Raw genomic sequence first — 72,089 nt, 5'->3', positions numbered from 1 at the left:
TTGTGAAAATTTAAGGCATTTGGGAGAAGGAGTGAAAACATACTTGGGTCTTAACTGTTGTTCAACTCAGTTTTTAGATTTGTGCAAAAAAAAACACATAAACTTTGTAAAGTACAGGCTTCAGGCATAAGCATAGGCAATCAAAATGTTTTTGTTTTTTTTTTCACAAAACTGACGACAATTTATGATTGCATTCATTTATCTCAACACATGCCTTTTTTAAAAATAGCTTTCTATGTTTAAAGAACTATATAATACTGTGGAAAATTCTGTGACAAGATTTTAAAGAAAACGGTTATTTGCCATAAATAGGATTTATTATTTCTCAAATTGATGAATTTCCACATTAAGGAAATTATATGTAGCAGATTACCTACATATCATTATAGAAAATGTCTTTTGATGGTAGAAAAGGCAACATGATTGAAAAATAATAAAAGCAATGAGAGGATACTAAAGCTTTTGAATTGGTAACTTCAATTAAAAGAAACAACTGATATTAAAAGACTGGCAAATCAGTGCTGCTCTACAGATCTTTTTTTCTCACATTCTTCATTTCTTGGGTTAGAATAAGTATTTATGTGGACAAGGTATGATTCTTAAAAATAATGCTTCATATTAGTGCGTTATTTTCACTAATGTAGGTTAGCATAGTACATTATTTTTACGGTCATAACATTTAAAACCTCAACAGTCTAATGCCCCCAAGATCCAATGATTTATATGTAAGCAAAAGTTTGAGTAAAGGGGAGTGAATGAGTTTTTGAATGAGTCTTCAGAGCTCGTTGCTGCTAGTATCAAGACTACCATCCAAGTGTTTTTCCAAGTAGTCTTATCCTGTGTCTTCACTTAGTGGATTAGAAAAAGGCAGTACTTCTGTATCTAAAGCACTAGGATGAATAAAGCTGTTCCTTCATTTGTGGTAGAGTCTGTTTTTAAAGAGAAATATGTTCCAGCTAGAATGTCATTTCTCAGAACTGCCAAGTGTCTAAATGTATGACTGAGACTTTTTGTAATAGTTTTATCTTGCTATTCCCTGTTGCAGGGATTTATTGACTAACATAAATTCTCTTATGTAACTACCCTGCTACTAAAGCAAGCTACATCAGTCTCTGTCTTTCTTGCTGGAGCTGTTCCATTTTAAATAAATAAATATTCACTGGGCCAGAACAAATGACTGATTGCCTCTATACACCAGTGATTAAGGCACTTGCTTAGGAAATATGAGTCAGATTCAAGCTGTATCTCCAACTGTTATTTATACAAGATGGAAAAGCTCCAGCCTGTCCTTTAAATTCCAGTAGCTGTGGTAGGTCGGATGTCACTTATAAATGCTTGAAGCCTGGTTCTAAATCAGACTAATAAGGAATAACTTGATGTGGTGGTTTAACCCAGCAGTCAGCTAAGCACCATATCGCTGTTTGATCATTTTCCCCCTAGGCCAACATCCCATCGATTTATAACCTTCTGCATGGTGTCGTGATTTGGAATAACCCCTTGCCTAACTCAGGCACTGTTCTGGCTCTGCTCTCCCACTCCCCATCCCCATGCCCTGACAACACACAATAAAGAATAATTATTAAATTGTATACTATATATTATTATATTTGATTAAACTTAATTTGATGTCTCCCCACCAGAACTACTAATTGCTTAAAATCTATATGATAAATCTAGATATAATAAATCTAAATCTGCACGTATATATCTCTTTGTAGGATTCAGTCAGGCAGTTTATTCAAAAAATCTTTTTCAAGGTTCAGAAATTATTCTTCAAATTATATTCTCTTCAAAAAATCAGTTTCTCGAGGCACAATATATGTCTTCTGTATTTACTGTTCTTGCCTTGAACAACTACTGGACAATCGATTCTGAAAAACGTTTTTAGTGAGATATGTTGTAACATATATATAACTTTGAAAACATAATTATTTATGTATCTATTTGATTTCATTCCAGTGGACACTGAATAGTAAACAGGAAAGCAGTTAATCAGCTCCCTGAATAAAAACATTTTGACATACTTTTCAAAGGCAGCAGGACAATGTTTAATCCTTGAAGATGCTTCTTATATGTCACAATCATGGAAACAACAATTTGTATCAACATAACAAATGAAAATTAAATTGTTAAAAAGCAACAGTTATAATACACATAGGATGTGGATAATAGCATCCCTACTAGGGCAGTATTTTCTAGATACTTTCTATCATACTTTTCCAGATCACTAATGTGTTTTGAACAAACTAATCAAGAAAAGGTAGTTTAATTCATAATAAACTTCTGATATGACTAACATTTCAAGGGGGACAAACATCCTTATTTTAGTCAGTGGTTCATGAACATGTATCAGTATCCTTCCCTGAGACAACATACTTGCCACCACAACAACTTTGTATGAGAGATACATACATTAGATGCACATAGGCTAATATTAATTATAGCTAAATTACAGTATTCAAGCTCACATGAAATAGTCCTTGAAACTCAACAAATTAAAAAAACCCATGTAAATAAATTATTGCTATTATATAGATCTTCTTCCGGAAACATTAAGAAATAGATATAAGAAAAATAAAACTAATATATTCATCATATTTCAATATATCCTTCATTCTCTACTTGAGTTTTTATTATGTTTAAAATATGTTTATAATGTTTATATTATGTTTAAAATATTTTTATTTTTTAATATTTTACCATTTGGAGATACTTTACTGCCACTTATTTTCCAATACAAGTATTGCCTTCAACTAAATTTTTCAGCAATTGTCCTTACTGCATCTAACAGACTGACTTGGAGGTCAGTCTGAAAGTAAAACCATAGAAATCATGGCAGATACAAAGAACACAGTGAGACTATTTCATAGAACAAATTCCCAGTTACAAAGATCTTTTTTTCAATGTATTCACCACCATTAGCTATGCATTTTCACCAGCAATGAACAAGAACTGCACACAGTGCTTGTAAAAATCTGCACCATAGAGACATAGAGACCATGAGACCCATTGTCTCTACCTCTGTTTAGCCTCTACTGCCGTACCACCAATAGCTGCTCTGCTGTCATGGGCCAATATCATAAAATAGGAGGCATAACTTTCAGAACACTCCTCCTATGTGATGGAAAAAACACATTATTTCTCCAATGCTGAAAAGAACTTGAAAATTAAAAAGAATATGGAGGTAAATTTTATTTAGTATTCATATATTTTGAAAGTTATTTATTTGAAGTGATTTTAAAATTGCACACTTTTTAGAAGTCGTTTTAAAACTAGCTAGTGATTATTACAAATCAGTACTTCACTAATTCTTCAGTTTTAATTCCTTTGTGTGTCAGAATGTATGTTCTATCAGCAGTCTTAATTAAACAACAAAAAACATGGCAATGTTCATTTCAACTTATTCAGAACCTGTTTTGTGGCTCTAGTTGAGATGACTGAAGAACTATCTTGTTTATTGATGCCAGCCAAAGACAGATATGAGCTTAATGCTAGTCTGCGTTACAGACTCAGTAGGAAGTGTGAATATCGTCAAGCAAAGATGCAAAACCAGATGTATTACTCGTGTAGAAATTGGACAACTTGACACAGCTGTGGTGCAGTTGCATACTAAAGCAAGAGTACTTTTCCCCTAAGGATATCAGTGAGTCTTTCTTCTGTATTCAGTGTGCTCTATAAATATGTTATCCTGCTTGGAGCTACCCTTTGTAGCTATAGCACAGTAGCAGCACTATGGTATACATCCAATCAGAGCGGGAGAACACCCAACTTGCTGCATTTCTCGTCTCAACAGCAGGAGAGTTGTAGCAGCACTACAAGACCAAGAGTACAAAAGTATCAAAATCCTGAGATGTTGTCTAGTAGACTAGAAGATTATGCATGACACTTGATAGGCTGTGTGTACAGAGCACACATTGAAAATAATTACAGGATGTTGAGGAACTGGAAGACAAATATTGCAGGACCTTCTTTCAAAGATTTATATACCTAGTTTGTGTATCTATTCATTTGTATTTTCATTTTTACATTTGTTTATGGACTGGTGTATATCAAAAATTAAGTATTATCTGATCTAGATATTCTATCTAATTTATTATCATCATTATTATTATTATCATCATCATCATCATTTTTGCTTTTCTCAAAGCATTAGTGTGCTGTAATTTGGAAGGTGACTTCTAATGGACAGTATTTTAAATTAGTAATTTTTAATGCACTCTGAGTCAGAAGGCTAGTCAATATCTAGTACAATTTTACTGAGAGAATAAAGAGTGGATCATTTATATTAAAATATGCTAGCTTTTCGATTTCTAAAATGACAGGAATAAATCTTTTATACTGCCTTTCAATTAAATGCAAAGCTAGTACAGTCTGCTACTGTATATTCTTCTTATCACAGGAGAGATTGTCCTCTAAAAAAGTTCAATATTTAAGAGAAAGCTGCTGGATCTGAGTGACTTCTTAGTTAATGTGGCAGCTATAACAGTGTTAGAGGCATCATCAGCATTTTAGGCTATGAACCACTTGCTCATTACATTCAGTCAGTAATCTGATACATGTTTAAGAAACTATTTGTTTCTGCACTTAGCTACTCATCTAAAACAGAATGTAGATGTGTACTGTCCTGAATTATACTGATACAGACTGCTAAAAGCTGTCACTGTTACTGAAGGCTCAGGACAATGAATTCTTCATTTTAAACTAGTAAAATCAGATACATTATTTCTGAAATTCAACTATTTTTGGAATGAAAAATTGAAGCATTTTAAATTAAAATACTGGCTTTGATCTTCATATTTACCATAAGTATGACTGATTTTGTTGCTGTTGTTGTTGCTATTTTTCATTTAGTTTCAGAAGAAGCTAAGAAAAGACTGTGCGAGACATAAACGGTGGTGTTTATGTTTGTATTGTGGTGACATCTATCTAAAAATATTTTTTAAAAAAATCTCAAATAATAGGACTTAAAAACGAATTTCAGCACCCTGCATCAGTTTGAAGTAATCCTTTCTCCCTGAAACCTTTGTGAAGATTATAAACCTCTGTGCAGTTTTAAGCAAAACAAACCCTTGCCAGTAAAGCGCTGGATAATTTTTCAGCCTGAAATAATTTTTTCTTTTCTTCTTCAGCAGAACAAGGGTGATTGTTTGAGGCCTGGAAGTGACAACATTGTCTGGATAAGTGACATGTATCTGATCTCAGCAATTCACTGCTAGAAAGAGATGCTTTTATATCTCTGGATTTCTAATGTGCTACAGGGCTCTGTAATCCCTAAGTATTTCAGAAATAGTATCTGTCATATGACTCGGAATACCTGTCTCTCAAACCAGAAACTATCCCTCCAAAGAACAGTAGTATTTTTTTTTTAATTTTTATTTTCTTTTTCTGAGGCTGTACAAAATGGTACCTGCACTCTTGACAAACATGGTTTAGAAAAAGACTGCACAGCTGTCATATTCTCTACAGTTACTTGTCATATTTAAAAAATATTTGGATATGTCCTTTATACAAAATTATTTCCTTGTTGAATGTGTCTACTACAGAAGACCACTGTAGCAGTCACTGATAAAATTTAGAAAGACAGAAGAAAGGAACTAAACAATTAGTTTTAGATTAACTTCTCTTGCTCTTATGGGAAACTTCAATTTGCCAGATGTTAGTTGGGAACACCAGACACCAGATACTAACAGGTCCAGTATTTGCTGCTACACACTGGATGCAAGACTATAGAGCCCAAAGAGATTTATCTGAAGTTATTCAGAGAGCTGGCTGATGTCATCTCAAAACTTCTCTCAATTACTTTTCAACAATCTGGTATGCTTGTTGACTGGAAACTGGCAAATGCTGTTGCAGTTTTCAAGAAGAGCACGAAAAAAGACTGATAATTACAAGGCCATTATTCTCACTTCAGTGCCTGTTAAAATTATGGAGAAAATTATGCTGCAAGTTAGTGAGAAAACACCTGAAGGATGATGTGGTCATTGGTCACAGCCAACACAGGTTCATGAGAGGAAGATCCTGTTTAACTGACTTAATCTCCCTTTATGATAAAGTCACCCATATAGTTGACCAAGAGAAGCCAGCTGATGTTATCTTTTTGGACTTCAGTACAGCTTTTGATACTGCTTCACGCTGTTTTCTTCTGGACAAAATGTTCAGCATATGGCTACACAAATCATAATGCTATCAGTGAGTAATTGCCAGATGGGTCAGGCCCAAAGGATTAGAGTAAATGGACTTTCATCTGGCTGGTGGCAGGTCATTAGTGGAATTTCCTGGGGCTTAATATTAGGGCTGATTCTCTTTAATGTTTCCATACATTATTTGAAGGCAGGACTAGGAGCTGTTTGGGGTGAGTTTGCTGGTGATACTAAATTTGGAGGAGCTGTTGACTCTGTAGAAGATGGAGAGGCCTTGCAAAGAGATCTAGATGAATGTAAGAGCTGGGCAATCACCAACCACAAAGTTTAACAAAAGCTAGTGCCAGATTCTGCACTTGGGAAGGTGCAACCTTGGCTATGAATATGGAATGGAGAATGAGTCCCTGGAGAGAAAGATTGCTGAAAGGGATCTATAGGTCTTGATTGCTAGCAAGTTGAACATGAATCTTCAGTGTGCCCAGGCAGCCCGAAAGGCACTGATAGCCAGCCAAGGAAGTGATTTTCCCACTCTAACTACACTGTTATGGATTTATGTTGAGTACTGTGTGCATTTTTGGGCACATCAGTACAAAAAGGACTTAAAAATATTAGTGTCCAAAGGAGGACTACAGAGGTGGTCTTTTCATCCTGGAGGAGACTCACAGGGTGGAGTAGAGGAGCAGCACTGATCTCCTGTCTCTGGTAACTAGTGACAGAACCTGAGGGGATGGCTTGAAGCTGTGACACAGGAGGTTCAAGCTGGATATCAGGAAAAGATTCTTCACTGAGAGCATTGTCAGGCATTGGAACAGGTTTTCCAGGGTAACAGTCATGTCACTGAGCTTGCTAGAGTTCAAGAAGTGCCTGGACAATGCTCCCAGTCATATGTTCTGATTTTTGCACTGTCCTGTGTGGAGAAGTGCAGAAGTCAGACTTGATGATCCTTGTAGGTCCCTTTCAGCTCAGGATGATCTATGCTTTTGGCTTTGGTAGTATTTTTTTTTTTTTTAATTTATTGCTTAGTGGATATTAATGATTTACATACAACTGATCAAATCTATAGAAATAAAATGTTTCAGTGTATACATAATAAAAAACATTACTTTTTCCCCTAGAACCTCTTAATTTCCAAATCATAGAAATGTACTGAAGGTAGACAGAGGAAGAAACTATTATCCTACTTCCCTTATATTTACTGATCATCCACTGTCAATCACTGCCAGAGTCAAGATAATGTGTTACAGTAATGGAAATATTAATATTGTTATTCTCATAAGTATTAAAACTTATTTTTCTGTTGTGGACATTGTAAAGCATATCAGCTGATGTCAAGAGCTGTCAAGACAGAAAGTGTCTTTCACAGATTATGTATTTTGAATACTCTAAGTCATAGAAATAGGCCTAGTCACCTATATTTAGACTTTTGAAACCCTCTACTACTAATGCACCACAAAACAAAATCAGTATTTAGAATTTATGTTGATAAAAAAGCTGAAAAAGTATATAAAGAGAAGATTTAAATATCGAATGTAACGTGAAAGCCACGCACTCTTATGTAGGTAATTCCATTTTAACTTTTGAAGTGAAAAGCCTCTGAGACTGATAAACAGATTATTTTTTAATAGATTCAGCAGTTAAGCATTACGCTACTAAATTATTCTAAATTGTTTTAGTAGCACATGGATTAAACAATAATTCTTGGCAGTTTTGTCAATGGAACAGAAGACATGATCATTACAAGTATTTGACAATATTAGGACATATCAAGGAATCAGACACTAAATAAAAGATGCAACTTCTTAAGGACAGTTCGTGTGCACTTCTGTGTGCAGTTCTATCTTTACATGACATCATATTTTATAGGATATACCTGACATCATATTTTATATAATACACCTTTGGTCAGTCTGCCAGGTGTCTGGGCTTCTCCTCCCAGCTCCTTGTGCAAATCCAGCTACCCAGCGAATCCTGGCATGTTATCAATTTATTTTTATTTTTTTCCAAATTCAAAGCACTTTGTAAAATGAGTCTCTATGAAGAAAGTAAACTGTTTTTTTTCAGGAAATTCAAACAACTCTTCTTTCTCTAGGGTATCAAACCTTTCTGTAGGTAATGTTGATAAACAGAAAAGGGGCAACGAATGGACTTGCTCCCAACTATTCCCCTCCATTTTAAATGGAGTGGACACTGTTTTGCTCCTTTGAGAAATTATACAGATGGAAGTCTTCATGAGATAATTATAGTTTATCATAGGAGAACAGATTAAAAAAACACACAACCTCAAACAAATTAATAGAGAAAGAGCTAGAGAACATAGAGATCCTTATTACATTTATTATCTAAATATACATATATATAAATAATTATAATTATTTATATATTTATATAATATACATATATAATTATAAATTAATTATAATTATAATTTATAATGAAATCCAACTAAATCTACATTATTTAATATATATCTAGAATTAGACATTCCTATGTTGAAGAATATTAAATAGAAAAATTATCCTGTATGCGGGACCTGAGATTCCCATTGTGCTGCAGGAAAGCAGACACCTGGGATTTCCTGGAATCAGTGAAACCTGATTCTACACTTATCTTCACCTTGTTAAACAAACAAAGAAAGAGACACGTAATAAATAAATTCAAAAAATTGATTTGTTTTTTATTATTTTCATGAGCACAAATTTCACAAAAGTAGTTTCAGTTAGATTGGGAGGATGATTCTTTTTCCAGAAATAAGGAGAATTAGTTAAAAAAATATACATCTTAAGTTTTGAGTGGCTTTACATATCTACTTTAGTTTTTTTTTATATTAAGTTCTTACATACAGAGTTGATAGCAATACCTCCAAAGAACAATATATATATTTGTTTTTCATTGCTTAATTAAATACTATAAATGCACTAGTAAAACATTTAATTATATGCCTGTGATAATTAAAATGCTGTTCTCGGATTGTTATAAAATCAATATACTTTTTTGTTTACTATAGCATTTGTGTCAGGATTTGAAAATTGTTGTACATGTTTACTCCATTTTTATACCATCATTTATTGAAGCAACAAATTGGTTAGACATTTGGATACCACATAATGACAATACCTTTTATCTTTCTCTTTTTAATTAAATAAAGTTTGAATATACATCAGAAAGTACATATTATGAAAAAAAAAGGAATCAGATGCTACTGTTGTAATCAATGTATAGAAGTTTCTTTCAATTCAAGGGTGCAAATTGAAATCACTACATCACTTCAGAATATGTGTATGCATGTGTTCGTATTTGTATGGTGTTATCATCTCAGACATAAACGTACTTTTTCAGAGGGTTCTACTGTCAGCATTCTTAGCAACAATTGCTTTAAGTGTTCCCATTTACAACCCCAAAGAAAAATACATCTAAAAGTAGTACTGCAGAAAAGAGATCCTGATATACATTTCAGCATGTTTTTAAATCCTCTGACTGAAACTCACAATCCTTTTACCAGCTTAGAACACTGATAGTAATTCTATTACCACTGCAATAGCCAGCCCTCTCTAATTCTCTAGACACAATTACTGTGCACCATGCGAGATGAATACAAAATAAGAGAAGAAAAAAAACACTATGGAAAGGAGAAAATCAGTACAGGCTGAAATGTTCCTGCAGGGGATGCTCTTGTATTCTCCAGTTTGGTTGAATAAGTTTCTATAAACTGTTAAAAATAACAGGAAGAGAAAAAAAAAAGGAAAAGAATTCCAAAACACTGAGAAATATCAAGGAGCATTCTGTATATAATTTTTCTTTTGCCCTTAGCAATTCAAACAAATACAATTAAAAATTTAATTAACGCTGTTATCTACAATTTTATTTTCATTGTAGCTATCCACTATCCACTCCTTTAAAGAAAACAGTCAGCTTCATGTGGAGAAAAATATCTACTGTGTTTGACTTTTTAATAAGTAATTGCTATACTATAGGAGAAGAAATTTAAGCACAGTTCATTTTCTCTTGAATAAAACCCAAATTTTTGTTGTTTTTGAAAAAAGTACATACACCCGAAGGAACTTTTATTAATTGACATACAAAAGAAAATGTTAACATGAAAATCAAACTGTTTTATCTTTGATGCTGCTTACAAATAACAAAGATTGAATAATACAGTTGAATGAAGTCTATTTCTACCTCTGCTGGAAGTACATTCCACAGTGGTAACCTATTTTAGTCTCCACAGAATATAACTTAAGTGATCAATACTGAATAATATTTCTGTTTTGTTAAAGAAAAAGACAGAAATAAAGAAACCAAACAAACAAACAAATGGAAAGCACAAATCCCTGCACTGCTATGTACTAGTTGGATTGAAACACAACATTATTGATTTTCTAGTCTTCTTATTTTGCCTTACTCCTCAGATAGTTTTCTTAAAGGAAGGCTGAATTCATCTTTTCTTATCTTTTGTAATATAGAACTCATTTCATTCTACATATCTTAAGAATACGTGTCCTGCTCATCGCAATGCATGTGTACCTTTTGATCCAGAGGAACATTCTCCATTCTCCATTCTCCATTCTCCATTCTTACATAGGGAAGTAAAATACATAGTTTTCAGTAATAAGTTTAATATTTATTATTAATTATTATAATTTAAAGATATTTAATATCTTTATTTATTAAAATCAGCAGACACATGTTCGGATCTGGAACTTAGTAAATTTTACTTTTTTTTTCATATCTTTTGAGGCAAGCACTCAGATTACAAGGGCATAAACTTTCCCCATGTGATCTCAAAGTTTGCAACTTTCCCCTCTCATTTCAGTGAATGATTTGAGCATATACTTCAATAGAGGCACTTTTAAAATTCATTTTGCATACACATTAGATGCATAACTTTAAGAGACCCATTGTGCCCTAACAACCCTAAGTAACATGTAAGAAATTAAGTTTTGTCTCATAAAAACAAAAGTATAAATCTCACAATGCCTGATGGATTGGTCCCCTCTCCTTTTTTTTTATATGTTTTTGCCAACTTATGTTTATATAATTTTTTTACTTCTTAGGATAAAATTTGCATGTGTTTTTGTTTTTGTTTTTAATGAAAATAACAGATTGCAGATTGCTATAGTAAAATGATATTTATAGTAAACAGTAGGTTGAGAGAAAATATTTACTTCCCACTATACTATTCATTTTCCTTCAGACAGTCCTCTGATCAAAATTGCCAAGAGCAGCGAAATTATATTAGCCATAAAAGTAATTCTCACTGAAACATAGCCTTTAAGTTGTTCCCAACAAAATTAGTTTATCATTCCCTCATTAATATGTTTTAACTTTTGGTTGTGAAGAGTTTAGAGAGTGGGTTGGACCCTTGAAATTTCAATGGAACTATCATATTTTATCCTACTTTGGAAATAATATTCTGAGTACACAAGACAGAATATTTTTAGCATCTCAAAGTATCTTGTTGTTGCTTTTTATACTATAAATATTAAATTACAAGTTGAATATAACTTTTGTTGCTGTTTAATCAGGTAGGGAGCTAAAAATGGTAGACCCTTTTCCTCACTCCACTGTCTCCCAGTGGGATGGAGGACAGAATCACAAAATAAAAGATAAAGAAGTAAAATGCATAGGCTGAAATTAAAACTAAAAACTATTTACTAAGACAGAAATAGAAGTGAGAAATGGGAGTGAGAAATAATAACATACATGATATTATATAAAATAATTACAATATAATAATATATATATATAAGAGCTTATGCAAGTGAAGAACAACACACTGAAGAAATTCTATGAAACCTTAAGCAGATAAAATTAAACATGATTTATGTGTTGGAAATATTTCTGGGATTTTCATTTATTTATTTGTTTGTTTGTTTGTTTAGTATGGATAACTCTTCCCTGCATTTGTTCAAGGGGAGGCTGAGTGTGGCCTTTTGTAAACTGTTCTAGTATTTGATTTAGTGGTTGAAAACTGCCAGTTACAGGGAGTTAGAACTAGACGGTATTTGAGGTTCATTCCAACCAAAGCCATTCTATGATTTTGTAATATTCATGGATATATAAGTTCTACAGGTCAAAATATTATTTTAAGATCAACTCTTGCATCTCCATAAATTGTTCTTAACTCTATTCAGAAAAATCACCATAATCTTGCATTTCATTTTTCCATAGGACAGCCAATTTTTAAGCTGTTTTACTATTGGTCTCACCAAGTAGCTAACTCTTGCAAGTTCCTGCTGTAGCAACATATACAACTGACCAAGGAAAAATAGAGTGTTAGTTGTTTTGAAACTGAAAGTATGTATTTCAACTAGACAATCACAAGAGTCAGAGAGACTGAAAAGAAAATCAGTGTCCTTCCTAAACTTGGAAGAAGAAAAAGAATCTATAATCCTGAATCATTCTTTTTTTTTCCTCCGTACTTACTAGTTTTTCATATTTTATGGTAACGTCCCTCACAAGGGTATATATCACCTACAGCCATCATGAATTTGTCAACACAAACCATGTCAAACCAATCTAATTTTCTCACATGACACAGGAACAGGCCTTGTGGCTAAAGACAAAAAAGTTGTCATATCTTGAACCTGGTAGATTTTTTGATGCTGTTTCACATGACATTCTCTTAATCTCTTAAATTCAGAAAATATGATCGCGTGGGAACTTGCTATAACAGATATAAAAGTTATTCCAAAAAGATAATAGTACTAGTGCTTTGCTAACACAATAGAAGAATGACTAAACTGAAAACCTACATAAACAGCCACAGAATATTATTGCAGGTAACCTGATTACACAGAAAATAATGAATTTATTAAATTTTCAGATTATTTCAACCTGAGATTCTGTACAAGTAACCTAAAATTTCATTCAACAATTCATTTTTCCCATAAACGTTCTATGCTATATAAAGTAATATAGATACTGCAATAAAGAGTGATAAGGTTGCATATTACAATCAAATAACAGACAAATCTCTAAAATATTTACTTCATTCATACTTCAGAATTATGTAATATCAATTTTAAACATATGTTTTTAAATAAATGTATTTTAATTGCACATGTTAGATATATTTCTTTGAGCAATATTCAAAGTATTTTTGTAAATCTGGAAAAGAACAAGTCCAGTTGCACTCTACAGCTTCCTGAAAGGAGATTGTGGTGAGGATGGGTTTGGCCTCTTCTCCCAGGCAACAAAGAGGACCCGAAGAAATGACCGCAAGTTGCACCAGAGGAGGTTTAGTTTAGACATAAAGAAGGACCTTTTCTCTCAGAGAGTGGTCAGGCATTGGAATGGCTGCCCAGGGAGGTGGTGGAGTCGCCGTCGTCCCTGGCAGTGCTCAAGAGGCGTCTGGACGAGGAGCTGCAAGATATAGTTTAGTGCTTGTGGTGGTAATGGTACTGGAAGGATGATTGGATGATCTTACAGGTTGTTTCCAACTTTGTGATTCTATGATTCTATGATTCAGGAGGAAAGCTGGGTCAGCAGGCAAGTTATAATCTGGTCATCTGTCTATGACAAACTATCTATTATAGAGACAAACCTCCATAGATTTATTATTAGCATAATTCCTGATTTTTTTTCAGCTTAGATTGAAGTCGTCATGGACAGGTCTGCCAAGTGCATACCTCTGCCCTACTTATCATGTTCTAGATAGCTTTGTGTTCTCAAAATCCCACAGGCCTCTTACACATTGCATCTGAACATGCAACTCCTCCAATCACAGCACAGTTTTGATGGGCTACAATGCAATTTTAACTTTATTTAAGATATATTCAGAAAGGTAAAAGTAAGGGGGAAAAAATTAAAATAAAATAAAATAAAACAGTACCACAAGATACCACAGGGAACATAGATATTATCTAGCATAAATATATATAAAGTGAATATAGATGGTCTCTGTCACATGACACTGGGAAAACTTTCTGAAGCCCTACTCATAAAAACATCTTTAGTGTTCAGTGTTTTAATAGCATTAAATATTTTTGGAAGGAGACATATATACAAAGAGTACAATGTTACCTGACACATTATAATGAAATATCTTGATTACAGTCAAATATGCATTAAGTTATATGCACAATCCATTCCCAAGGCTGCATGATTTCTGAGTTCAGGCTGACTGGCAAGGAAACTCAGTAAAAATAATAATAATATTAATAGTAATAAGCAACAGCATACAGGGAAGTTGGCCTGTTTTCTTTTTATCCAGACTACAAGAGTAGATATTATTATCTCTTTAGATAATGTCAAAAGTTAGCTTTGTAAAGGTATGGAAAAAATACAGTACACAATTACAAAATTGATTTATTTGTTTGCATAAGAATGATTGTTTTATCTGTGGAAAATTTAAGACAGAGGTTGATATTTTTTCTCAGGGACCTAATATGCTTTCAGTATGAACTCTCACTGTATGCATAATAGTGGTTCCTAAACATCAATTAAATTGATACATGAAATTTCAGGAGGATATTAAGTTTTCCTCATCTTAAAAAACACATAATTCACAGAAGAAGAAGGAAAGCAAAAGTAAAACATTGGGCAATTAAAATATTAAAGGACATGTCACTTACACGAACATCTTGTGTCTACCTTCATAAATCAGCAAATGGTAGATTTGAGGCATGGATATTCTAGTTCCTGTTAACAAGAAATGTACAGTAATGCATTTGTGCACTTTTCTAAAATGATAGTTTTTATATTTTCCAAAGTTTTCTCATTCTTTTCCGTATTGGATAGCGTGAAAAAAAATGCCATTTGCTTTTCTTCCTTGGCTAGGAACAGCCTACATAAAAATCATTTAGTTATGTAATTTATCATACATTTTTTGTTTGATTAATAAAACAAAAGCTATAAGAAATACAGTAGAAAGAAAAGATAAACACTTGAGCTTTCCCTCCTTTTAAATTCATTTTCTGTCAGAATTATTGAAATATTTCTAAGTTAATATTTTCTTTTCACACATAATGGAGAGAGGAAAAGGAAGCATCAGCTTTTCTAATTTATCTTCGTTTCACCTAAGGGGCCATGTGCTACTGAAAATGTTTATGTGAATCAGATATTTGCTTCTCCACAATTCAAAATCCTTTCCTGTAACCAGGCACACTCTATGGATTGCCTGGATTAATATAAAAAAGAGTGGGGCAACATAAAAACCTGAAGTATTTTTAATCTGAATCTGAATCTGAATTTCAGGAAAGCTTATATCCCATCTCTGTTTTGGAGTGTAATCCTGACACTACATTCTTTGCTCATCCTAACTTTCACTGTCCTCATATTTCTATTCAGATGATCAGTTCTTGGCAACTGTCTTGTGTTCATGATCCCAGGGATATTGACAGTTTTAAAACCAAAACTCAATCAGTCAACAAATTTGCAGTCTGGATCAGACTAAGCAGATTAGATGTCTGCCCCTTCATGGGGACTATTGTGGACAAACAACACCAACAGTAGTTACTGACAATTAATTTTCATCCAGATTCAATAAAATCTGACTAAACTGCAAGTGTCTATTTTTGGACAAGGAGTTTTTAGGGAAGTATCCAAAGTACATTATATGGACTAAAACACTTTTTTGCCATTGTTTTCATATTTCAGGCTAAAGTAATCAGGAAATTTAGGTTCAGTACAATCAGAATGCAGTGTAAGTTTAGAAGTGTATTTGGGAAGAATGACTGAAGAAATCAAAATCTTGACAGAGAAGCTTAGATTCACTATAATCGGGCATGCACATAGTACGTGTGAGGTTTACTCGTGTGACTAAAGGTGAAAGGAGGATGATGACATTAGTAAAGGATGCAATGTTTGAAGCAAAGTTGGAAGCTAAGTGCTGTGATTATGCTAGAATCACTCCCTGTTTGTGAAGATATGACTGCTGCTTCAAAGGCATCTTTGGTTAGACCCAATGACACTCCACATATTGTTGCTTTGGTAAATTCTGGAACTTGCTAGAATAGGTTACCCAGAGAAGATGAGGGAGCCCCATCCCTGGAAATGTTCAAAGCCAGGATGCATGGTGCTCTGGATAGAGTAATCTAGTGAAAGGTGAACTGTGTGAATGACGTGAACTAGGTGAACTACGGCAGAAAGCAGGAATCAGAAGATCTTTAAGGTCCCTTCCAGTCTAAATCTATGATTCTATGATTCTATGAATTCTTATGGCTAATAAGCTACGGCTTTTTGAAAACATTTTCACTGCGATGTATCATTGCTGTTTTAGCTTTGTGCTCATTTGCAGATAGTTATATTCTCTTTGTTTGTTACAAGACAACACTTTAATATACTACATTTTTGAAAATAGTATTAATTATCTGGTAACGTGTGTAGACATCTACAAGGAAGACTCCCAGAGTCATTGAAGAGAAGTAGAAAAAAATATACTAATAAAAATTTCAAAAGTCATACATCTTGATAAAGTGGAACAGGGAGTCTGACTACCTTCTAAAAATATACAAAGTGTACACACACTATTTAGACATAATTTGTTAGAAACGCTTTTAAAATTCAGATTTTTTTTGCTATGTATTTTGTTATTGATATTATTTTTTGAAGTAATTCCTTTGTAATAAATACTTTGCAAGATCTGTTACCTACTTTCCAAAATAATAATGGTACCGGTAGAAGTTGGATCCTAAAGGAGACTAAAAACAAAATTTTGAAGACTAGCACACCATATATTCTTCAGATTGTTTTTGTGGCAATTTAACTTTTACTCTTTCATTTCTCCATCAATAACCTTACACAAATTCCCAGTTGAGATTTCATCTTATTCTTCTGCCTCCAAATATGAGTATAATCCATCTGTGAAATACTAGCTTCATGCCTGTATCAGCTTTCAACAGTTTATTTCTTTCATTATTTTTATTTATTATTTGATCACCTAGAATCTGAAATGGACTCACTCGTTCACATATAGGAAAGATTCAGCTGTTTTACTTTATTAGCCTTTCTCTGAGAAATTTTTACTGTTGACTGAGGCAGAAAACTCTACATGCTCTAGTGCACGAGTTGCTCTGAAGTACTCATGGTTTTGCTGGAACTTGATTTTTTATTGAGAATACACAGATAAGACACACTTCTAGCCTACACAGGTTTAATATTTAAAGTATTCATTTTAAATTACTGACACTAATTATTTTTAAATAGCTATATATTAGTCTTGTATTAAGCATGTTTCTTAAAAATTCTGTCTAAGCTCCTGTATGTCTCACTTCAGTTCACTAGTTCTTTCTTCTTTTTCAGTTTAAAAAACAGGTTTTATCCATCAATCTTTGGTGAATCCAGATTCTGACATTTAAAACCATTCCTCATCTCTCTAGGAAAAAATATATTTTTTTAACTCTCATGCGCAACTTTTCTTAAAATAATAAATTACTATTTGAAAGGAACCTGTAGCTTACCAAATTAGATTTATGTCTTTTGGAGATTCAGTATTTCTTTCAAGTTTCATGGAATCACAGGATCACAGCATGACTGAGGTTACGTGACCCCTGGAGGCCATCTATTATAAGCCTCCTGTTCAAGCAGGGACACCTAGAGTTCACTGTCCATGAGCATGTCCCAGTTGTTTTTAATATCTCCAAGGATATCAGTGACCTGAAAAGGTGGAGTCCCATAAAAGCAAGAATAGCGGATATGAAGAAACAGAGAGAGACTCAGTTTAATTTCATTATTTTAATTCTGACATTTCCAGATTGCTGTGGAATATTTAGTAGGATATCTTCAGTTTGTGTTAAGGTTAAGTGGGAGGAAGGGAGGATGGGAGGTCGGAAGGGCAGGAGGGTTGGAGGGGGGAAGGGAGGAAGGATAAGCAATCAAAACAGGAAATGGTCTTCAAAAATGAAGTACATTTGAACTCATTGACTTTTTATGTAAAAAAGGCCAAAGATCTCAGACTCCTACTTAATCATATTTCCAATTTCATTTATATATTATTCATTACTGAATATTAACAGTAATGGTTTGTACTTATGTTTAATAAATGAAACATATTAATAAAGTGTCCATTATAGTGTAACAGAATAGTGCACTGATATGTTATAATACTTTGTTAAAAGATGATAAGCATACTTGCAAAATTTGAGAATAAAAAATATGTATAGTGTCCAGTAACTAATTGGTAGATGTAGCTACACCCTTAAAAGTTGCGCATACATTTCTTTAGGAGAAAGGATAATCTAATGGAAACTATAAGATGTACAAAAACTAGAAAAATACACAAAATTTGGAATAGTATTTGATAATCTCAATCTTATATATGTATGTATAGATTGAATTATATTCTCACTACATAATATATTCTTTGATATTTCAAATAATAATAAAAGTTTGCTATCTAGTCATTACAATACATAAAGAAATTCAGATATCCATAAAACAAAGAAAAACAAAGCAAAACAAAAACTTATCTATTCACAATAGATAATAGATTTTTATTTTTACAGCAAAAATACATTATAACAGATCAAGAATTCATTTTTTTGAGATTGGAAAACTGGAAAAGAAAGCAGTTTGATTTGCTTTACAATATCTCCCCTGACCTCACATGAGTAAATAAATTCATTCTTAAACCATATTTCCTCTTCACCCACCCCTTACAACTCACATTTCTATTAATTTATTGATAATTTTTATGCTCATTTCATTTAATGGTTAAAATCAAGCCGTCACTAATACAGATTTACCTTTTCCTCCCTCTCCTCCCTCCTTTCAGCTATTTAATGGATTTGTGGGTGAGATTACCTGAGAAGCTCTCCTTGGGGACAAAGGAGTGTAGCAAAGTTGGCAGCTCTTTGGTTCTATGCTATGGTTCTATGATTTTATGAAATATTTGTTTAATCCTTTTCAGATACAACAATAACAACAAGAACATATAAAAAAAGGACTGAGAGAACCAGATGTTTTGCTTCAACTCAAATAACTTTTTAATTTTTCTTCCAGTAATTTGATATTTAGGTTTAATTCTTAATTTGAGTGAATGAAACAAAATTTTGAAACCTTGATGTCTCTTCCAATACATTCAATTTTTTCCTGTTCAAATTAATATTTTTGAAAGCAAAACCCAGCTATTAGTTACAGCAAGTATCTTGACTTAAAAGTCTTAGCTCACACTTGAAGGGAACTTGCTATCAAAGCTCAGGATAAATACAGGTCAAATGGGAATATTTGGTTGATTAAGCCATCCATTTTATTTCTTCTGCTCATTTCTCTTTTCACTTTACCTTCACACTTCACAGCTTCTAGTGCTATGGTGCACATCTTCTGTACATAGCAGTTTCATTTATAAAACAGTCTTGATTTACTCCTTTAATAAAGTTCATCCCATGCACAAAATAAAGCAAGGAGCATGTGAATGAGGCAAAAGATCATGGAATTTTATCAGCCTAAATGCATGCATGATTGAAGTGCTAGCAATATTCTTTCAGTCATGGTTAGGTACTGCGGGAAGCACCTTCAGACATATATTTACTTGGTTTTATATAAAATTTCATAGGCTTCATTCAAAATAAACAGATTATATATTTATTATTTATGTTAAAAATTTTACTTCAGTTGTTCAATTTTTGAACCTCTACAACAGTTCCTTATTGTTTGTCCTATGTGAATTTGTCCTTATAAACTACACAATGCTTATCTGAAATCTGAGGACCATCTCTGGAACTGAACTGGCAATATGGTAGGTACCACAGATCTTTCTGAGAAATCAGTGGCTGAGCTGGTGGCTTTCCTCATAAATGTTCATTTTTTCAGTTCCTGTGTTATGTAATTTTCCTACTGGCATTTGAGTCTCTAGAAAAAATTCAGCATTTCCTGATTCTTTGTAGATGCCACATTTCCGTATATCCACACAAACAAACAAACAAAAACAGAAATCTACACAGAGCTTTCCAGAAACTGATGGAAAGATGATCATAAAGTGCAGGATATGGTAATGACATCACTGTCTTTCCAAGAAAGCTGGAGGATCTTAGATGCTGAGATTAAAAAACGGTTAAGTTAATGTTTTTACAGAAAAATATACACAAAAGTGCTTAAGGTACTTGAGCCAGAGCTCTATCCATAGCTCACATAACTTCTCCCATTCTTTGGGGAAAAGGCTAAAAATATTGATGTAAGATACTATAGGTACAGTCTGTGAGTAGCTCTAGGTTTTCTATGCTAGCTACCAAAAAAAAAAATAAAAAAAATAAAATAAATAAATAAAAAAAAATTGTAATACACAAACCAGGAACAGACAGGAAATGACAGTTCATAACTCAGAAAAACTTAAATTAGTTTTCATGAAATAGATTTCACATTTAAAGTCATGCCATATTTGATGTCAATACTCATTGAGGGGAAAAAGAACAATGAAACAGTTTCATATTTCTCACATTGTTAGTTAGGTAATCTTAATATATCATGTAACAAACTGCTATGAAGAACTGAGAAAGCTATAAAAGCAAGATAAAACTATCACATTTAAAATGAGTGGATTACATTCATTACTTCATTACTTGTATTTATGATCTCCTATAAGCAGCTACAAAATAAAAGTCTGTGTTCCTTAGAATGCTTACAAAGAAGAGAAACAAAGCTAATGAAGGGCCTACAAAACAAGACAGATGAGGACTAGCTAAGGGACTGAGATTGTTTGATCTGAAGAAAGGAGACCTCATCACTCTGCAATTACCTGAAAGGAGGTTGCAGCAAAGAATGTGTTGGTCTTTTTTCTCAAGTGATACATGTTAGCATGTAAGATACTCTCAAGCTGCACCAGAGAAGGTTTAGATTGGACCTTATGAAGAATTTCTTCTTCTTAAGCATTGGAACAGGCTGCCTAGAGAAACGGTCGAGTTTGCCTCGCTGGAGGTATTTAAGAGGGTGGATGTGACACTAAGCGACATGGTTTGGTGGTGGGACTCAGTAGGTCAGGCTGATGGCTGGACTTTGTAATCTTTTTTCAACCTAGATGATTCTTTGATTCTATTAGCTATGCCTCTCACATGATATAAATTTATGGCAGCTTGCTAACTAACTAATGTAAATTGTTGTGTTGTTTAAGTTTCTGGATTAAAAAAATTGCTAGATATGAAATACTCTAAACATATATATATAAACACATTCTGATGATATATACTGAAGTCACTTTTTCAGTCCATAGAAACTCCCAAGTCAGTTCCTCTTACATTTCATACACCCTTTCATATTAAAAATCATATAAAAATGTAATGGTTTATATTTAATTTTATAAGCCAGCATCTGAGCTTTAATAATTGCCATTCGAGCTGTTATGGACTATATCTAAAGTATTTTTGAACCGTACCTAGTGAGTAAGTCTGTTTAATTTAAACTTTTATTTGGATATTCTCACCACTCTTTTGACGAGTGTACATTTAAAATACCCTGTAGCACATTTTTGGTGCTTTATACCAAGGCCAATTGCTATTTTTTGATGTCCTAGTAAGTAGCTTTTCCACTAAAATGAAAAGTAAACCAATATGTACTTACCGTTCTCCTGTTGCTTCCTCACAGACCTTACCACTCTGCTCAGGTTGTATTGAGTTCTCCCTCTTTTCATTGGTAAAAATATCAAAAAGCTGAAGTGGGAAACTGATTGATGCAACCTTATACGCTTCATACTCTGGTTTACTCAGCTGTGTAATGACTACGCTGGCTTTTTGTAGGCTGTAAGTAACTGGATGATTCATACATCCAGAGGCATATGAGATCACAGCTCTGTGTAGTTTGGGAAGGATAGAAAGCAGAGCACTCCCAGGTAAGCTTACATGATACTAAATGAATAGGTAGACAACATGCTGTTTGAATCTTTTCTTTTTCTCTAGTTGTACGAAGAATATTTAGGGAGCCAATCCAATCAAATTTATAAGAGGTTATTTTTGGGGATAAAAGAGACTTTTCTCCCATTCTGGTGTCCTCTCCTGTTCTGGCCTCTCAGTCTTGAGTGTTTTTCAAGCACAATGACAGAACTTTCTTCAGACATTATTAAGCTCCATGTGTCTGCAGTTGTTCACCTGAAGCACTGTTTTGAGATCCTGGTTTGATACATTCTCAATCGGCACATGGATGAAATTCCTCCTTAGACATCCCAGGTTAGGGATTATATTTCTTTGGACCTGTGTGTCTCTGAAATGAATAGCATTTACCTTAGCCAGAAATCAGGAATGTGACAGACAAGCTACTAAAGCAAGCTGTGAAATAAAATCTGTGTAATAATAATAATAATAATAATAATAATGCTCTCTGTATTAGGCAAAACAAAACAAAACCAACTAATCAAGCAAACAAACAAAAAAATGCCACAACAAACAGCACAGAACATCCCTGTCAGCAGAAATAGAATTATTTCTGTTCGTATCAGTTCAAGACCAAGTCTAAGACCTATAATATTATATTTCTCACCCAGAAAATCTATAGTTTAAACACTGAAGTCATTCACAGATGAGTTTTGAATTGATCCAATGAAATGCAAATCACAGAACAAGTAAGAAACTTAATGTACTGAAGTGAATCAAACTTTGGAATATATTTTTGATGATGAAGAAAAACAAAATTCTGATACATTTTATTTAAAATATGAAAAAATATTTATTTAACAAGAGGGGGAAAAGCAGAAATAAACAGTGGAGAGAGAAGGTATTGAGTGAAATATATGATTTAATAAAAAAAAATCAGATTTGAATTTTTTGTTCTGAGTTGAACAGAAAAAAAAAAAAAAAAAAAACTTCCTTATGTACAGTTATGGCTGGATCATAGAAGATTATGACATAACATTAAATACAGAAACTGTTACTCAAAGTTTTACTATTCTTTCAGTTAACTTTTGATGTTATCAAAATATCATTTATTCGATTTTCAAAGTAGAAATAAATAATATATTATTTTTTGCATTTACTTCAGATACAATGCATAAAACAAACATACAAAAGTAATTGTATTTTTGTTTGGAAATTCATGAAATTCCACAGCTAAAATAATTATTATTTCGACTAACTGGAGAAACAACTGTGAAAAATTCTGTACAAAATATGAACTGTTCTGAACATACCTTATATGCAGTTCATGGAAGACTGGATGTCATTCAGTGTAATTAAACGATTGAAAGTAATTTCTTAAAGATTACATAATGTAAGTAACTCAGTGAAAATAAATGAAGAACTCAGTGAAAGGCATGCCTTAAAGTGTTCCAGTTGTAGAAAGTGTATACACTATGATGGACTGCATGTTTTTATAAAATGTTCACTTCCTAGTATAAACAAGGAGCATTATTATTCTCCCTTCTTTAATAGCCCGTATTTACAGTAGTCACTTAAGATACAGGAGACTTCAGCTTACTCTCCAGGTTGACAAGATTAGGACTTCCAATTTCTGTCTCGCAAATGAATGCCTAACCATTAGGCAACAAGTTAAACTGGCTGTGTTATAATGGAACCAATAAAATATGCAGGCAACGTTAATTCATACTGTTGTTGTGCCCTCAGGAGATTTGATGATTCATTTTACTTTGACCTTTTCAAAACATCTCTATTCAGCAAATTTTGATTGGAGTTCTTACAAGAAAGATTTCCTGACAAGTCAAAAGAAAAGTTTTAGAAAATGCTGCATGATAAGTCTTTGATAAATATCTAGCTATTATCTAGATATATGTAAGAATGTGAGAATAAGCACAAATATATTTACAAGAGAAAACTTTTTTTTTAAGGAATTTAGTACACAGCAAAGGGATTTGGGGGTGATTGTTGATAGAAGATTATACATGAGTAGGCATGGTGCCCTGATAGCCAAGACAGCCAATTGCATTTTGAGGTACACTAAACACAGCCAGCCAGCCAAAAGAGGTGATTCCTCTACCGCATTAGTGCTATTTAGACCTAGTTTTGAACATTGTGCATAGTTCTGGGCTCCACAGTGTAAAATACGCATAGAAATATCTCCATCTGCATGCTGTTGGATTTTCTCTTTTTGTGAAAAGAATAGACCTTATTGCTAAAGCACTAGTGTCTTCATAAAGCTGTCATGGTAGGGGAAACTGCATTATAAATTTAAGGAGGTGCCAGTGCCACCATGTGATGTACAAGATTGCTAGTGCCATAATGTGTTTTTGTACAAGACTGCTTTCTGAGAAAAAGAATTCAACTAAAAATTAGGCAAAGATTTGATGGCTTATAAATAGCTGCAACAAACAGGACAAATAAGAATGCAAGATTAAAGTAATCAATCACAAGTTGTTTTGTTTATTTTTTAATTTAATGAAGTACTCAGCAGTGTATACTGAATCTAATCAATAGACAAGTGGACGAGATAATAAATGCCATACTATTGTATCAAAACACCAATTGTTTTTATCATTCTCTTCATCAAGTAGAATTTAAGGTTACTGAATGAAGTAGGATTTTTGTACAATAAGGAACCTACTTTTAGAAATGAACTCGTTATATATATTAATGTATCTCAATTCACATTTTACCACAATCATGCTTTTACATTATTTGTTAAAACAAGCATGGAGTCTCTATTTTTGTCAGTTTAAGATAAGCAAAAGGTATTGGTTTGTCAGTTCCTTTTAGCCCTCTGAAGACGTGTCTCACCAAATAGCCTCTGAAATACAAAGCCAGATCATGCTGTGCTTGTGTCTCACCAGCTCTCCCTACTTTGCCTCCATCACCCTTGCTTTCCCTGCTTTCTGCCTGCCCTGATCATTCAGGCAAGCAAATGAAGCTGGAGTAACAAGTGAAGTGTAAATTCAGCTCTGAGCTTTCTCATGGCTGAATTACTCCTTCCAACTGAATAGATAGGACCTACCAGTTGTTAAAAATATGCTAAAATTTGAAGTGTCTCTCATATGGAAGTTCAATCTACACAGATTTCATACTTTGTCATTCAATATACACATTGTGAGGGGCAAATTAATCTATAACGCACAGGTGACATTTTTTTCTTCCGTCCTGTAGCATTTTGGCTATGTTCTGAACACAAGAAAATTGTCAGGTACCCATAAAGTATGCAATATAGTAAAAAAAATTACAGTATTATCTAATTCAGAAAGCAAATATATGTTTCATTTTTCTTCTTTGCCTAGCTCTGAAAGTTCTGGATGAAGTCATTTCTTAGGTGAAATTGATTAATGACCTCTCTCTCACAAAAAGTCAACTAAATAAATATTTCTAAAGCAGTAGTTTTTTTGACAAACATAGAACAAAAATGGTTGTCTGTTGTACTTTTTTTATGCTACGCAGCTGATCCTTTACTACTTTCTGTTTTCCTGTTCATGTTTGTGATAATATACCCCTTTGTCTGTTTTTACATCCTGAATGAAACTTTCAAAACCTAAGCAAAACCTATGAATTCATGTCACTGTAGTTACTCGTGTGTGTGTGTGTGTGTATGTGTTTTTTCTGGTCTTCCCATATAACAATTTTTTTCCATTTCATTATGATCTTGCAACCTCTTTTTAATTCTCTTATATTCTGAAAGATAGTTACTGAAGTGTTCTGCAATCACTGTATTTGTAAGAAAACTACAGTGAATTTAGATAGAAATTTTAATTGTAACAAAAAATCAGAATTCAATTCTGTATTAATTCATAGACTCAACTTTTTAAAATAAGATTACAGTTCTCTTAAAAGTAACAGTCTTAATGGTGAATAACTGAGTTGATTTTATATGTCTTGTGTTTTATGTTAGAGGAAATAAATTTAACTTTGCAAGTATGTTATTTTGAGATTTCATCATTTAGATTACACAATAAATAAAAAATGGCAACTCAAATAAAGATACAGAAACAAAAATAAAAGCTAATCTAATTTAAAATCATTCAAAACATTAGAGTAGATTTTTTTAACTTACTTTTCTCTGATGACATATTCAATTTTTATTTCATTACAGATTGTGCAATTATAAGATCACAGAAACTAGTCACTGCAAATTTAAACAATACATCTGTCAAAAAGGTTTGTAATGTAATAGTTTGTAAAGCTGCCAGATTGCCCAGAGGGGTTGTGAGGTTTCCCTCCTTGGAGATCTTCATAATCCATCTGGATACAACCTTGGCCACCTGTTGTAGGTGGTTCTGCTGGAGCAGGTGAGTTGACCTCAAGATGTCCCTTTCAACCTCAACCATTTTGCAATTATTCAAAATCATTTAGAACAAAAAAGCAAAATCTGTACACCAGACCTTTCCCTTTAAGAAAAGGAGTTCCAACATTCTTCTTTTTTTTTACTGAGTTTTTAGGACAAGATGGCAGCAAAAAAATGTCTGGATCACTTTGTTCAAGTCCTTGCCTGATATGTCCAATATACAGTAATTTCAATATAATTCCTCAAGCATCTTTGCAAGTGTTTCCAAAGTCTTGTTGTTTAAAGAGTCAAAAATATATATCTGACTCTCACTCAAGAAAACTCATTAAAGCCTGTTACTTCATTCTGTTTCTTGCTCTGAGGAATTTTCTCCATCCTATTCATAAGCAGTCTGCTTAACTACATTCCTAGGTTTGCACAGAAACAGAAAGAGATTCTTTAGTGGTTGTAAGCATAATAGAAAACTTTCAAACTCACTGCTGGATTGGCCAATGGGAAGCTGACAGCAGATTTTCAGTAAGAAAGCTGTGGCTTAAGTAGTTCTCCTTCCTCCTTACTTTTCAATGAATTTATATAAACAAGGCTACACATGTACACATAAAATGGAAGGAGCTGTTGACACCTTTGAGGGTACAGAGGCCTTATGGAGAGATCTAGGCAAATTAGAGGTCTGAGCAATCAGCAGCTGCATGAAGCTTAATAAGAGCAGTTGCTGGATTCTGCACCTGGGACTGAACAACCCTGAATACACATAAAGACAAGAGAATGGAGAACAGCCCCCATGGACAGGGATCTCGCAGTCTTTGGCTGACAGTAACTTACATATGAGTCAGCAGAGTGCCCTGATAGTCAAAATGGTGTACTTTACTCTGGGATGCATCATGTGCAGCACTGCCAGCTGGGTGATGGGAGGAATTGACCTGTTCTGCTCTTTGCTGCACAGCCTCATCTTGAGCACTGTAGGCAGGTTCGGGGACCACAGTAGAAGGAGCAAAACTATTAAAATATATCCAGAGGAGAGTTAAGAAAATGATGAAGGCTCTAGAGGGCAAGATGTATGAGGAAAACTTGATGTTTTTGGGTTTTTTTTTCAGTCCAGAGAAAAAGAAAAGTGAGAGAAGACCTCATGTTGGCCTTCAGTTTCATCACAAGGTGAGAGAAGGAGCAGCTCTGAGCTCTGCTCTTCGGTGACAGTGACAGAATCTGAGGGAATAGCATAGAACTGTGTCAGGAGAGGGTCAAGTTGCTTGTTGGGTAAAAGTTATTCACCAGAAACCATTGGGCATGGAACAGGCTATCCAGAGCACTGGTTGTGGCCCCAAGCTGCCAGAGTTCAAGAAGCATTTGGACAACACAGGTTATAGGGTTTGGATTTTCGGTGGTGACATACGAAGCCAGGAGTTGGACTTGATGATTAATGTAGATATCTTCCCACTTGGGATATTTTATGATTCTATGGTTCTGTGATTTGGCAAATGTAAAACTCATTTCTGTTTTTACCCTCCTAATCAATATGTATATCAAAGAAGCCAATCCATCTTTAAAATATATGCACAAATATCCCCAAAACACATTTACAAGATCCTGCCTAGGAATAACCACATCAATGGCCTCATGGCTATCCATGCAGATGCATCTGCTGCCTTTCTACTGTCGGGCTGACTTCAGCTGGCAACATGCAAACAGTTCTTTTCTCAAGAGGACATTGTTTGCAAAGGTATAGTAATATCAGTTAAAAAAATGGAATGTAATACAGCAATTTGGAGGCAGTTTTAATAGTATGGATCTACTTTCAGGAATAAATTGATTTATTTGGAATTGTAGCATTTTAAATAAGCTATTAATAAGGGCTGGCATCTTAAAAATTCAGGAACTGCGATATGTACTGCTTGATGACAAATGGACAGAGAGATATTCTCTGAAGTGAGCAGTCCATATATACTTAGCTTTTTTTAGGACCAGATGGAGAGAAATGGTAATATAATGACCATCTCCCCATAGATTTATACACCTGAAATCCAGCAGACAGCGTGGGTGAATTGCTGGCCATGTAATTACAGAACAGGTGTCCTCCAGGCAAAGAATGCAGCAGGAACAAACTGCAGGGCAACTGCATCATGAGCATTTCAGTCTGTTCACCGTTAACTTACAAAAAGTAGTAGGTTTATATATATGTTTATACACACACACACATATGTTGTTCTGAAAGTAATACGCCCTATTTATTTCCATGGAAATCACAACAACAGATATAAAGAGCACAGTAACATTGACAGAGCAAATTCACAGATATAAAACTCTATTTTTCAAGATAGTCACTACCATTAACAATGCATTTTCACCAGTAATGAACAAAAGCCTACATGCTTCACCTACTAGCAGAGGTGACCCAGTGTTGCTGTTGCGCTGCTGAAACACACCACTCATCACCTCACTATGCTCACATTCACTGTTTGGTCTCCATAGAAGTTCAGTAAGTGCTGATGAATGTCAGTGGGTGCCATTTTTCCTCATGGACAAACTGAGTGAAATATCTTTGCTTTACCTACTCTTCCACGTCAGACATCATTTTGTCAGACTGCCCCTCTGCTATCTGTTGTTGCACAGCAACAACATGTAACTATGTATTGGCAGAAAGGTTCAATCTCTACCATGCTATTTTCATGCAATCTGCTTCCATGCAAACAATATTCACCTCTGACATTGTGGGTCAACATAATAAAATAGGAGGCATTTATATATAGGGTTGCTCTAAATATATATATATATTTGCATCTTTGGGTTCTCAGTACTGTAGTGGGTAGTGGTTAAGGGAAGAAAGAAGGCACATTGTTAAAAAGAACTTTTTAATTGTTAAAAATACAGATCATCCACTACTGAAATCAAAACATAATGGGATAAACCCTGGTTTTTAAAATCATAGAATCATAAAATAATATAGAACAGGAGACTTGCCCTGCTAGATATTACACTTACTCAAAATGTGGACCTTCATTATTTACTCTGTTTCAATTTCTTCTCTCATTTCATTTTATGCAGGCATTTAAATCTGCTTCAATATTGTTGATGTATATTGTTGTTATTTTTTTAAATTTCATTTTAAATATAAAAACTTTGGAAATCAGAAATATTTTTATGAGAAGATTCTTATGGAAAAGGATACTTATGTAACCCATAGAGAGAGAATACTAATAAAGGCAAGAAATGTGACTTAGGAAAATGAACAGCAGTAGCTCTGAAGGTACACTAGCAAACCAGAGTTACATTTTTAAGGAATTTTTATTATCTCCATCAGAACTTACAGGAAATTAACCTATTATATTCACAATGATGGAAAAAAAGACCTGTATCCCCAAAGTCCTCTTTTTATGAGAACATATTATTTTGAGCATAATTGGTGAAAAGATATACATTCCATCATTTCTTCAAAAAAATCAGTAACATTCTGATTAATAAATTCAGGTGAAATATTTAATCACATATCCATCTCAGTTAGAAATGATACCTGAACGTACCTTCTGGTAGTGAATCCTAATTCTTTTTAGAAGAAGAAAATATGAATTTTCAATTGTTCCCATTGGAACTGCTCTACTTCATATAAATAGTCTTTGGGAGGATGGGAACAAAATTTGACCTCTACAGGTCAGATCTTCCGACACAAATCTGACAGAAATAGTCCCTCGCTGAAGTATCTCGTTGGAATCAGAACAGAAGCACAACTATAAATGTTCTAGAAGTGCTGCAAGGTATTTGTATTAACCGAACAATACAGTACAGGAAAATTGTTATCTATCTTCACCTGTTCCTGCATCTTTTTTCTTGTTTAAATATTTATAGTTAACTGAATAATCTACAACTAGATGATTTTTTTATCAGCTGGTTGATATGAGTACCTGTTTGCACATAATGATATATTTCACAATATCTTTACATCATTGCTGTAACTATTTTAATGCAATTGTCATTGCTATTTCAGTTATAGTTAGCTACACACATAAATGAAAATGTTCTCCACTCTTCAATACTTTGTTTTCGCCTATGTCTTCATTAAAAATATCTTGTCATTGAGCTTTCAAAATAAGTTCACTGTACCATTTATACCTTTAACTTTTAGAAAGTGCAGAAGACATTTAGCAATTTTTTTTTTCAAGTTCAAGCAATATATTTTTTAATTTTTTAAAATTCCTGTAATCTTTCTTTGCAGTTTTTTTAATTTTATACTCATGAAAGCATGCCACAGAAAATTCTGTGAGCATCTTAACATGCTATCAGAAGAATACTTCTTTTATTTTCTGCAGACTCAAATATAGAAAGTATTGTAGAGAATGAACAGCTTTGGTCATTCTGTTTTTGTGAGTTCTTAACTATATCTATCAGTCTAATTCTTTCTTGGCATTTATGCTTATGGAGACTAAAGTCTGCAACAGCAATTTAATAAAAATTCTACCTTAATTTTTTCTAACTTCCCTAATGCAGCACATTTGAATTATACAAATATGATAGAAAATATTCCTATTTTCATTCTAGTGCTTTTTTATTTCATTGCACAACTTGGTTTGCACTTTTGATCTCTTGGCACCAGCTAGTAGTCAGTGATTTGAGTTTACCAGAAACAGGACTAAGCTGAGATGGTGATCTTAGTGTTAAGATCTAAGTAGACGTTATTAATGCTATATTATAGTAGCAGGGTCTTAATGCTACCTCTCAGGCTTTAAGTGAAAGTAGGTAAAAAAGAAGCTCAGGAAAAAAAAAAAAAGAAAAAAAAAAGAGAAGAGGATAAAAGAAGGTTGTTGACATCTGAAGCCAAATAGGAAGCAGGACGTAAGTTTCAAATGATGTGCTTCAGGAATTGGAAGCTAGGAAATCAGAAACTGTGCAAACACATTCTGCAATGGGGAGTGAGGTTAGAAAAATGTGACTTAGTTTTAGAAGATTAAAATATGTAACTGAAATATTTTCAGATTTTATACATGTAAACATTTTCAGGAAAATAAAATCCCCAACGATGTGGGCTTTCTATTTTTTCATTTAAAATTCATAAAATAGTCAGAAAAACCCTATGGAATTCCCAACTGCTTATTGTCTTAGGAAAGAGTAAGATATTATTTCTTTCAGTTTTCGTATTTTCCTAACAGCTAACTCTGTATTAAGAGATAAAGTTCTCACTGTGAAAAAGACATATAAAAATCTGTATCGTATTCAAAAAATTTTAAATCCTAAGATTGAAAAAGTAGACAGCAATATTTCTGTGAGAATTTTGGCTTCCAAGGAAGATTATGTTTATTCAGATTTTAAGGAAATATCAAGAATAACAATCAATACTATAGCTACTCTTTCCTCTTTAGAAACAAGCAAGCAAAGAACAACAAAAACATAAAATGTTACAATCACCTTCCACCATAACCAGAACAATAAGCTGGGGGGAGTTGAAGGGAGAAAAAACACTTTTCAAGTCTTCTCCAGACCAAAGAATTAAGAATAATTTTGAAGAATAAGTCTTGAAAACATGGCTTATGAAGGTATTCAAGCAAAGGCATAACCCTAATGAAAACAGAAACGACAACAACAAAAAAAAACAGTGAATGAGTGGCAGTTCATCAGTTAATAAAATAAAGTTATCAGAAATTAAAAAAAGAAAAGTAATTGTAAGAAATAAAAATAAAAATCTCAAGCTTTATTAAAGTTTGACATGGTTCACAAGTAAAGGGTTACCACAAAGATTTTAAGACTGGAAAACCTGGATTTGAGTTTGTGCCTGTGTCATTTATCAACACAATAAAATTTCAAGGAGACACACATAAGGCACAGAAACCAGTGCCATTTTGTTGAAACTAATAAATTGACAGTTGCTTCTGAAATGAATGAGTGCTTTTCAACTTATAGAATTATATTTTTATATACAAATAGATTATCATTCAAAACGCATTCTTACAGAAGCAAGTAAAATTTTGTCAAAGCCAATAACCTTTAATAAACATCAATACATTTGTTTCCCAAGTCCAGCCTTTTCCAGTCAGAAGTACTTTCTCATCCAGTGTCTATTTCTGTAGTACTCACATCTATCCAAGTTAACACAATGCAGCAACATCTGCTATTTTTCTGTGAATAAATGTAACAAACTTCTGTGGAATTCAGTGCATGTTATTGAAAATACAGTATCTGAAGCCATCAGCTGCATTAAATCAGTATATGCTAACTGAAACCAGTATTTTGTCATTTATTTTTCATCTTCTGCTGAATACAAACTCCTCTACATTTTCAAAAGCCACTGTTTTGCTGGACAAAACTTATGTCTAGCTGAATGCACACGCAGGTTTTTTTTCAAGGGAGGGTAAAGCATTTTCATTATTGATTGAAAAATGAGTTCTCTACTTTCCTGCCATTACTTTCCTGTAAAGTCTCCAATTCATACAACTCACAGATGAAGGATAAAAGATTAAAGAGACCAATTTCATGAAATTTTATTGCGATCTCTTTATCTTTCTTACTTGTTATGTGTATTATTTGCAAATAACAGGAAGATATTTTGGCTACAAAATATCTTTGGGTGAATATGTTTGGGTGAACAGATATTCTGTTTCGATCCATAGATCCTAAGTGGGAATTCTTATACAAATGGAATCTCAAATGACATTTTTTTTAATGGTTGGTCTCAAAAAACCTCCTTTAAAATAAATATGAGGACATAAGATACATGAAGGTATCTTCATGCATCAATAATTCTATTAATTTTTTCTCTTGCTTCCTTTGCTTATTTTCATAATTGTATGTATCACCAAATCTTTTTCCATTACTCTAGAGGTAAGAGATATTTGTCTTTTTATATAATATTTGTCTTTTTTTAGACAAAGGTGTTGTGTCATTTCTGTTAAAAACAGGACATTCATGTTTGAGGTAGTATTTGACAGTGCTTCACCTTTTTGCTTTTCATCTCTACTGCGGAATGAAAAAGTTGATAAGCAAATAAGCACAATTAAAGAAAAAAATGATTTGCCCGCATATTATGTTTTCAAGTAACAAATAAGAGATGTATTCTAAATATATTTTTTATCTAAAAATAAAAAATATATTTAAAAAATAAATATAAATATCTAAAAAATAAAAATATTTTTTTAATCTAAATATATATATTTAGTACAATTAGAAAGAATAATTTTTCCAAGTATAATGTTAATAAAAAATGGTTTCATGATGCTTACATATTTTTATGTGACAGTATTAAATAATGTAAAATAAGAATAGTGACAGCTGTGAAAAGAAAATGGATGTTTTATTAACTTTTACTTACAATAAATGGATTTTTTTTTTCTTTATTGAGCTTGCTACAACTAAAGTGGATAATTGAAGGGATATTCAATAATTATACATATTGTGCCTCAAAAAATAATTACATCAACATGATTGAGTAATAAAAGATTAAAGTATCTGTCAGATATACTTGGAACTAGCTACTTCCTTGCAGCCTTTCTACAATGGATAATAATATGTAGAAAAAAACCAATTATGTTTACAGAAAAGGATTTATATTTTCATTATGGTGTTTGACCTTAGGCTGCAGATATTTATTCAATACAATTCCTTATAACTACCATACCAAATATAATCTTAATGATGCCTCACAATTTTGCAATGCTAATTATAATCTGTTTATGATCCTTGATTGTGCAAATTAAGCCTAATTAAGTCTTTTCAGGGAAACATTACACATTGTAAGAAAATTTCCTATTGGAAAAGCAAGGTCAATATAAGCAATTAAAAAGAATTTGTTGCTGAGATGTCTGAAAATGTAATTTAAAATGCTGTTTATAGTATTCAATTTAAGAGTTCCCTACTGGTTAATTTTTGAAGCACATTTATGAGAACTACAAGCAGAGTGTCCTGAAATCTATTTCTTGATGAAGTGAAGAAATAAATAGGTACATCTTGATAGTCTGTTGCGCATATTCCATGAATTGAAAGGTTTTTTTGATAGCATCTTCTTTCATGCTTTTACCTTGAGCACAGATATTTGATCTCAGAAAAGATATATTCCTCCCTGTTAAGTTTGGGCAGATCTTCTGAAGAACTTCAATGTATACAGAAATATTTTTGAGAGATTGCAACATTGTAATTTTATTTATTTTTTAGAAAAATATTAATTCACTCTTAACTGTCTTAGAAATTATCTAGATTTAAGACAAAGTTCTTCATTGCTTTGATATGGCAAAATTTTGATTAGAGAAAAACAATCAGAAAAGAAATTTAAGCAAGAACTGTTATTTAATATGCAACATAATTCTGACTGTGGAAAATTACTTGAAGACACATAGCAAAATGTTAATAACAACACTGCCATTAAGCTTCATGCTCTTTGTAAGTTTTGACATGTTTTTAAATGTATTTACAACAGGTATAACATTATAGCCATGAAGTATGATACATTAATGTACTAAGGTTTCAATAACAAAGTTTTTTAATGATGATTACAGCTCTGCTGTCTTAAACATTACTTAACAGTACAAGTAAACTGAACTTAGAAATCTAAGTACTGCAAAGACTTACATGATCAGTAATAATGTTTTCACTCCCGACCACACTTTTCCCCTATCCACCTGACCTGATTGCAACTTCCTTTTGCAATTATTGCAATTGTATCACAAAACTGTATCACAAACCACTAAAGGCAAGATTCTGGTAAATAATTTTTCCTTACCCATCATTCACTCTGTCACATTCAGAGGAGACCTTTTGAAAAACTTCCCTTTCCCTCCCTCTTTCATACCTCCCATATCTTTCTTTCTTTCTTCCTCCCTCCTTCCCTCCCTTCTTCCTGCCTTGTCATCCTCTCATTCTTCCTCTTCCTTCTTCTTTCTCTCTCCTTTTCTTTTTAGTTGATTCCCTCACTTTTTCTACAGGCCACTTCTTTCTTACTCTATCTTGGATACAGTACCATCAGAAAGAAAATTATATAAATCAGATAATAACTTATGCCCCCAATATGCAAAATATTTGTTAAGTCATCTTATGTAACTATTCACAATGGATAGTAACCAAAGTTATTAATGTAGAATCATAGAACTACTCATGTTGGAAGGGACCTCAAAAATCATCAGGTCCAACCACAGCCTAACCATAGTATCTTAAGTCCGACAACCCACTGCTAAACCCACACTCCAAGCACCATATCCAAATGGATCTTAAACACATCCAGGGACGGTGACTCAACCACCTCCCTGGGGAGCCTATTCCAATGTTTAACCACCCTTTCTGTAAAGAAGTGTTTCCTAAACTTACCTTGGCACAACTTGAGGCCATTTCCCCTCGTCCTGTCACCTGTCACTAGTGAGAAGAGACCTACCCTGCTCTCACTGTAAGCACCTTTCAGGTACTGGAAGAGAGTAATAAGGTCTCCCCTCAGCTGCCTCTTCCCCAGACTAAACAGCCCCAGCTCCCTCAGCCTCTCCTCACAGGGCTGATTTTCCAAGCCCTTCACCAGCCTTGTTGCCCTTCTCTGGACTTGCTCCAGTACCTCCACATCCTTTCTGTACTGAGGTGCCCAAAACTGAACACAGTACTCGAGGTGAGGCCTCACCAATGCCGAGTACAGGGACAGGATTACTTCCCTAGTCCTGCTCCCCACACCATTCCTGATACAAGACAGGATGCCATTGGCCTTCTTGGCCATCAGGACTGCTGGCCACCACCACACTGCTGGCTCTTGTTCAGCTGACTGTCCATCAGAACATGAAGATCCCTTTCTATCAGGCAGCTTTCCAGCCACACCTTCCCAAGCCTATAGGGTTGCCTGGGGTTGTTGTGACCAAAATGCAGGACCCAACACTTGGCCATATTGAAACTCATGCCGTTAACTTTGCCCCTTGAGTTTGGCTATATGCAAGGATTTCCATTCTTAATTCCTAATTCTGTTGGTAATTCATGATAATAATAACAATACTTAAAAAAAAGAAAAAGAAAAAAAAAAAAAAAAAAGCAGAATAGGGGAAACATAATCCACATTTTCAATAAAGGAAAAAATTTCCAGAGAACTACAGTCCACTCAGTCTCACTTCTGTGTTTGGCATGATCATGGAGCGGATAATCCTGAAGGCTCTACTAGGGAGCATGGAAAATAAAGATTGGTGGTAAATAACACGTCTTTACCAAGGGCAAGTCATGCCTGACAAACTTGGTGGCCTTTAATAATGGAATTAATGCATTAGTAGATAAAGAACAACTGATGTCTTCTACTTAGACATGAGCAAAGTGTTTGACAGTGTCCCATATATTGTCCTGTTTATCAAGTAGGAGAAAAATGGATGGACAACTTTCTGGATAAGGAATTGGCTAAACAGTCACACTCAGAGAGTTGCAGTCAATGCTCAATGCTCAAAGTGGAGACCAGTGATGAAGGGTGTTCCTCAGGGTTCAGTGCTGGGACCAGTGTTATTTAACATCTTTGTAGGAGATATGGACAATGGGATCAAGTGCACCTTCAGTAGCTTTGCAGATGACACTGAGCTAAGAGGTGCAGCTGACATGCTGGGAAGGGATACCATCCAGATAGACCTGGACAGGCTTGAGAGGTGGGCCCATGCAAACTTCATGAAGTTCAACAGGCCTGCATCTGGGTCAGGACAATTCCAGGAACAAATACAGTCTGTGCAGAGAATAGCTTGAGCTTGGTGCTTGGCACTTGGGTAAGAGTCATGTGCAGCACCTCCTGAGATGGCCATCTTCCTCAAAATAAGCCCATGCTTCCCAGCCATTAAGCTGTGGCTTATCTCTCTCTCATTGCCTCTGGCCTTGTCGCTCTGTGTCCCTCAGACCAAGGATTTCACAACTCTTGCCCAGGACTTGCTTGGACTTGTTCATCTGTGTCCCCGGCAAGCTTTGAGACATGTAAAAGAACAGTCCCTTACAGGTGCCCCTGCCTATAGCAAGGTTGTTGGAACTAGATGATTTTAAACATCCCTTCCAATCCAAATCATTCTATGATTCCATGAAATCATATATAGATAGCAGTGACATATACTTACTGCATATTGAAGTGAAAGGCTTTAGTAATAAGCAATTATAAGTTTACAACCTGGCCCTGCTCCAGCAGCCTGATCCTTCAGGAAATACAATTTTCCTACATTTTTCTCATCAGCAACTTAGACCTTTTAAACTTTCTCTTTTCAAATGATGCATGGTTTTATATGTAAATTTCTCTAGTGCTTTGACTTTTTTTTTTTTTTTTTTTTTTTTCCACAAGACATAGTTTACTTCTTTAGACTTGCAACTACAGTGATTAAGTAAAAAGCCTCAGTGGCTATGGAAGAATGCCACTAAAAGAAGCTGTAAGACAGATAGACAAGGCTTAGACATTAACTTCAACTTTGGTATAAATTAACCTTCAATTTCAAAATATAAATAGTAATAGAGAATGCAGTAAGTGAAGCTGAAACATCTCTATGATAAACAGAAGGAATTTGAGAGCATGCTAGAGAAACAAATGGGAGACGTGCCTCATAATTTGTATGTATTCATCTTGTGCAAGAATTCCGCAGTTTCTGTATAGAGGTACACAGTTGTCCTGTGCTACATTTTTTTTCCCTACATACTATGAAATCTCACTACCATTTCAGTTAGGCAATTCCTTTCAAGCAACTCTCATCAATATTCCTTTTATTTAATATGTTATTTTTCAGATGATTTTTTTATTTTTTTTTAGTAATGAATATTGAAAGACAGTATTGCTTGTCTGAAATACAAAGTTTAAAACAGAAAAACATTAAGTGTATATAATTCATGAGTTACACACTGAAAATCACAGAAATATTTGCATCCGATAGTCTATGACATGGAGTTTATGCTGTCAGATGTGCATTGTTTTTATATATGCATGTGCCAGATATGTAGCTATAATATGGAGTTAAACTGTAATTGCTGTCTGTTAAATGAACTTCACAAAGCTGAAAATTGAAAAATTAAAACTTTTCATCTGTGACAACAACAACAAAAATGCAATTATAATTTCTGCCCACACAATATTTTACATAAATCTCATTATGGCATCTGGACAGCTATTACTCTGGTTATTCAACAACCTTGATGAGCTCGCTCTTTAAAGATGATCCAGTCACTATTTTTAGTATAGCACGAAGGCACACTTTCAGTATGTCATTTTAATATGTTGCTGTTATTTCCTTCAATTTTTAGTACAAATAGCTTAAAACTTGTGCCATGATCTTCATCCAAAACCTATTTTATTTAATGGAAAGAATCTCTTTGACTCTAATTGGATTTGGATCAAGCTCTTTGTCATTCGGGTAAATTACTAAACCTCATCTCTTTTCCAACTATTTTTGAAAGGGAAAGTATTTTCAAAGACTGAGTCTGAATTTTTTATTTTTTACTTTACTTCAAGGATAAGTAAGAAAATATCTTGATGGAGAAGTTTAATGTATTTATTTTCCATTTCAGTAGTATTTGTTAAGCTGGACAATGGCAAAGGGATTTAAAGATGTTCAAAGTGATTGTGTAAGTCTATGCTTATACATGCACACAAGGTAGTTCATACAAAAAGTGGACATGAAGACATGATGTATGTAAGTCTTTATCATTGGAGTGAAAGTCTTCTGATTTCTTCTGTTTACTTGTAATAAATGAATGTACTTAAATTTATGGAACACACAATCATCATCACTTTAGTAAGCCCATCGATCCATAGTTAAAATAAAATGGTTAGATAACTATAAGTTTCAATATATTACCATAAAATAAAGTCAGATGTCATGCACAGAGGAATAGGATACTAAAAATTAGACAAAAAATTGTTGTTCACTGTGGTTCCTGGATAAGAACATCTGTTTGAAACTTAGTAGAAAACCATTTATATGCAACTTTTACCTCAAAATAAGAAATAAAATAGCAAAATCCCACTGAAGTACTTAAAAAGCTGTTTTGACAGTGCAACTTATGCAACTAAGCACTGCCAATGGTTGCGAAGTCAATACATTCCCAGTGTTTCCTTGCTACAAACTGTTTCTGGAAACTTCCTGGGTATGCTGGTTACTGTTAGAGCTGCTTTATATTTATGACATTCCTTAATTTAAATTGCAACTAGAAAAAGAAATATACTGACAGTGATTACAATAAAGCAATTACTTCTATGAGGAGCTTGCACAGCAACTGTTTTGATCAGCTTTGTTTCAGGGCCTCCTCCACATTAGGCTACTTCCAGGACTACTACTCCACAAGAAGGAAATAGGGAAAAAGGCCTGTCTCTCAGAGAATAATGTGCTTAAAGAAGGGAAAATACATATAGGAGATGAAAATGCCTCGTTACTCTAGGGGTAGAATAGCAAGCATGCAACCTCCACAATACCAGGAAGGTTCCCAAGAGTTCTCAGATGTCAACATCCTTCCTGCATTTGGGGATCAAATGATGCAAGCACTTCAGCTGACTTTCTGCATCTAAATGTGGTCAGCACTAGAGACATTCTAAATGCATCTGTATGAAATATTTAAGTATGAAATACACTCAGCATCTAAACAAAGTAGTGAATATTTTGCTCTAGCAAGAAACACCATAGTAACTTCTTGGTTCATTTTAATTTTCCTTTAGTAAGCTTACAAAAATCCATAGACTGTTCTTGTAGATCGCTGCTCATATTACAAACATAATGATTCTTCATTCAGTGACATGCTCTGCAAACTGGAGTAATACTAACTTGTACAGTCAAGTGATAAATCTTATTCATTTATTGGATTTGTTACAGATGTAGAACTTGCTGTTTATGTTGAAAGAAAGTACAACATAGTGTAAAAATGCACCAATATTCAACAGTCAAATAGCAAAGTAAAAAAAAAATCAGTACAGTCTCCCTTCAGTAAGAAAGTGATACTAAAGTTTGTCCATTATGCTGAGTACATTGGTGGCTGTTGGGCAATTAGCATAGCTGTAGTACTGAAATCTTCATTGATCTGGTTAATAATTAGTACTTAAACCAGCTGTTTGATTTAGTGCCAGTTGCCTAATATAAAAAGCAACATAGCACAGAATTAGAGACACTCCATTATGCTACCTGGTGATAGGTTATGTACCCCCAAGCAAGCAGGAGATACAAAGAAAAATGACCTCAGCGGGTGATTTGTATTTTTCTTGCAATTGGTTTGCATATGCTACAGATGGTAGGAGAAAAAAACAGCCAACACATGCTGATAAGTCTGTTGGAATTATGTCATTGTTATTTGGTAGATAAAATGTTCCCGCATGCTACATAGGTTTATTTTATAATAACTCTAATTTTGATGGTTTTATATGTCATTTGTATATGACATCTGAGTAGATGATCGATTGTATATGCAGGGCATATAACTACACTATTCCATATTGGATTTATTGCCTTTTATTTATTTAAATGTACTGGACTGTGCAGTATAAGATCATCTGCACAAAACCAGAAATAAAACAGATGCCTATAATTTGGAAAGAATTATGACATAGTCCCCTAATGCTGAATAGAATTATAAACTCCCAAACACTTAAAAGCAGTAGTGTTCACCTAAAAATACATGAATTAATGAACAAACCAATAAATTATTAAATAACTACCAAACACAAATAAAAGACAAAGATCCTGAAGAGACATCCAGGAGGGAGTCTGGAAGTCGCTCTGTATTTAAAAGTTACTCAGAGGATCCACAAATAGGATATAATACTTGCAGTTTATCTTTTCTTGTTGGACACTGCTCCTGATAGATTAAAACCTGAAAGTTCTGAAACTGTGTTATTTCATGATATTGATAGCCTAAAAATATCCTTCATTTAGTTTAATCATTCATTTCTATACCTTCACAGGAGATTTTTAGAATGCTTTTGAATTTAAGCAACCTTTTTTTTTTGACACAGTATTTTTTCACCCATCATTTTTTCCATTTATTTATAAAAGACCCCTTCATGGACAGTTTCTGAGAATATTTTTTTTTTCTTAATTAACTATTAACTATAGTGTTTTTTTTTTCTTAATTAACTATAAAATTAACTAACTTCATGTTCTGATCTATCAGATTTTTACCCTACTTTCATCTGCTTACTCCCAATCTTCTTTTAAACATACTATTGAGCTATATGACAAGATTGGACTTTTACGCTTAAAAAAGTTTTTACTATTAATAAACAACAACAGTAACAGCTCAATAGGTAGCACAGTTTTACCACCTGCTCACCTTGTTATGAGAAACCTCAGAACAAAAATAGATGTTCCCTAATTCTACTGATTAAAGTGTGGCAGAAGTGTGACCGCCATCAGTGAAAGCAAGCAGTTGGACTTTAGTCTATTCCACATAGACATTCAACTGAAACTCCAAATGTAGACTTCTTCATGCGAGACTCTTAGACACCAAGATTTATTTTGTATTAAGTTGACAAATATAAGCTACAGGTAGAATAAGAGAAAATGAATTGACATTAAACTTTTAAAGACATTAAATGGAAAATTTCTAATCCCTACTTCAAATTTGTACAGCAGAAATTCCTCTTAAATTCATAGGAAGTTTGCAGCAATTTCCATATGAGGAAACATATTACCTTGGACACAGGAAATTCTCAAGGTCAGATGAGGGAACCTGAACATTGTTGTGACATGCTGTGTGTATTAGTAAAGAGTGAGACAGTATTGAATAATGAAAATCTGGATATGTCATTTGGAAAAAATAAATTTTTGCATAGCATAGTCTCAAACCATTTGGGCTTATCTGGAAATCTTATACAATGAGTACAGTAGTGATATGTGTTAACACAAGCTAACAGATCACTGATTAATTCCTTAATTGTGGAAGTTTTTTTTGTTTGTCTGATCTTCATTCCACAATAACAATTCTAATGTAATTTTAAGAAAAAAAATGTGAAATGCAATCAAAGATATTGTATAAAGAGTAGTAAGCCTAGAATAGAATGCCCAGAGGGGGTGTAGGGTCTACCACTTTGGAGACATTCAAAACCTTCCTGGACACATTCCTCTGTGACCTGATCTAGATGTTCCTGCTAAGGTGGGGGCTGGACTAGGTGACCTTTTGGGTCCCTTCCAATCCCTGACATTCTTTGATTCTGTGTAAAAAAAGTTATTAAGAAGATAACGTAGAAGACAAAATAAGTACTGCTTCAAACCATTATGACACATGCAGTAGAAAATGGTTTCACACTCCTGACAGGAATCAAAAAGGACCTTAAAGTGTAGTGACACTTAGTATTGTCATTCTAAATGGTTAAGACTTTGGATCTGAAAGTGCAGTTAATGGACACAAAAGTATCTAGCTACATTCTCAAGCAAAAGTATTATACTTTATGCTCTCAGCATCATGATTCCTAAACAGCAGGGTACCAAAAGCAGTCTCTTGGAAAATCCAGGGTAAGGATAATGACTGCCGTTCCTGTTAGAGGTATGCTACTGAACAACAATGAAAAGTGATTTTTCTAGTGAAGCACTGTGAAGATGGAAATGTTTGCCCTAAAATAAAAATAAAATTGGGCAGGCGTAGAGGAGTGATGGAAGAAGCTGGCTTAAAATTCTTAAGTTAGGCAATATAAGCTGTAAAAATGTCACTTGTCTGTTTTGATTTCAGAGTCATGTTTATCATATATAAACTTGCAATTACAAAATCAGTAATTTTTAATGTAATTATTTGAATGATAGCTGCTCAAATTCTCTTCTTTTGATATTCCTAGGTATTTATAGGAAGGTTTTACGCAGATGGCTTTCTATTTATTTCTGTGGAATTACAGCAAAGAGCATAATAACGCTATCTAATTACAAATTCTCAGCTAAAAAAGACTATTTTTCAACATAGTAACCACCATTAGCTATGCATTTTCACCAGACATGAGCAGAATTTGCAGCCAAACAAATGCTGAAATGAAAACACATGAATGTGAAGAATTGGTTGTTTGAGGCCCTACAGATCATGGACTTGTTTCAGAAAATGTTACAACAGTCTCCTCTTTACAGATCTTGGCTTCTTGAAGAATCTTAGGAAACAGTAAAACAGAAAAAGACAGAGAGAAACCGGAGACTAATTTAGGCATGATTATACAGCTGGCTGCTGGGTACAACTCTGTGCTACGATCTCACATGGACAACAGAACATTTTATGAATAAATTATTTTAATGAGCAGGGAGAAATCTGTAGTGTTAGACTACTTTCATTAATACTGAAAATGTCTTTATTAGTCTGCAAGTGGGTAGTATTTCATGTGAAATGAGTGCCATTAGAGTCTTACTTTTCGTAGCAGAGTGAAGAAGTCATCTTATATTGTGGTGGTGGATGCTATAACATATATTTTCTCTTTATTCAGATGTTGTTTAAATGACATCTGTTGAGCATAAAAACTTAATGATGCATGTACATATCCGTTGACTTAATGTGCTGTAAATCTTATTGTGAGCATTCATTGTTACACTGTTCAGTTGATTAAAAAATAATAAAAAAAGATTATTATTGATACTATTTACCTCTCTACATTACAAAGGCAAATAACCTTTAAGCCAATATATAAGACTTCAGAGAGACAGGTGCTAACATTTTATCATTGTTAGGACCTTGAGGGCAGCAATACGTGTGATTGTTCCTGTTCTGTCTCTCCCTCCCAGGGTCCTTTTTTAGCCCCTGAGGCTTACCCTACCTTGCCCAGAGCCCAGGTTCCTTAGGCCACAGCAACTAGTTCTTGTCAAAATTATGCAGCTATGCCAGGACATGGCTTTATTCTTTGTGCTGTCTGCAAAGATTAAGTTAGTTATGTGACAAGATCTGTGATGGAAAAAACAACATTTTGGCAAATAATATTTCTTTTAATATTTATTTATTTATTTATTTATTCAATGAATTTCACTTTTTTCTGACTTCTATTAAAAATGCATATTCTTTTTCATTAGTTTATCACAATGTGGAACCAAACATCTGGGTATGACAAAATTTTATTTTACCACAGAAGAGCCATTCCCGCAATGCAGAGGCTGGGATCACCCAGTCAAAGCCAATGTAAAGGTTAGGAAATACATCACAGTCAGTATGATTTGATAACATCACAAATAACCTTACTCTTCGCATGATTTAAAAATGGGAGGGAGGAGAAGAAAAGAAATTGAAACAGAGACCTTGTTCACAACATGAAAGCTACTTCCTGGAAGACCTTTTTTTCCCTTTTCTGCACCAATGCCTTTCAGTTATTAATTTTTTTTTCTGCTTAATGAATAGAGCCTGTCTAAGGAAAAGAGAAACAAATAAAAAAGACATATCATGATGAAATTTTCTTGATGCTTGCAGTTAAAAATAATTAGACTCTAAAACCTAACCCTAACCCTATGCTTATGCAAATACTGATGAATACACAAAATATTGTTTGATTTTGATTGCAGCAGTAAGATAAATCAAATAATCAAACTTCTGCTTAAAAATACTTTGTATGGGTCCCAATGTAATGGCTAAAGAGGTTTCACTCTTAACATATTAGAAATATCTTCTTGTGTATGATAAAACTCATGTTACGGGACTTAATGATTGATAAATTTGAATTCTAGTGGCAAGAGGAATGTATGAATACCACTGCAGACTTAAGTAGAAATTACTGATGGCCAGCTGAGTGACATGAGATCATTTGGACAGAAGATTCAAAGATTAGCTTTCATTCTAGTCACATTGCTCCAATGTTGTTGACTGCATATTTTTATTTACACTAGCCAAGTGACTCATCACACCTAGTCAGGTGGCTTCTTGGTTCTTTTCAATCTTTGCAAAAGATATTTGCCTCATGGTGTAGATGGTTTTATGCTGTTTTAAGGATAAAGTGTCTTAAAGAGAAAATCTTAAAAGATGGCATTTTGTAATTTTTTTTTTGGTTGTTCTTTTAGTTAGATTTTCTCTCGTAAAATTTAGCCTCAACATTGTTGGAATATAAATCTTTGCCTTGGTTTATAGCAAAGTTTAGAAACCTCATCAAATGAGCCCAAAAGACAAACACTATTGCAGATTACTTACTTCCTAAAACAGCAATGCTACATGTTTTTTTTTCTGAGTCACAAAAATATTATAGAGGACATGAATAATGTAAGAATTCTGATTTAACACTGCAAATATTTCTGGCATTCAGTTTCTGTGAATAGCATATTAATAACATCTACTTGTTTTTATGATTGAATGATAGAAATAATTAACTGGCATTGGAATTTGTGTTTTTTGGCCAAAAATGGGATCTGTTATCTAAATCTAATAAATTTTCTGCTTAAGATTCAGCAATTCAGTGAGTTGTGTTGCCGATTAGAACACTGACTTTTGCATTCTTCTCAATCCCTTCGTGAATTTACATGAGACACATCTGGTTGTTGTGATACCATAAGGAAGTAAAACATGCCTAATTTAACAACAGTTACACAGCATGTAAATGAAAATAATGCATGTCTTAAAAATGGCATGTGGCATTGAGAAATACGTGATGAATCCTGTAGCAGAAACAATTCAGTATTCCAGCCATTCCCTTCCTTAGAACATCATTATTTTTTCTTTCATTTGGCAGATAGGACTCAAAATTTTCAGAGCTGATTCATATTTCCTAATGCTATAAATAAAACTTTGAAGTGAGAGGAAAGGAAAGGAAGAAAAGATGTCTGAGGACAGAAACTGTTAGAAGAGGAGTCCTGAAAAACAAGACTATTGTTTTTACTATTACTATTTTTCACTGGCAGTAGTCTTACTGCATAACAGGAGATGCTATATCAACTATGATGGTCAGTGCAGCCTGGTCCCCAGGTTGACATCTGCATTTGTCCAGATTTGAAGGTAATTTGAAGAGAAGACTGACATTCCCTAATCCTTCAACTGTACTATTGATTTTTTTTAAATCTTTCCCTAGGTGTATTAAAAAAAATTGATACATAAGCCTGATTGGCAAAAACATATGTACATAGAAATGAAGAGTCTGTATATATTGAGATATTTTATGATATACCCTGCACTATTTTGTCATAGGTAAATGATGAACTGCAAGTGAATTTTGTAGCTAAAAAAGAATAATGTAGCAGAAGTAGCTACCTAATTTTTGGTCTCACAAATGTTACTTAGCTTGAGACCTCCGCCATCCTGAAAACAGTTTTACAAATGCTCTCACTCCTAAAATAAGGCCACAGATTTAGAGGCAAGTTTTTTTGAAATGTAAAAGCGTTTACTAAACACAAATGCAAACATGGGCACAGTACTAAAGATCAGTAGATGCAAATAGTTGCTCCTAATTAGTAAGTTGTTCTTGCATTAAATTTTATCTCTAACTAAGGATCAAACAATTCAGCAGGAATTCCAGTATTCACGAGTTTACATCAGTGTTTACATTTTCTAATGACAGAGATTATATCTGGGCTAATAGTGGGGTGAATTTCAATGTGCAGTCATTTTGCCTGCCGTTGCCTTAGGAAAGTCAGAAAGAAAATTTAAATTTTAGAGCTTTTAGACAATGTATACTTTTTTGTCTGTTTGTTTACTTCCTCTAGCTAATAGAAGGCCCCTTCTATACTCATCTATCCGCCAAGTGCATGTTTAGAATAAAAATCAGTTTGATTTGATTGATGACCCTGATCATTACGGTAATTAAAATAGAAATAAAATCATTGTATTCCAATGCTAAGATCAAACTTTCATATCCACACAGTGACCTCAAGAAAGAATAAGTAGACAGGAAATAATTAGTTAACAGGAAAAAAAATTAGTGTTATAAGGTATAAAAAAACAGGATGGCTAACAAATAACTGTGTGAAGATAATGTGTCTCCATCACAACTCATGCTACATCTCTAAATTAATTATTACACTACTTCACAATTACTCCTAGTATAACTTAGTTCTGGTTGAAAGTAATGCTTCCTTTTTTTTTCCAAGGAAACTACAACAGATACAAAGACTGCAATAGCACCAGTGATAGAGCAAGTGCTCAGCTACAAAACTCTAATTTTCAATAGTCCTCATCAGTAGCTGTGCATTTTCACCAGCTATGAACAAAAGTTTCGTGGCTCATTCATCAAAATCTGCACCAGCCGAAGTGACTTGCCATTGCTGTTGCCACTGCTGAAACATGTCACCCACCTGTAGTGTGAATTTATTTACTTCTGTCTTTAAATATAGACTCTATCTTAACATCTCTCTGGTCTTTCCTTTCTCATTGATCTCAGCTTCAGTCAGTATCCTCCAAGGATGAAATTCTGCACTCTGAATTGAGTTTACTACAAGGCACAAAATAGAACCATAAGCATTACTGATGTTTGACATAGACCCATAGAAAGAAACAAATTAATGGTAATAGATAATTTCCTCAACTGTCTTATCATAAGTGTATTATTTGTATATACAGCTGAGGCAAACATGGTAGATGGGGGAGGGGGAAATACTCTGCAGAAACTTAGTCTAAAACTGTGTTTAGCAATGCTTCTCATTCCCATGAAAAAAAGAATTGCAATGCAATTTTTCTCTAAAACTGATTTCCGTTACATAGATAAATAGCTTATTTCTGCCACAGTTAGACTTTCTACTGACAAGAGTGGATTAAATTACTCCTTGTTTTCACCCAGCTGTTCAAAGAAATCATGAATTTGAGTAGAAAATGTCTCTGCTTTTCACATTAGTTTATTTGGAGCTTTTTTTCTACTCTTTAAAGTTTATCATGTTCTGTCATGATTACTGCAAATTTAAATACGTTTAATCTAATTTATCCAAAAGGCATTTGGAAATAAATAGGAATTAGGTGCTTAAATGCATTTGGTGTTTTTACTTATGAGAAGTAAAAAAAAAAAAAAAAAAATCACTGAAAGAAACAACAGAAAAGAACAGCAGCACATCCCAGCTTGAAGCATTTATTTTGTGGACAATTTCTTATGGCTGAAAGCACAAAGCAACATTCTTTGCTTCTGTAGCTAAAATGTGTTTTCCTGTCTGTTCTTTTGGGAAATAGAATGGACATTTTAATTCTGCCCTAGCCAGTCCAGAAGCTTTCCAGTGTTCATTTGTATTATGATCTAAGTTTCATTTGCTTGTGACAGGCTATACTCCCATTCTTCAAAACATGAATAGGAAGCAATGAAAGTTATAAAAACTACAACTGCAACTACTGTAGCTGAAAACTTACACTTGTAAAGTGCAGTTAAAAGTGAACTAAGTAGCCAGAAAATCCACATTATAGATCTTCAGAGCTCAACTTTCACTTCCCTGATTTTCTCAAAGATCACAATGAACACTCATGTCTAGTATGAATATCTTTTCTATTTCCCTCTCAAAATCAGCTCCTTTCTTCAATTACCAATTGATTCTGATGTTTCTTTTCCAGTTGAAATTTCTTCTGCAGCTGTCTACAAGTCAGTCTTACTTCCTCCCCAACCAAAGAAAAACAAATCTATCAAATGTGCTCTCCATTTTGAAAGTACAGATCTAAAAATGATGAGAATAGTAAGCTTTTGCCAGGAACTATATTCAGCCTGCAGGAGAAAGACTTTGGTGTGTTCATTCTATTAGTATGTATGCTAATTTTAAATTTCGTACACTTCCTCATACTCAAAATCAGCAGGCTGATTCTCAGCACTTCCTACCGAGCTGGAAAAAGGGCAGATGGTGGTATCCATTGATCTACTGAGTATTGTTGAATGGCATTCTTTCTTAAAATTACCACTTAAAAATACATAGAAGGAAAAAGTAGAGCTATACATTATATAAATAAAATATGAGTCAACAGTCATTATTTCTTATTACTATTCTAATTCTATGGGACAGCTATGTATATGCATAACATCCTATTCCAGCATACTACTACTGAGAGCATTAGGATGCACCTCTGTATGAGGTCTACATGAGTTTACATCGTGAAGGCCTACAGGATTCTCTGTTCCACAGTTTCTTTGAACAATGTTTTTTCATAGTAACTAAGTTATAACAAGATTAAACAGGTATTTTTTGGCTCAGTGAGTTGACCTGTAGAGTTAGAAATAAAAGACTCTATTCAAACTAAGTTCTTCAGGGGATTAAAAGACAAACTCGGACATGTGATTTTCTCCACTTTCCTGAGACAAATCAGGTGTCTCAAATAACTTTTGGCAAGGGTTTGCCAGCTTTTTTAAAAAAACTTCCTTTAATGGAGATTTCCCAGGAAATTTTTTTTAGACCCAATTTCTCTTGTAGTTAGAAACATAGTTTTAATCCACTCTTTTCTGAAACAAATGTGTATTCAGATCTCTTCCTCCCACATTTTTCCCATTGGATCTCTGTACATATTAATTAATATGGTTACAACTTTTACTTCAAAATAAAGAATTAATGTGTTTAGCATAGAATTTTCTTGCTTCTTATTTATCTGATCAGTTCTCTATTTAATTTTATAAACTTCCATGTTTGTATTCTAGTACCATTCTGCGGTGATGATTTTTTCTTTAAAATTTTCACAGCAGCAAATGGAACAATATATTTTTAGTGTTAAGTTAATGAAGGTTGTTCAAAAGTTTTCTGAATGTTTCTATTTTTAAGCAATTTTTCTAGTAAATTCTCTCCTCCCCTTCTTCCTCCATGACAGTTCTTCCTATACACCATCGTTCTTACCCTGATACTCATGCTTTCTAGACTAACTTTCAGTACCAAATCAAATGTCTAGAAGGACTTCCTTTGAAGTCTAGTGTCAACGGTTTATGGGATGATTTGGCCCAGTTCCATGACTAGCAGGGCAGAGGGTCCCACAGATCCGCACCTCCAGAAAGGGAGGCTGGGATAAAGGGAAAAAGGGTAGAGAGATGGGCCCCAAAAGAAAACTGCAGAAACGATCTGAGGAGAAACAAACTAATTTACTAAATAAGATATCAGAATGCAAGATAACACACTATAATATAATATACTACAGTATAATTAGAATTGCAGTTAATAAAACAAATATGATGAGAGAGTGTCCGAAAGCCAAAGGTCTTACTCTAATGCTGAGGTGAGATGCGGTCTGGATGAGCAGAAGAGAGGAGAGTTTAGTCTTGTGACCTTGTCAGGCCTTTAGCTCCTCTCTGAATGCTAAGTCCTCTCGGGTATGTAAGTTCTTCTCTTTTGGGACAGGTACCCGGAACGTGAGCATTAACTCTTTAACTCCCAGTGCACTACATGATGTTATGATGTGGAATACCAATAAAAAAAAATCATAAAACCATGACATCTAGAAAGGATATTTCCTTACTTATGAATTCAGCCGTTTTATCAAAGTGATATATCAGTTTAGTGTAAGAGGCACACTAACATGTTAGCATGTTGACTATTCTGTTTGTTTCAGTTAATTTTGCGATAGGTGAAATCAAGAGGTTGTTTCAAAACAGTGAAAATCACACCATACTTTAAATAATTCCTTAATACAGAGAACAAAAATGTAATAAACCTTGCATTAACGTAAAGTGAGCATGAAAATTCTGCCATTTGTTAGGAAAGACTCAACACCCTTTAAGCCACTGATTCTAAAACATTTATTAGAATCTTTACAAGTCTGTACATGAGCTGTATTTATATCTAACAGTGTGTGAGCATTATCATATTTCTGAAACAGCTAGAATAACACAGGGCACATTCAAAAGCCAATAAACCAATATTAACACAAATGCTATCTATCTTACTATATCCTATTGCTTCACGCAGAAGCTCCTTCACTAGAAACATGGCTTAATAATAGAAACATGATTTAATAATACAAACAGATTGTGTCCTTTTGTTTTGCATTCATGCTCAGAATATCAGCACTGAGTAACCAAACTTCTGTACCTAGTGTTTTTTGAGAGTTATGACTTAAATGGCTAAATACAATGTGCTGTTTTATGTTGTTTTTTTTTCCCCCTTAGAAAAAAATGAACAAAACATTTTATTTTTTTTTTTCCACATTAAACACAGTAAGGGAAGAGTAGATTTGCTGTTTTCCATGCAAATATAAAGGCAAGATAGATATTTAACACAGATAACACTGCAGTCACTGAAAAAGTAAATTAGAGAGGCTGAAAAGAAATTTGATTTGAAATGAAATGAAAATTTAGTGGTACTTCTATACCTGTAATTCAGATATAGAGCATTATTTTTCCTTCAGTGATCTCTCCTTTGTAGTTTTAATGAAAATTATCTCAAATTAAGTGAAAAAAAGATGATTAACAAAAGCCAAATTAAAATGAAAATACTATTTCTCACTGCCATTTCAGAGAAATTCCATAAGCTTTATCTGAAAGCGGCACACTGTTTCATCTTTACATAGGACTTTTTGTTTGTTTTTCTATTTGTTTTCCAAAATTTGGTTTTACTCCTAGTGACTTCTGATTTATATATTTAGTTGTTTGTTTGTTTGTTTTTATGGAAAATACCTAGAAGAAAATAGAGAAAGAATCAAAATAACAACTGATGTGAAAGGAATGCAAGGAAACAGAAAAAATGTCAACTGATTTATCTTGTTTTCTATTGGAAACCATTAGTTACAGTTTATTGGAAGAGTATGGTGATTAACAAGAATTATTCTCCATAATAGTAAACAAAGAGAAGATTTTGTTATTGTTTACAATAGCATGTTCATTAGCTAACATAAACCAAATGCTTTATAAGCCTCTTCAAATCAAACATTTTTCCCAGGTATTTTAATTGCTAATAGCTAGGCAACCATGAAATAAATTGCAAGTTGCCCTTGCATGATTTAAACTTGGTATGAGATTTGCCACAAACAAAAGAAAGATTTCTCTACTGGATTTCTTTCTGCTCCATTTACTCCCTGCAGTTTAGAGCAGATTAATGTGTTCAGAGACTGATTGCTGTAATTACTCTGCCCTGCTGCTCTACTATATTATGCAAACAAATGTACAGGATGAAAGAGAGAAAATGGACAAGAACAGAAATTCTTAGGCTCTCCTGATCTCCAGCTTAAAATACAAATAAAAAATAAAACTGTGAACCAAACTTGAATATTATTTGAATATCAAGTTTGATATTCATCTCATCTTAGTTTTCCATACATAACTGTTTCAATGAAATTAATAAAGAACAATAACAATAATATTTATATTTTGCATGTATTATATGTGTTTATATATTATCATGATTATATATATTATATATTATGTATATATATAATATATATAATATATAAAATTTTATATATATATACACTAATTAAATCATTCATACTTTCTTCTGACAATTAGTCACTGTAACTATAAGGAATCTGTTCTAAGATTGACAATAGATGCACTGAAATTTAGAGCAAAGAAGGTGACGAGTTATGGTCATTAATGAGTTTTTTACTCATATGATTGCTTTATTAACTCTTCTGGATGAGTAAAAATAGGAGTATAATATATAATTTTTGTGCTTTTATTTCCTTGCCATTTGTACGTCATTCCTTAGGTAATTATCAAGGAGAAATGTTTAGTGATTTGTTTCTAGTAGGTTTGGATTTTTAAATTGTTTCCATTATACAGGAGAGCTTAGAAACCTCTCAGTTTTGAGACTGTATCAGAATAAATTCTGAAGTTACAAATACTAGCAAAGTACATCTTCCTCATTTAATTTGTAAGCATTTTTCAGCATATTTGCTTACATCAATGAAATTTCTATGCTCTATGAATTATTTTCCCACACTGAATTTTAAAATACGTTCAAAAAATTTGTTTCTGGCTCAAGATATCAAGAAATGGCAAAAATGTTTTTTGGCCAAGGGGAATTGTGTGTTAAAGTCATTGGAAGTCAGCATGGACCCAGATAGGGCCTCATATTGTCCCTTATTGGATTTCAAGAACACTATGTCTGCTTTATCTAATTGCTTCCTTTGAGACATATATCTTACTTAGATTTGTCTCTCCTTTTTCATGCATTAAACTGCAAGACCAAATTAACTTCTCATGTGTCTCAAGTGATTTATGGAAAGTGTACCAAATTCATTTAGAACTCTCTACTACATGTTTAAATTATACGGAGATGTTTGTTTAGTGATTACGTAAAAAACAACTAAGAAAATAAAGCACAAAAACTACAAACAAACAAACAAACAAACAAACAACAAATGAAAGCAAAAAAAAGTACTGAATTTCCATGAGGATGTCAGTCTCATAAGTGCACCTCACTTGGTAAACGAAAAATAAATATTTGGGGCTCACATCTTAGAACAACCAACACTGTTCAGAAATCCCTAGGTATTACTAGGATTACTAGGTATTACTAGTCCAGTGGTCAATGAGGGCACTGAATAAATATTCTGGATATGTTTTTCCTGTTCTCTCTTTTCTGTTTTGCAACTTAAAGCCTATGTGCACATAAAAACAATACTTTATATACATATATTTTTTAATATAATACTTTATATTAAAAATAATACTTTTTTTATAACGCTATATATGTATTTATTTAGTAACTCCTACCAGGAATCTTGCCCTCTGTCACCAAACCTTCATCTCAGCCATAATATCATTATTTTCAGTCAGTCTTCAATAAGGTTCTCATGAGTTAACTTGCAGTCAAATTTTAGAATGAAATTTCTCAGTGTTAATATCTGCCTTAAGATATGGTTACTACTACTAAAATCTAAATTTGATTGCATTAATTTTTCATGTAAGTTTTTTGTTGTGGACCAGGTTTCAGCAGTACTTCATTTATATCACTGTCATCTTCAACACTTTTCATCACCCCAGTCTCATGCTGGGCAGTGAAGCTATCCTGCCACCCTTGGAGTCATGTCTGCGACTCATCTATATTAATAAGTTGTTTCTGTTGGTCTGGGAAACATTTACCCATGTTCTATCTTGTACCAGAACTTTCCACCTTTGCTCACGTTTTCCCTTAGCAGAGGTGAACCTGTCCAGCGGGGAGATGTTAAGAAGTCATTTTTACTTGCCTTCATCTATTAATTACAGCCTGGCATCTCAGATTTTATAAGTGAAAGTATGAATAATTCTAGCTTGTTCCAGTGCATCCTTAAACAAATTTGACTTCAGCAGTAGTTGAAGAGCTCACAGAGGATTCTGGAACATTAGAAAATAATTTCTGTTCAGAACTGCCTCTTATGAAGGCTTAAACCATTACAGTTCAACTGCATGCTGTAGCAAACTGAAACTAACAGAGCCTTTCTTGTATTGTCTCAGAAGACAAGCGAAGAAAAGGATCTCATGTAATGAAGACCTGCTGTTTGGCAAAACCAAGAAACAACCAGGAAAATCTGGAATACCAAAATTCATGTAGATAGCAGAGTTTCAGAGAAAATCTTTTGTTTAACCTTTATTTTAACAAGTTCTATTATTGCAAGTGCTGTGAAGCCATGTTTTCTTAGTACAATCAGTAGGGAAAGGATAAAGAATATTCAATTCAGTTTTGTAATTTCTATGCAAGGAATTAGAATATCAATGAAAAAAAAAAAAAAGTAGAACAATTTCAGAACATCTCAGTGCTTACAATTCCTTGTTGAATAGCTGTCCAATTTTGTTTCCTATAGGGAGAAAACCTGTGCAGTTACTATTATTATTTTTTAATGTTTAAATAAAATGGTAAGGCTAAACATAAGAACTCTCAGAGACTCAAATCAATGGATAACTTCCAAATGACCTTTCAGATTTGTCTAAGATTTATTTATGTCTTAACATGTGGAACAGCTCTGCTGCAGATCTTAATAGCAGTCTTTCACTGTAGTCGTGGTATCAGTGATATCATACATCTTTTGAACCCTGAAAACCATATGAACTTAGCATGACAGAAATAAAGAGCCTACATTAAGTGCAAGAATTTTCAGGAGAGAAAATAAGATAAATAATTCCATAATTGCATTGTGAAGTAAAACAAAGAAGACAACTTCCTTCCTTCCATAATTCCCCCTCAATAAAGCAAAATGCCCCAACTGATGCAAAAAACCAAAAACTAAATAGCACTATTTTTAGAAAATTTTTTTTTTTTTTGCAAGACTGATCTATAAAGACAAACTATCTGCTATAAGTAAAGAACAGAATTTATACTGTATTCTTAGAAAGCAAATGGATAACTGCCCTACTGACCATTGTAATTTATCTTCACATGTCGTTTTGGAAGTAAGTGACAGATTAGCCAACAGTGAAATAAGGCAAAATTTTTAAAAAACTAGGGGGGAAAAAAAAAAAAAAGGATTACCTACTACTTAGGGTTGATATCCATAACTTCCCAGTTCTCCAGAGTTGAGGTTGAACTGTTTTTTGCCTTTGAAAAAGCTTTGCTCGTATTCCCACATATCAGTGATATTACATATAGAATTGGTAGATTGCAAAAAAACAAATACATCATCATAAGATGTAAACTGTTCACTCCTTGGAATACTGATTTAAGAGAACCAATATTTGTTAATTAAGTATACTTTTTTGAAAAAATTATTCTCTCATTTATATGTGTGCCCAGAGAAAAGATTTATTCTTATATGAATATATAAGAATTATATATAGGTGCTTATATTATTATAAATAAGTGCTTATATGCACTCTCTAAGGTATTTTTTTCTGTTTTCTATTCCTTGGACTTTTACCCAAATAAAATAAGTTTTACAAATTCTGGTACTGAACATGTGTATTGCTTAATGATAAAATAGTTAATCCATATATTTTGTTTATTGCTTCCACATATTTGTTTAGCCTGAAGCAGAAATTTTCTACTTAACAAATTGTAAAGGGCTTGTGTTTTTGAAATTAACTTCTATTTACCCATGAGACACTTTCATACTTATTTTTTGTTGTTGTGAAATTAGTTTTCAAAATACAAAAAGATGCTATTATATCTCCCATTAAGTGACTCCTATTTTTTTTTCAGACACTTTTATTTTTAGAATAACAAATTTCTGAATTGTTGTTACTCAGCTGTGCATCAGAATCCTATAAAACATCCATACAGGTCAATCTGCTCCTGAAGAAATACATACATGCTTAAGGTAAATCACAATTTATAAACTCATTTTTTTACTCATTGGATTCTTAAAGAGAAAATAAACACTAAGGAATTATTTTACAGTGTTTTTCTGTAGATTCCTCATGGGGAATATTTAAAATTGAAAAAACTTAATATTTAAAAACTGTGAAAATGCTGTTTATTATAAGTCACATAATAAGAGTTTTCACAGACCAGCAATAGAAACTTTCTGTTGTGTCATAAATCCCTACTGTATAATTCTGCATATATCCTTCAAGTTATTTAAAATTTGTAATGTGATGACACAACACTTGTTAGGAGCCTTTCCTTGTTAGTTAAGCATTTATTAGTGCCCCAGAATTTTCTTTTAGTTCCAAATGCTTTATTATTGCTCCTGCCTCAAATATTTGAGATTTCTGTGGTGTGGCAGAATATCTTCAAATCATATTGAATGACACCACTTATGTTAGTCTATATGGAATTTTGTGAAGAAAGAAAAAAGGATGAATTAAAAAACGTTCCAGTAAATACAATTAAATATACGTATTACTATCTAGTGCCTCAAGAAGGAGGCAATTTTGATGCTTGTTACTATTTAAGAGGTGAAACAGTGCAAAGGCTAAGAGAAGTTTTTCAGTAAAGCTATGAAATATTCTGTAGTTGAAAAACAGTGTCTTAAATATTGTCTACACTTCACATGCTACTCACACACTCCATCACGATAGTTTATATGCTGCTAATATAGTCTGCAATTGAGAACATACAGGGCTTTGTATTAAATTTGATTTTTGAATCTAATTGCTTTCACCTACCTGCCAGAAGACCTTTTTTAATATACTCTGAATATATATATATATATCAATAAAACAACATTTTATATATAAATTCACTCTTAAATAAAATATTATTGTAGCACTAAACTTTTCTGAGTACAAAATGATCTCCGGTGGAGTTTAAAATCCAGCAAAAGACATTGAATGTTAGGAGGAAGCTACTGTTTGTGACAGCAATTACACGTAAACTGGGGAAATAGTAACAGGATGTCATATAATAGCTGCTCCATGTTGACTGATCTTTTTCTAGTCCCTTTTCTTTGTAACCTTGAGGATAGAATATAATAGGTTCCCTATTTCAAATCATCTTCCATCTTAGAAGAATAAAGAGAACCTATTTGATACTCATGAAAGATTCTGAGTAGTAAATTCAATATTAAAAAATAACCAGAAATGTCTGCGCACGTGATTAAGCCAACATGTTTGGTCAATGAAAGAAAGAAAGTCATTGGTTTTATTCAACCAATTTTTTTCTCCTAAAAAAAAATAATATATATATATATATATATTTACACACATATATATCTGTATACATTTCCCAATAAATGAAATGAGATTAGCTTTAGAGAAAGACAGCATTTTAACTTTAGGGAAAAAAAAAGAAAAAAAAAAAAGCTTTCTCTTTCACATTACTTTTTTTTTTTTTTTTTTTCCCCTACAAAAAATAACATAACTATTACTGAGTAGCGCTGCACATCATCAAACCATTCTCTGTTTCTCATGCTGTTCCCCAGCAAGTAGTCCAGAAGTGGGAAAAAGCCTGGAAGGGTACATAGCTGAGAGAGCTGACCCAATTAACCAAAGAGATATTCCACACCATAGAGCATCATGTTCAACATGCTCAACAATAAAACTAGCAGAGGGAAAGTTTTTCCCAAGTAGCCATTGCTCAGGGGCTGGCAGGATATCATCAAAATGCTATCACTTTTTTTCCCTCTTCTCCTTCCCTCTTCACCCTGACATCACTTATTAAAGAGACTTTAACTCCTTAAGGCACCAAAGAGAGTGCGCAGCAGGCTTGCTGCTCTGGACTTCATGAGAGCAGACTTCAACAACTTCAGGGAGCAGTTTGGCAGGATGACAAGGGAAAAAGCTCAGGAGGGAAGAGTGGCCCAAGAAAGCTAGTCAGTATTCAAGAACCATCTCCTCCAAGTCAGAAACAGTGCATTCTGAGAAAGAGGAAAATGAGCAAGGAGGCCTCTGTGGATCAACAAGTTTCTCCTGGATTTATTTTGGCACAAAAAGAAAATCTATAGGGAGTGGAAGAAGGAACAGGTTACCTGAGAGGACTACAAAGAAATTCTATGAGCAGCCAGGGATCAGGTTAGGAAACATAAAACCCAGACAGAATGAAATCTAGCCAGACACATAATGAGAACAAGAAGGAAATCAATAGGCATATCATTGATAAAAAGAAGGCCAGGGAAGATATGGACTCTCTCCAAAATGAAACGGGAGACCTGGTTATGAGGGATACTGAGAAAGGTGATGCACCCAATGACTTCTTTGCTTCAGTCTTTACCAACATGAAGTAAAGGTAAGAACTGTGAGGAAGAGGATCTTCTCACAGAAGGTGAAGATCATGTCTGAGACTATTTGAAGAACCTAAAGGTGCATAAGTCTGTGGAATGCAACAAGATCCATCCATATTTTTGGAGGGAACTGGAGGATGAAATTGCCAAGGTGCTGCCCATTATAATTGAAAGGTAACAGAAGTCCGATGAAGCTTCCACTGATTGGAAAAGGAGAAACATAACTCCATTTTCAAGAAGGGAAGAAAAGAAGATCTGGGGAATTGCAGTCCTGTCAACCTCACCTCTGTGCCTGGCAAGATCATGTAGCAGAGACTCCTGAAGGCCATAATGAGGCACATGGAAAAATAGATGAGATGATTAGTGCTAACCAATATGGCTTCACCAAGTGCAAGTCATGCCTGAAAAACTTGGCAGCCTTTTATGATGAAATGACAAAGTCATTGGGTAAAAGAAGAGCAACTTACTTCATCTACCTGGACACATGCAGAATGTTTAACACTGTCCTGCACAACATTCTGGTTGCCAAATTGGAGATAAATGAATTTGATGGATGAACTACCCAGTATACAAGGAATTGGCTCAACTATGCTATTTAACATCTTTATAGGAGACATGGATAGTGGGATCAAGTGCACTTTCATCAGGTTTGCAGATGACACCAAACCAAGAGGTGCAGCTGACACGCTTGAGATGCCGTCCTGATGGACCTGGATAGGTTTGAGAGGTGGGCTCACACCAATGAAGTTCAACAAGGCCAAGTGCAAGGTCCTGCACTGGGGCAATCCCAGGTACAAATCAGGAAGTATTACTTTTCAGAAAGGGTGGTCAGGCACTGGAACGGACTGCCCAGGGAGGTGGTGGAGTCACCGACCCTGGGGGTGTTCAAGGAAAGGCTGGACGTTATGTTGAGGGACATGGTTTAGTAGGAGCTATTGGGAATAGGTGAACGGTTGGACTGGGTGATCTTTTAGGTCTTTTCCAACCTTGGTGATTCTATGATTCTATGATAAACACAGGCTGGGCAGAAAATGACTTGAGAGCAGCCCCAAGAGGAAGGACTTGGGGATGTTGTTTGATGAAAGACTCAAACTGGCAATGTGCACCGGGATTGGCTGAGAGAGCTGGAGCTCTTCAGCCTGGAGAAGGTTCAGGGGGATCTTATAGCAGCCTTTCCATACCTTAAGGGGGGACTTTTATAAGGGCATGTAGTGACAGGACAAAAGGAAATGACTTTAAGGTGGAAGAGGGCAAATTTAGACGAGATATTATTAAGAAGAAATTCTTTACTGTGAGAGTAGTGAGATAGCAAACAGATTACCCAGAGAGATTATGAATGCCCCCTCCCTGCAGACATTCAAGACCAGGCTGGATGGGTCTTTGAGTTATCTGGTCTAGCAGGAAGTGTGCCTTACTTGTGGGGGGGTTGGAACTAGATGATCTTAAAGGTCCCTTCCAACCCAAACCATTCTATAATTCTATGATTCTATTATTTCATGATTATCTCAATCTGAACAAGTCTCTCCCCCCTCCTTCCCTCCCTTCTTTCCTTCCTTTCTCCTTCCTTCTCTCCCTCTGTGTCCAGAGAAGGGCAATGAAATTGGTGAGGGGTCTGGAGCACAAGTCTTATAAAGTGTGTCTGAGGGGGCTGAGATTGTTTAGTATGGAGAAGAGGAGGCTCAAAGGAGACCTCACTGCACTCTACAACTTTCTGAAGGGAGGTAATGATGAGGAGGGGTTTGGCCTCTTCTGCCAAGCAACAAAAAAGATCTGAGGAAATGGCTGCAAGTTGTACCTGAAGAGGTTCAGATTAGACATAAGGAAGAACTTATTCCTTTTTCTCTCAGAGAGTAGTCAGGCACTGGAATGGCTGCCCAGGGAGGTGGTGGAGTCGCCATCCCTGGCAGTGTTCAAGAGGTGTCTGGATGAGGAGTTATGAGATATGGTTTAGTAGCTTGTGGTAGTAATGGTAATGGGAGGACACTTGGACTAGATGATCTTGTAAGTCCTTTCCAACCTTGTGATACTATGATTCTATAACAAAAGGCTATCTATAGTCTTTCTGGGACTTATGTGTCACCATGTGAAATTAACAGAAGAGGGACACGAGAGACTCAGACATAGAGTGTAGCTCAAGTGCCAATTTATTGCTGCGCAACAACTACTTATATACCATGACATGCAACCGCCCCATGAACCAGTGACCCATTAAGCACCACCCAGAAGCATCCCCTGTATGTCCCACCCACTGTAGCTCGAGTACCACCCACATCGAGTACTGCCCACACTGGTGACTGTGTCAGAAAATAGTGTTTTGAAGTGTAGGATTTGCTTTATCAGTGTTACTGTGATCTTTGTATCTGTTGTACAAAGATTAGTTCCATTAGAAATGGGTGGCATTATTTTTGGAGCAATCTATGTACTTATCATAGGGTAGAACACATAGAGAGATTAGCTCGTATTTTAATAGCTGGTAGACACAGTACCTAGTATTATTATGCAAACACTTTTGTGCAGCTGTGAGGATATTACCTCTTTGTTGTGATATAAAGGAGGCATCTCAGCACCATACAGCCGAGTGGCTTAGGAGGGATAGGACAGAGAATTAAAAAGCTGAAAACTCGTGGGTTTTGTTAAAGACACTTTACTAGTAGAGCAAAAGCTGCCTATACAAGCAAAGCCAAACAATAAATTCGTTTACTACTTTCAATTGGCAGGCAGGTGTTCAGCTACTTCCAGTTGAGCTGGGCTCATCGTTTGTTTCCTAGGAAGACAAACACCATCACTTCGAACATCCTCTTCTTCCTATTTCTTTACCTCAGCCTTTGTTGCTGATCATGACATAATCTGGAATGTGATATCATCTCAGTTAGTCTGTGTCAGATGTCCTGGCAGTGTCACTTCACATCTAAGAAATTACATGAGAGTTTTCCATGAATAGTAACAGTTTTTGTGTTCTTCATTCATTTTCATACTGTGCAGAAGAAAAAACTGAAAACCTTTTCATATGAACACACTTTTGGGAGCAATATCACAAAGCAGTTATGCAATTAAGAGTTTGGACTTTATGTTGAGGGGAAAAAAAATAAGATCCCTCTTAAAGCTTTTCAAAAGAGACCTTAATAATTGATTTACTAATTTGATTTATTTCACATAGGTTAGCAGATTTTAGTGAGATTGCAACACATCTTTGATGCACTTAATTTAGCATGTAAATAAAACTCCATAATTTGTTAATAGAACTATTTAAGATGCAATAATGCAGGCTATGGTTATTGGGATTTAGCCTGGCTAGGAAATAATTTCCAAGGGTTTTTTTGCTTTCTCTGTCTATCTAATTATATCTACTTACTGCTACAAAGACATGAAAATGGAATTTAATCATTGCTCAAGTGTTTTGTGTTCTTTGAACTACTGATTAGGAAAGGTTTACATGGTTTACACTCCTACTCACCATTACATTTGTCAGTACTGAAAAGGACTGAACTATTCAAAAGCCAGAAAGTAACTAAAAATGATTTTTGTATTGTATTGCACCATGCTACCTTTGGCTGGGCAATCCCCAAAATTTTTTAAAAAGTGTATATTGACATAGTTCACTTTAACACACTGAATGAATGTTTATTTTGCTTTCCCTCTTCTAGACAAATACAGTACTATCTAAATCTTACCTGGAATATCAGACACATGACCAGAAAATAACTGTACTCCCCTCAAGAATATTGCTATTATAGTTCTTTATTTAAGTTATTATTAAGTTTGATGCTGGAAAAAACAGGTATAGAAATATATAATTCACCAGGAGATAATTCAGGATTGGAAAAGAAACCTTTAAAAAGTACTCTGATCTGCGAAGATATTCTGTACTTCTGCAGTAATGCTATCAGCATTCAGTTCCTTTGGACTTCATTTCTAGTATGCTAATATCTTTCAGAAGGAATCTAAACCGCCCACTCTATTTTTCATCTCTTCTCAATGGAATAGAAAAGAATAATAAAATATTCCAAGAAAAGTGCTTGGAAATCATATTTTGGAACACAAACTTTCCTTGAACGTGTTAAGATGTGGTCTTCCACCCATCTCTAATTAATTCAGTTTTGCTTTATAAGCAGCATAATCATGCTCTGGCTTTTATGTTTTTCAAATATCCTGAAAAAACATTTACAGATGATCTCATGCACTGTGTTCTACTTCTCTTTTAACTGGAGCTTGTGAAATATTCTGATACCAGCAGTTGCACTTGAACAAAAGCATTTCCCATTTATTTCCACTTTTGTGAATAACATTCATTCTTCACTTGCTATGTTAAGGCCGGTCAGCTTTTAACCCTAAGCTGGTCATTCTACTCTAGCTGATATTCAGGAATATCACTTATCACATGGTCTAGAAAATGCTTACCTCCTTTTTTTTTTTTTTTTTTTTTTTTTTTTTTAGAAATCTAATTGCACAGATGTGCTTAGCTGATTGCATTAAAGACATTAATAGTAGTCTGCAGTTCAAGGGAGAATTATTGTAAGCAGGAAAGTGCATTTTTAATCAATGTATCTGTATCTACAACCACAAGACTAATAATTAGATCAGCATGCTCCAATTACTATTTTGATCAGATTCAGATTCTATAATGCTGCAGCAGTGTTACTTTTTTCAAGCATCTAAATTATACCATATAACAAAATAGTACAGTCATTATTCATAAGTGCACTGTGTATATTGTTAAATATATTGTAGAAAATAATTGTAAAAGATTTCATCTGAGTATGTCGGTGAACCTGTAATGCAGCAGTATTTGCTAAGGAGGAGCTTAAGTGAGGCAGCAACAAGACAAGCAGCATATCTCCAGTGATACATAACCTGAAATTCATTTATGCAGCAGGATGGATGTTTTGACTGCATAGTGTTCAAAGAATGCTACTTTAACATGTACATGCACATACACACACACGTATTCTGGCAACGGCCCCTTCCCCACCAGGACCATATGAACCTTCATAACTGGGTACTCCCTTCAGCTACTCAATGTGGCAGGCTCCATCTGGGGTCCCAGCCCCTACACATACAGACTCCAGATGGGTTCAACCTGCTGCATCACATGCTCCCATCCCATACAGAGGGCACATTGTTTGAGATGAAGACCAGAAAAATGGCTTACATCATACTCAAAATTATAAAAATGAAGTTCTACATATGAAAGTGTTTGCTTTATTTTTGCGTGATTTCCTAACATTTGCATGGAGTGCAAGAATGACTTTGCTGTGATGAATACTATAGTCTTACTATTGACTAGGAATAGGACAAAAGGAAATAGCCTCAAGTTGCACCAGGGAAATTCAGGTAGGATATAAGGAAAAAAGTTCTCCAAAGGAGTAGTCAGACACTGGAAGTTGCTTCTGGAAGGTGCTGGAATCAACATCCCTGTTCAAAAACCATACAGATGTGGTACTAAACAGTATGGTTTAGAGGGCAGCATTGTTGATGGAAGTGTGGTTGGACTAGATGATCTTAGAGGTCTTTTCCGACTTTGTTTCAACGCATCTATTATTATGACAGTTTTTTGATATTTTTTTCCTCCTAAAGCTCTCCTGTTTTGGTTGTGTATACCTCATTTACACCACGCACAAATCACCATTTCAACATTATTACCCGACTTTTTGAGAGCTATTTGCTTTTTCATGTATTGAAATCCAACATTCTTCTGAGAGAAGAATGGAAAATAAATGGAAGCTCATGGAAAAAAAACCAAAAAACCAAAACCAACAAACAAGCCTGTGACATGAATATATTTCCCTCCTGAACTTTTAATGCAGGCAACAGAAGAATATAATTATATCTTTAAAAAAGATAGTAAGGAAATACATACTTCCCTCTTACTATAATTACTCTTCTCTATAACCACCGCGAAAGTCTTAAGCCTATTAAAATTAATGCTGATCCAAAAAAAAAATGAACATGGCACTCAGTGAGACCATACAGCTTTCATTTTCCTATGATATTTCAGTACCTTGATGACTTCTGTGCTCAACTGAATTTTCACATTGAATAAAATAAACTGCATTGTTTACTGGTCAGAACTGTAATGTTTTCCAGAAAAGTGGTTATTAACAGAACACTTTATTTTCTCACTAATGACACTTCTTACTGGGTAATATTGCTGTTATTTGCCATTAAATTGTCAGATACTACTTTTAAAATAAAAAAATTAGTTACATCAAATGTGTTGATTTTAATTTTGATTTTTATCTTACAGACACTGTATATTCCAGGTTGCCAAACTTCACAGAATCACAGAATGGCCAGGGTTGGAAGGGACCTCAAGGATCATCAAGATCCAACCCCCCTGCCACAAGCAGGGCCACCTACCTCCACATGTAATACTAGACCAGGCTGCCCAGTGCCCCATCCAACCTGGCCTTGAACACCTCCAAGGACAGGGCATCCACAACCACTCTGGGCAGCCTGTTCCAGCACTTCACCACTCTCTCTGTAAAGAATATCCGTGACATCCAACCTAAATCTCCCCCCCTCAACTTACAACTATTTCCCCTTGTCCTGCCATTACCTACCCATTCAAAAAGTTGATTCCCCTCCTGTTTGTAGGCTCCATTATGTATTGAAAGGCTGCAAAGAGGTCACCCGGCAGCCGCCTTCTCTCCAAGCTGAACAAGCCCAGACCCTCAGCCTGTCTTTGTAGGGGAGGTGCTCCAACCCCTGACCATCTTTGTGATTCTCCTCTGGACTCTTTCCAACAGCTCTTTCTTGTACTGGTGGCTTCAGACCTGGGCACAGTACTCCAGATGGGGCCTCACAAGAGCAGAGTAGAGGGGGAAAATCTCCTCCCTGTCCCTGCTTGCCACCCCTCTTCTGATGTAGCCCAGGATACCATTTGCTTTCCGAGCTGTAAGAGCACACTACTGGCTCATATTAAGCTTTTCATCCATCAAGACTCCCAGATCCTTCTCTGCAGGGCTGCTCTCAAGAACTGCTGCTTCCATTCTGTATGGATGCCTGGGATTCCTCTGGCCCAAGTGCAAAACTTTGCACTTTGCTGTGTTGAACCTCATTAAGTTCACCCAGTCCCACCTTTTAACTCTTTTGAGGTCCCTCTGAATGGCATTCCTTCCTTCTACCCTGTCAACCGCACCACTCAGCTTGGTGCCATCAGCAAACTTGCTGAGGGTGCACTCAATTCCATCATTAATGTCATTGATAAAGATGTTAAAGAGCACTCGACCCAAGACAGATCCCTGGGGGACACCGCTTGTTATTGGCCTCCACCTGGACATAGAACCATCGATGACCATCCTCTGTCTGCAGCATTTCAATTAATTTTTTATCCATTGAGTAGTCCACCCATCAAATCCACATCTCTCCAATCTGGAGATAAGGATGTGGTGGGGGATCATGTCAAAGGTCTTGCTCATGTTCAGGTAAATGACATGAGTCGCCTTTCCCTTGTCCACCAATATCATCATTCCATCATAGAAGGCAACCAGATTGGTTAAGCATGACCTCCCCTGGTGAAGCCACACTGTTCCATGATCCTCCCAGATGTCTTGCTCCAATTTATAGGAGGGAGATGAGGTTCTTTTAATATCTGTATACCCAGCATGAGATTAAGAAACAACAGTTCATATGTTAGTCCAACCAGTTTATTATAAATCCTAATCAGGGAGACGGGGAAGGGAAGGAGGGTGACAGAAAAGATAGGAAAGAAGCAAGAATTGCGTAAAGCGGGGATAGTCACCAGGATCCAGCAGTGGTCCTGTTGCATGGCGTTTCAAAGGTCGGGGGGGAGGGGAAGAGGGAGGAAGGAAAGCAGCAGTGTGTCTGGTTTTTATTTTCTTTTGGTAAAGCAAAAGATTTTCAAAAAAAGTGCCATTCACAAAAGAAAATATATTTTCTTCCAGCATTTTTTAGCTTAATGATAAAAGGAGAGGATTTCATTACATATTAATATTTTTAAAAAATAAAAGTAAAATAAAGATTCCGTGGAAAATGAAATGAAATAACTTCTTCTAATTTTGCAAGTTCTATATTTTTTAGGTGGAATGAACTTCCTATTTCTAAGCACAGGCTTGATCTATATGTATGATATCACTGACAGGTGACTCCTTAAAGACTACTACAGTAGAAGAAAACAGTTGTTGCTGCTGTCAAATTATGAAATGTAATTGTTAGGTTGAGCCTTCTTAATGAAGTGTCAGTGTTTACATCTTTGTGATGTACAAAAGCAGCTTCACTACTGAAAAACAAAGAAATCAACAATGTATCCGAAATGTTTTTAAAATGTGTAAGAAGAAACAGTAAAGGCAGCATATAAAAAATACTGTAATTGTAGAAGGCATAAATAAAGCTTGTGCTCTTATTAGACTAATCACATTGCATGTTCCATTTATTCAACTTGTCAATTGCTATGTTCTAATTATAAATTTTGCTTTTTGTGATACATCTGCAATAATCAGAATAAAAGTAGTACTTGTGCAGCTACTGCACAGTTAAGACAGATTATTGTCATGCACAAGCACACAAAGGATCCCAAACTGCTTTTGAGAAACAGATAATGCTGTGTAGTACTGGTATTAATACCAGACCTTATCACCAGTCACTAAAATTTGCTACTCACACACTGGAAAAAGAAGTGACAAGAGTAGAAATTAACTTGTAAAAAAACCTGCCACCCAAAGAAGGCAAGAACCATGCTGTTGTGCCTCTGAGGCTATCGTACTTGTCACTGTCTTCACTTGATCATCTTGCTGTTTACCTTCTGCTCAGTGTATTTTCTGAGTGTTAAATTCTTCTTTCTTTGCTTTCTCCTCCAAATCATTTGCAGTTTGAGGTTAAAAAAAAAAAAAAAAAAAAAAAAGTTTTGAGGATAAGCTAGGATTTACTGTCTCAATAAAGGAAGTTGCTCATCTTTCATCCCACTAAAGATTGTGTATGTTTCGCGTACAACATACAAACTTAGGAGATTTGAACTAACAAAGATGTAGAAATGTAAGTTTCAGCAGGTTGAGGGGCAAATTAAAGACTTATTTCCTCTCTTTTCCACTTAGTGAAAATGAAACAAGCACCCTGAATTCAGAGATGTAATAAGTATACAGTACAAATGTTTATGAAAGTATTGAAATAAATGGTAATATTCAAGAAGTGAAAAAAAGTTTTCACAACGTCTGAGGTCTTAAGATGGTTTCTACACTGGAGAGCTATCTGCTCATGTCTGACCCACGTTGCCATGAAGTTCTGTAAAGGTAAGCACAGTCAACAAACTGAAGGATAGCCTACACAGAAAGAAAGAGGCTTTTCTGCATTTTCCCACACTGGAAAACAAAAACAAACAAGAAACACGCAGTCTTTCATTGATAGATGGCATTTCTGCCTTAAATTCAGCAGTTCAGAAAAATAAATTAAGGTGGATGTTAGGTTAGCTGTGCATTCACAGCTCAACAAAGAATTACAAGCATGGAAAAAAAAAAAAAAAAAAAAAAAAAAAAAAAAAGCTGTGTTTCACACATAAGGAACTTTTCTTGCTTAAATTCTGGTTCAAATATGCAGCGCAAATATCTGCTTTTAAAACAGTCATCCTGGTCTCCTTTTAAAAGAGGTAGGGAGAATAAAACCTTTTCTAGGTCAGAGACCTTAGACGTTGGAATGAGAAAAATAAATATGTCTGCTTCCTATGAAAAATATGCTTAAAATACAGTACTGTATACAGGTTAATGACAGCTGAATCACATTTACAGTGCCTTCAGAAGGCTAGCAGAAGCTTGATGAAAAATATCTTACTTGTGGTTAGATAGTTGGAAGCTCTTCTTAATACTATAGACCTCAGAATTTTTACGGTTAAATATTTTGAAAAATACTAGGGAAGCAGAAAAACAGGGAAAAGCAACCAAGTTCAAAGGAATAATGTAGTAAAGACATACAGAGTTCTCAAAAACAACATAAAAAATGACTTCAGAAAAAAAAGTCTGGTCAGAAAGAAACATATTCAACAGTTCAATTCCTGCTTGAAACATGTTAAAAATAGACAAAGGAAAAAATTATATATTCTCTATATGTATGATAACTAGCTGAAATACAATACTAGCTGTACAGTTTTAACAGTAGCTTGGTACTTTACAGATGCTATAGTTGGAATGACAACCATGGTGAAAAGGAAACAATCAAGGAAAAAAATACTTATATACTATATCCAAGGATCTAGGCTCATAAAGGAAAACTACAGAAAGAGATCCTTCCCCAGGGCAGTCTGCCATTACATGGGGTCTAGGAGGGGTAGAATTGCCTTCACCTGTGTTCCCAAAGCTGATTCAGTCCTTGCCTCAGGTGAACAGTCAGCGGTTCAGGCTATGACTCAACAATTCCTTTTTTCTAACCGGATTGCTTGTTTCTAATAAACATTCAGAATCAGTGGAGACTTCAAAAATCCAGTGGAAGGAACTCACTGCACAGAAAGACAATTCATGATATATCCTGTGGTGCATATTTTATACATATGCTGTGTATATGCTGTGGTGTATATTTTATAGGAAAGGCAAAATAGATACAGTAATGAAGTAATATATGATGAAAATTTAATTATCAAGAAATGATAGCCTGTGTACAGAAGCTGAAATATGGTAAATGGTAATTTAAATGGTAATTATCAAATGGTAAACAGAAAAATGTACCTGTGCTCCCAACCCTTCAACATTTCACAAGGCACATAACTTTTTTTTGACACTTATTGCTTAACATCTTTATCAATATTAATAAAAGTTCTGACAACAACTTCAGTAAGTTTGCAGATGACACAAGGAGTTCAACAGGAGTATTGTTCTTCAGGCTGGGAAAGATCTGCTGAGGGATCTAGATAGGCTGGATTCATGGTTAATTTTTTCAATGCATTACATTCAGAAAGTGTAAATGCCTGGTGCTACACTTGGGTGCTCTGTACAAATACCTGAAAGGAGGTTGCAGCAAGTAGGGTGTCAGTCTCTTTTCTCAGATAAAAAGTAATAGGACACTATGAAATAGTGTGAAATACCCCAGGGTTGGGGGATATTGGACACTAGGAATAATTTCCTCATGGACAGAGTAGTCAAGCATTGGAAAAATCTGCCCAGTAGAGTGGTCCCTACCTTTGGAGGTATTTAAGAGACATGTGGACATGGCACTAAGTGATAGCGTTTAGTGATGAAATTCAGTTTGATTGTTGGACTTGACCATTTTGAAGGTCTTATCCAATCTAAATGAATATATGTTCCTATGATTCTACATTTCTTCTTACCAGAAAACAAACAAACAAATAAACAAACAAAACAAAACAAAACAAAACAAACAAACAAAAAAAACACTTTTATTACATCGTTTCCCATTTCACTTTTTTTATACAAGCAATACTAAGTTTAGAGTAGCTTTTAATTAAATGCAAGCATTGGATGAAAAAAACTCTTGAAAAAAAACATATTCCCAGGTTCATATTTAAATTTTCTGTAATAGTGCACCAGTGTTAAGTCAGACAAAACTTCAAAACTAAAACAAAATGAAGCAAAATCCTGAATTCAAGTTAAAAATTTAGATCAAATAATGTAATGAAATCTAATGATCTGAAAACAGAAGGTGATTATTAATGTATATTTTTACTATAACTATAATAGTGCAAGCATAGCACAACCATGAAAAATAAAGCTGTCAGTGTTGTTTTTTTTCTTACTGATAGTTAATGGGAATAATATTAGTAATGATAAATTAGTATCTCATTTCAGTGAGACAAACAGAAAGGATGTATCAAATCTCCGTATGAATAAGTCTTAGATTGTTTGAAATTAATCCATATCTGCACCAGTTAAATAGATGTTTTGTTTAATTATAAACACATATATATTTGTAAATAAAGGTATTTAAGACTAAAACTAATTTTAGTTTGCTAATAATTTTAAAATAATATTCTGAGAAGTGTAAACATTATACTGGTTTTCAAAATTAAAGTTGTACTTTTAATTTCCTACTCGTGGTGGTAGCATTTTTTCTATTCATTTCACTTTACTAATTATTCACAGAGAAACTTTAATGCACTGACAGGACTAGGGCACATAGCAGACATCAAATTCCAGCAGAAGTAGGGAATATTAATTTCTTCTTTGCCTTTGTTTCATATTAGAATGTCAGATAGTCAGCGGTTGTATCAACAGACAATATCTGTATATGACATTTCTTCATTTAATGTTACTTTTGTCTGCTTTGTAACTGCAACTCAAACAACTGATATCCTAACATCACTTATGTTCTTGTCCCAGTCCTATCAACAGTATGTTTATCTAAAGCAATAATAATGTAACTAATGAGAAGATACTTTTTAATATCTTCTCAAATTATTAATCATATATTATAGGTCACTTTGTATAATAACCAAACAAACAAAAAACCAAAACTCATTATTTCCTATTTTGTTGAGCACAGGCAGCAGTAAGGTAGGATGCCACATGAGTTTGTGCCATCTCTGTCAGTGGACAGTGCACAGGCCTCAATTGGAATGAATTTGATCATCTTGATCTGACCCCAGACTTGGCTCTGCTTCTAGCAAGCAGATGGACAAGGTCCTGCAAAATACTGGCAAGTACACAGATTCTTCATGTCATGTCACCAAAGAGAATAAAAACAGCTTGTACAAAATGTAATGATGTGTCCCTTCTGGTCACATAAAAGTAATAAAGTAAGAATGCTGGTGATTTTGGATAGTTGGTTTGTTTCCAGCTGCTCTAGTGTCTGGAAACACTGATTAACTAAAAAAGAAATATGACTTTATTTGAAGGAAAATATATTAAGCTGCAGACACAAATGAGTTAGTATGAAGTTTGAAATAAACTTTGGCATGGTCTCTCAATTTTTTTTCTCAGCTGCATTTATACTCTCTTTACCTGTGTGTAGAGTCCAACAGCGCATTACCTAAAAGCCAAGTAATACTAATTTCACAGTGGTAAACACACATTTGCTTTCCCAAAATATTAATATTTTCTGTTCTTCTTTTTATTCACTTTTTCAATCTCAAAATTAGAAATCTGTGCTTAGATTACTTAGTCTAGTAGATTTATTTTTTTTTTTATTTTGTCATCAATGATATTCAGTCAAATGAATATATAGGAGAGTATTTTACAGTCATTTTTGTAATTTTTTTTTTTATGAAGCATAGAAAGCCAAGTGTACACAACTGAATATTCATCACAGTTTGCAATGGAGATATGTTTAAGTGTGTTTGAAGTTGAGAGTAACATTCTGACAAAGTGCTAAAAGCCAGTAAGTAGGGTCAGATGAAGCTGGATGCTTTGTATTGCTACCTAATCACAAGAATATGTATTTTTTCTACATATGCAATTGAAAGTGGAACACTGACCTACTGGGCATAGGAAAGATGGGCACTCTGAGTGAAATTTATCTCTCCTAGCTTTAGTTGCCTGAAAAATGAGCATCCAGTCAAAGCTATTTATCCAGGTCTCTTTCCCCCTCTTTTAGTCAATGGAGAGAAATAGATACTGCCACAGGCAATTCATCTCTACTATCTCAGACACACAACCACTAGGGGATGAATTACCTTCTGGGATTTGCCTATTTCTCTTGAGTAACTGTATATATGGACAGTGTATAATGGGT

This window comes from Tympanuchus pallidicinctus, unplaced genomic scaffold (assembly GCF_026119805.1).
Source record: "Tympanuchus pallidicinctus isolate F22 unplaced genomic scaffold, pur_lepc_1.0 scaffold6, whole genome shotgun sequence".
NCBI classification, from domain to species: Eukaryota; Metazoa; Chordata; class Aves; order Galliformes; family Phasianidae; genus Tympanuchus; species Tympanuchus pallidicinctus.
The sequence above is the reverse complement of the archived record's forward strand: the minus strand, read 5'-3'. Positions refer to the sequence as shown.